Source organism: Oryza sativa, chromosome 7 (genome assembly GCF_034140825.1).
Source record: "Oryza sativa Japonica Group chromosome 7, ASM3414082v1".
NCBI classification, from domain to species: domain Eukaryota; kingdom Viridiplantae; phylum Streptophyta; class Magnoliopsida; order Poales; family Poaceae; genus Oryza; species Oryza sativa.
The window spans coordinates 943349-1013970 of NC_089041.1; the positions used below are offsets into that span (position 1 = coordinate 943349).

The following is a 70622-nucleotide window of genomic DNA, read 5'->3' on the forward strand; positions in this document are numbered from 1 at the left end:
CTTAACATGAAGGACAGATCTAACATGTTAATTGAGCATGTAGAACAAAAGCAATTGGATCAGATAAGATCGGCTGAAACTCCGATACTACCCTAATCGGCAACCAGTAGGCAGGCTAGAGATTGAAATTCTAAGCACGGCTTAATAGATCAAACTCAACTGATACAGCATTAAGTATGAAAAGAAGAACAATATCTAGACGATCAAGCCGCTGGATGTTTCATAGAGTGGTGGATATCTCATATAATCTAAGCCAACGTCGTTATTTAACCTAATCGGCTGCCTTCTGGTAGCAGATGTTAGCCGATTGTAGGTTAAATGACGATATTGTCAAGGATTATGCAAGATATATGATAATTTGACGGACTACATAAACAAGATTAGAGTATCATAAAGATGGAAGCACTAATCTCGAGAACACAAGCCGCCATAACAAGTTTACCTCTTGTTGAAGATCGAAACCGATGCAGCTCAACCCGAAAGCAATAACTCGTCGAAATAAAACGAAAGCAAAAAGAGTGGCGATGCGCCGAAATTGTATTGAACGTGTGTGTTAATCATTACATAGGGCTCGGGGTCTATTTATACCCGAGAAATACAAGATATGTCCATATTGGACACGACTCTTATCTCTAACAAACTCTAAGATACCACAAGTCTTTGCGGCAGACTTTTGCTCACATTTATCTCTAAGGAATTTACATAAAATATCCTAATTAATAGATACAATTGCCTTCCCAGGACTCTATCCATGCGTGGCAATCATCTTGAAGCACATCAACTCGAACCCAATGTCGCATACGGGTCGTATTGTCGGAATCGGCTGTATCACTTAACCAGTCCGACTCAGACTTAGCCGATCCCAGTCGTAGCCGATCCGGACTCCAGCCGATTATTACTCTGTTTCCGAAAAAACCCTTATCTTCGATTCTACTTCGATTTCATTTTCATCTCCAATACTGATATTACCAAATTTGGTCGTTAACAGGCTCCTACTAGGAAACTAATTCGAATATATTGTGGGCCCAAAATTCGGATCACATATTTAACAATATCCACCTTGAGACGAATTTCCTCTTGTAGCATAAAAACATCAATCACCAAAAATACCTCATGTAGGTAAAATCACCGCGCGCCAAATAGTCTCTAGGACTATACTGTAACACCCACCAAGCTTGAGCAAAGCTCAAACTTAGTAGCAGGAACTGGCTTTGTCATCATATCAACTGGGTTATCATGAGTACTTATCTTGCATACCTTGACATCACCTTCAGCAATCACACCTCGAATAAAGTGATATCTCACATCAATGTGCTTTGTTCTCTCATGGAACATCTGATCCTTTGTAGGCATATTGCACTTTGACTATCACAAAATATATTAATGCAAGACGTAACTCCACAAAGCTCAGTGTACAAACCTCTAAGCCAAATAGCTTCTTTACAAGCTTCAGAAATAGCCATGTACTCTGCTTCAGTAGTAGATAAGGCAACAGTTGCTTATAAACTTGCCTTCCAACTAACAGCACATCCTCCAATAGTGAAAACATAACCTGTGAGCGATCTTCTTCTATCCAAATTTCCAGCAAAATCTGAATCCACATAACCAACAAGTCCATCTCTAGATCTCCCAAACTGCAAACAAGCACTAGATGTACCACGTAGGTATCTGAAAATCCATTGAACAGCTTTCCAATGCTCTTTGCCAGGATTAGCCATGTATCTACTGACAACACTCAATGCATGTGATAAGTCAGGACGAGAACATACCATGGCATACATAAGTGAACCAACTGCACTTGAATAAGGAACTCTAGACATGTACTCAATATCATAATCTGACTGTGGACATAAATCTGAAGATAATCTGAAATGTGCAGCTAAAGGAGTACTCACTAGTTTTGCGTCATGCATATTGAAACGATGAAGAACTTTTTCAATATAACCTTTCTGACTAAGATATAACTTGCCAGAATGTCTTTCTCTAGTAATTTCCATATCGAGAATTTTCTTCGCTGCACCCAAATCCTTCATCTCAAATTCACTACTCAATTGTGCCTTCAATTTTGTTATCTCTTATTTGTCTTTTGCAGCAATCAACATATCATCGATATAAAGAAGCAAATATATAGCTAAATCATCAACAACTTTAAGATAAACACAGCTATCATAATTGGATCTTCTAAACTTCTGAGAAAGCATGAAAGAGTCAAATCTCTTATACCATTGTCTAGGTGACTGCTTCAACCCATAAAGAGATTTCTTCAACCTACAGACTAGGTTCTCTTTTCCAGAAACAACAAAACCTTCAGGTTGCTCTATATAAATGTCCTCTTCTAACTCCCCATGTAAAAATGCAGTCTTAACATCCATTTGCTCTAGTTCATAATCATGCATTGCAACAATACTAAGTAAAGTGCGAATTGAACTATGCTTCACAACAGGGGAAAAGACATCATTGAAATCAATACCTGGAATCTGGCTATAACCTTTAGCAACTAGCCTTGCTTTGTATCTTGCCTCATCACTTGGAGACATACATTCCTTTCTTTTGAAGATCCACTTGCAATGGATAGGTTTCTTCTCCTTTGGCAACTTCACCAATTCCCAAGTATGATTCTTTTCAAGTGACTCCATCTCATCATGCATAGCAGTTATCCATCTATTGCAATCATCAGAAACAATAGCCTCAGAATATGTAGAAGGTTCGGCATTACCTTCAATTTCTTCTGCCACACTCAAAGCATAAGCAACTATGTTCGCTTCTTCAATATATCTTGGAGGAGGTTTAATATTTCTTTTGGGCTTATCTTTTGCAATAGAACGTTTTGGAGATTGATGAACAATAGAAGAATCTGAATCTTCAATAACAGGTGCATCTTAGTTAATAGCAACAAATTCGTTTTCTGGTGCATGTCCTGAACTGATCAAATGCTCCACCTGCACACTTGCTTTCTCCTGACTCTCAACAGGAACATTAGTAGAAGGTTTGTCATGTAACATAACTGATTCATGGAAGACAACGTTTCTACTAATCACAACCTTTTTTGTTTCAGGACACCATAACTTATAGCCTTTTACACCAGACGGATAACCAAGAAAAATGCACTTAATAGCTCTAGGCTCCAATTTACCATTATCAACATGAGCATAAGCAGTACAACCAAATACTCTTAAGTCTGAATAATTTGCTGGGGAACCAGACCATACCTCAATTGGAGTCTTCTTATCAATGGCATAACTGGGTAATCGATTGATAAGATAACAAGCAGTGGAAACGGCTTCCGCCTAAAACTGTTTAGGCAAACCTGCATTAGACAACATACAACGGGCCTTTGATATAATTGTCCTGTTCATACGCTCAGCTACGCCGTTTTGTTGAGGTGTGTGAGGAACGGTGTAGTGACGCACAATGCCTTCAGACTTGCAATATGATTTAAATATCTTAGAACAGAACTCCATCCCATTGTTAGTACGAAGGATTTTCACCTTCCTTTCAGTTTGTCATTCAACCATAGTTTTCCACTCCTTAAACACATCAAAAGCTTGATATTTGTGCTTCAAGAAATAAGGCCAAACTTTTCGCGAATAATCATCAACGATAGTCATCATGTAACGAGCACCTCCAAAAGATGTCTTACGAGCAGGCCCCCATAAATCAGAATGCCCATAATCAAGAATACCTTCAGTAGTATGTGTAGATGTATTGAACTTCACCCTCTTATGCTTGCCAAATATGCAATGCTCATAAAATTTGAGCTTCCCGATGCTTTGTCCATCTAGCAATCTTCGCTTGCTCAATTCTGCCAAACCAATTTCACTCGTATGCCCAAGACGCATATGCCAAAGATTAGTAGCATCGGAATTAGATAATGAATCAGAAACTGCAGCAACATTACCTAATATAGTTGTACCTCGCAGATGGTACAGGTTGGCAGATTTAATATCAGCTTTCATCACAACAAGAGAGCCTTTAGTTACCTTCAAAATTCCGTCTCCACCGGAATATTTGTACCCTTTGCCATCAAGAGTACATAAAGAGATGAGACTTCTCTTCAAATTTGGAATATGCCGCACATCTGACAATGTTCTGATACAGCCATCAAACATCTTGATCTGAACTGTTCCAATACCTGCAACCTCGCATGGTGTATCATCACCCATCAAAACAGTACCACCTTGAACAGCTTCATAGGTGGCAAACCAATCCCTATTTGGGCACATGTGATAGGTGCATGCAGTATTAAGAATCCACTGGTCACTAGTTTGTGCACAACCAACATAAGCAACAAGCAATTCTGCATCAGATTTCTCATCAGTAACAACTGCGGCTTTACCTTCCTCTTCTTTCTTACCTTTTGGTACATATTTTCCGGTTCTCTTGTCTTTGTCCTGTAGCTTCCAACACTCAGATATATCATGTCCATCTCTCTTGCAGTATTTGCATGACTTATACCTGCCTCTGGACTTTGATCTTCCATGGTAGCTACTTGAACTTTTATCTCTTGATTTGCTGTTTGTGTTCTTCTCCTGTTGCCTGCCCCGAACAACCAAGCCTTCTGCTTGTGAATTTGAACCTTCAAAGGGTACCATCTTCTTCATCTTTTCTTTGGCATGCAAAGCATCATAAACTTCTTTCAAAGTTAGAGTATCATGGCTATAAAGTATAGTATCCCTGAAGTTTGCATATGAGCTAGGCAATGAACACAATAGAATAAGGCCTAAATCCTCTTCATCATACTTTACCTCCATAGACTCAAGGTCAGCAACAATTTCCTTGAAAGCAGAGAGATGGTCCATTACAGACCCATCATCTTGCAACTTGTGTAAAAATAACTTTTGCTTCAGGTGCATCTTACTGGTCAGATCCTTAGTCATGCATATCTGTTCCAGCTTCAACCACAGCCCAGCGGTTGTCTCCTCCTTAAGCACCTCCTGCAAAATATTGTTAGATAGATAAAGATGAATATATGACATAGCCTTACGATCCCTTTTCTTCTCATCGTTGGACCAATCCTGAGTCCTCTTGTCAAATCCAGAAAGCGCATCATCGAGGTCTTGTTGTGCAAGAACGGCTCGCATCTTCACTTGCCAAAATGAGAATCTTGTGTCTTGGTCCAGGAGCGGTAGATCATACTTCAAACTCGCCATGGGAATTAATCCTGAATTTGCTAGAAAGAAATTAGGGTAAATCTAGCAAAAAAACGCGAAACCCGGTACACTTCTCGTGTGCACGTAGCGTAGATCTGAAACTTCCTGGTACACAAGCTTGTGTGCGCGTAGCAATTCCACGTGAATAGAAAATCACGTGAACAGGAACCTGATCGCTTCCCTCGTTGACTTCCTTTTCAGCCTCGGGAACCGTGCGATTTAGTAGATGTATTGACGCCGGCTGCTACTCCTGGACGTGCGCGTAGACGGCTTGCTGCTGCTGCTTGCCAATCTCCTGACGCGTGCGCCGATTCCAGGACCTGGGCTGCTGCTGCCCTAATTTCGCGCGGGCTGTAGGGATGACGCCGATCAGATCGATCCGGCGACTCGACGATCCGGCGCCTCGACGAACCGGCGGCGGCTGCGTGACGTGTAGATCGATCTCCAAAGCTCTGATACCACTTGTTATGAAAATAGATGCACAACGGAGACACGAATTTTTACGTGGAAAACCCTCGCGGGAAAAAACCACGGGCGCCGACCGGCAATGATCACTATAGAGGAGTTGATTACAAACGTAGGGGAATAACAATGGGAACGTCACCCCTTCCCGTACGGCTTACAAGAGTATATATAAGGGATAATAGAAAGACACCTAATAGGACTCCTACTAGGAAACTAATCCGAATATATTGTGGGCCCAAAATTCGGATCACATATTTAATAGGGGGGAGTGGAGGTGGGCAGGTGGCCACTGCCCCTGGGCAGTGGCAAGGTGTAGAGGTTCTAGTACTTGTGCCGACTACCTCGACACCATCACTACGCTCCTCCTCATCCTCAGCGCCCATCCTTGCGATCATCACATTCCTCACCACTCCTCAGTCGGATCCCACCAGAGAACACATATAAACCATCCGCGTCGATGGAGCTCCTATCTCGCCACTTCGCTATTGCAGGGAGTGGAATCTAATCCGGGGATGTCCCTTTGTATATTTTTTCTTTCAAGTTCATGTAAATGGTTATACAAAATGTAAATAATAATTTGACAATGTAGAGTACAGTAACATCTATCGCTCCACCAATAATCAACTTCAAACTTGATCTATACATTGAAAAAAAACAAATTATGGGATGAATAATACTATATTGTTCATATGTTGAATTTGCCCTTTTCATTTCTCAATGTGTGAGTTGAGTTTAAGTTTAAATTTTATTTTAAAGTGATATATGTATGTCATATGAATGTTATTTTTTGAGATTTTTTTAATAACTATTTGAGTGGTGTTTGAGCAAATGAGAGGACATCCCCTCAAGAGTTTAAAAGTGTTTCCTGCTATTATGCTATTATGGTCGCTCAACATTTAGTCTATAATCGAGTTTGCCGTTATTCATTCCACATCCACAATTGTTTGCTAGCTCACGTGTCTTGCATGTGCGTCGTGGGCAACGTTGAGGAAAGCCTCTTGAAAGCAGCACATTTTACATAGGAGCTTGAAGTAAACACATTTGCTCATGCACTGGGTGAAAAACAATTGAAAATTTCTCAGATTTAGATTCAGATTCAGATAATTACATCATACATCAACATCTGAGATAGTCAGGTGCAAAGCTTCTGAGGTCTCTCCTCCCTGGTGATCAGATGATGTGAAGTCCATACCTCACAGTTAAGTATGTAGTTGTAGTGAGGTGGAAGATGAGATCTTGACGCGAGAACCTTGAATTTTCCTTGAGGTCTAACACTTCCAAACAGAAAATCTTGCAAACTCACCATGGGAACTGCAGCTTCACTCTGAGGAAAGTTTGTGTGATAATCTACCATGTCCTGAACAGAACATGTCTGATAGTCGCCAAGAACCACAAGATATTCAGAGGAAACATTGTTTATCATCCTAATGTATGTGGGTTCAACCGGGTGCCAAGGACAGTCAATATTGGCACCGTATCCTAAGAGATTCTTCTGCTTGAATTCTCTGATTCCTGCCAGAGCCATGCTCCAAAACCTAACATTGAAATTTGCTTTCAGAAGTACACTGTACATGCTTGAACCCATGAAGCACCCATTCATCTCCCTGGCCATATCCATGGCTATCGATGCCAACTTTGGGTGCTCCTCTGCATCTATGCTTCCAAATGTGCGAACCTTGAAAAAGTACCAGTAAGCTTCTTGAGTTAAGTATTTTACTCTAAGAGCTTGGGTTGTTCCAAACCTCGCAATCTTATCAGATCGGCTTGCGACTATAATCTTACTGCCTTTTGCAACACACCTTTTGGAAGCTGAGTACAATCTACTCCATGCAGCCTCATCGATGTCCCTGCTCAATTCGATAATAATCAGTAGTCTTTCTTCACCAGTACCACGGTTTTGATGCTTGATTACACCACAATCTCTCAGAGTCACCATATTTGCATCCTCAAGATCATCGTCACTGAAATGCACAATCTGAAAAAAGCGGTTACGCACCCTTTCATCGGCACAGGCATGCTCAATCAGGGTGCTCTTACCAACCCTCCACGGGCCAATGATAGGCAGAACTCCTGTATTTTCATCACCAGGAATATCTTCTTTGAGCAGGAAGTTCATGATGTGCTCCATTTCCATTTGGCGACCCAACAAGCACTTGTCTAGAAGCAAGTGCATGCTATATGGCTGACGGCACAAACGGGGACAACTGTTCAAGAACATGACAACCTCACCCATATCTTCAATGGTGACCTCAAGGCTGCCAAAAACTTGCTGCAGCTGCTCTTCTAAACTCTTGCCACTGACCCTGCAGAACCGGATGCGCTTGGCAGGATTGAACTTGGATGGTATAACATGGTTACTCACCTCGTGATCTTTGGTATGGTCTGCTTCATGGACATGGCATCTGAATCTGTCAAGGGTGTAATATCCTCTGTACATCTCCTTCCTTAGTATGTTCAGTTGCTGCAGCATGGATTGGTTTGTGATGAGCCGTTCATCTGCCTCCTCCAGGATGATACGGGCCCGGAGCAGCAGCCGTTGCAGTCTCTCCTCCACGGTTAGCGCTGTCGGTTTCGAGGACTTGTTGATCAGGAAAGATATGGATCTACTGGCAAGATCACCTAGAATGGCAGACAGAAATGTCTCCATATGTAACAATGTAATCTCAAGTTTTGTAGTTTGAGACAAGAACTGAGACAGAGAGAAAGTATGTAGTCTGAAAGTTTTTAGTGGATCTGGTGAAGCAGAGTAGGAATTGAGGCTGGCACATATTCCAGCAGCTCCATGTCTTCATAAAAGGAAACGAATTGCACTGTGATTTACCTCAACCTAGATTTATTTTTCAGTGTGAACCGTTTGAATATAAGCTTCAGGTTTTCTCTGCAGTTTGGATTAATATAATCATACAAGACTGACCATATTGTGAAGATGATGAAAGAAGTAGAGTAAATTCTTACAGATTTGGTTCAGCATCAGAGATTTCTGGTCAAGTTTCACAGACACGTGTATATTTTAGTTGACCAGTTCTGCATACTACTACTAGGCAACACAATAGCCTTCTAATGTGACAAAAAAATATTTGTTTTGATGCGGGCGTTATCTTGGTGACTTAGCTAATTTGGAAAGAACGCAATGCTCGTGTCTTTGAGGGGCACGCAGTCTCACCGGTGAATCTTTGTGCGTCAATTGAGGATGAGTGGAAATTGTGGTAAGAAGCGGGCTTGACCACCTCTCTTTGAGTTGTATAGTGGGTGCGAGGGTTTTCCCCCATAGTTGTTGTGTATAGAGGGTTTCTTTCTTTTTTGTTGTGATAGCACGCCGTTTCCTCTCGGCGTGCTTTGAGACCTGTAAATTCTTTCTTACCTCTTAGTATATTCCGGCCAGTTATTGCCGAACCAGCGAAAAATTGTGAAAAAAAAGGACTTGATGAACATGAACATAAGGCATCTCAAACTTTTTTTTTATGAATGTCAACATGTTAAAACTGTTGAAAAATGATAAATGCATGTAACATGTTAAAATGAAAAAGCCTGTTGTCCCAAATTAATTTTCCATTAAACTGTTAAAAATTTTCCATCCTATTACAAGTTAATAAATTCCCCTGTTATGCCCCAGTACAAATTCTAAGTCTTCTTTTTCTTTTTTTTTGTTGGGCCAAAATTCAAGTTTTTTTTCATTTTGTTAATTTAGAGTCAATTTTTTTGCTGCTACTTGTCTGACTGAGGAGTGAGGACCAGCAAAAACGACATTCAGAAAAAGCAATTTTACAGTCCTTAAAGAGGTACCATAAGGTACCACTTTTTCTATTGTAAATTTGGTATCTCTTGCTACCTAGGTACTATAAGATACCAAATTTTACACTAAATTTTGATATTTGCTCCGATCCAGCAAAAAATAACTCGAGGTACCGATACCCCACGGTACCAAATCGTTTCCGATCGTTGGATCTAACAATGCCCATCCTGCCCAGCTAGACCCAACGATCGCAAACGATTTAGTACCGTGAGGTACCGGTACCTCAAGGTACTTTTTCTGGACCGGAGCAAATCTCCTAAATTTTTGGTACCTCATGGTACCTCCTCAAGGACCGTAAAATTGCTCTTCAGAAAATGCTTTCCCTACTACCATTTCTGCCTATTTATACATCTGACTAGCTACATTTCTTCAACGATAGAATTATGGTACATTTCTGGACTATCTAGACACTTTCTCTGAAATTTCTTTTGGGGATCAGTGCACACTTCAATGGTAAATCAATATATTCTCAGAATATGCTACAGATTCTTGAAAATTAAGTACCTGAATAGAGAGCAGACATGGATGTAGAGGAGGGATCGCCGTCAGCCGCCGCCATTATCGCCAACGTCTCTAGATTCGGTCGGCGACATAGCAGCTCGCCGGCCAAGTTACAGGGCCATGAAGCAATTCAGAAATTCCCCATCAATAATCGACACTTTAATTTCGTTAGTTTTTGGGAGTACTACCTCCATCCCAAAATGTAGCAACCTAGAATGGGATGAGATCCATCCTAGGATAATGTCATGTCTAGATACATTGTTCTAGGATAGATATCATCCCCTCCTAGGTTGTTATATTATGGGATGGAGGGAGTAAAAAAATGTTTTTTTTAGAGTCGACAGTATAAGTGGTACTCACTCCCATTCCAAAATAAAATGATTATTCGACTGTACTATATCTGATTATATATATAGTACTTGCCACTATTGACTCTCACTGATTCCATTTCGACCCCTGATTTTCAAAATGTTTTTTAATAATGGATTAAATAAAACCCGGTCTCCACATCCCGAAGGTCGGATGTACACAACCACAGTATTACATCACCAAGCACTTGGGCTTACAAATAAGTTTAAAAGCAAACGCCATCATAGGAGACAAATAGACGACAAAGACATCTAGAACAAGTCTCACAACAAAAGATTTCAACTAACAATTCAATCTTCCTATCCAATTCCACCCAGATTTTGAGTAGAATTCCATAATGGTAACTTCCAATTTTTGGCACCCAACAGCTTTCTCGTCACTCTCTTTAAGAAGCAAAGACCACTAGCAAGCCCAGCGTGTCCCCCTGAAAATAATCTGCAATATAGAGTTAATTGTTGAGCCATTGAAGACTACATCATTCCTAGCAACCTAAAGTGCCCAACAAATAGCCACAACTCCCACGAAAAGTTGATCCCTAAGCTTAGATACTAATCCCCATGACCAACCACCCAGAGGATTAGCAACGGAAGTAGGCACTTGTATTCCCATAACCATGAAAAGAATATTCCAAACTGAATGTGCAACATGACAATAAAAAACAGATGTTCAATTGATTCTTCAGAGTTACAGAAGCAACACTTACCTTTTCGTCTCCTTTTAACCAAATTGTCTTTTGTTAAGACTACTCCTTTGATATACCAAAGGAAAATCTTAATCCTAAGTGGAATTCTAAGTTTCCAGATTATCGACTTTCTTGGTACCACATTATGGTACATAAGAGCCTTGTACATAGAACTCACCGGGAAGACTCTCTTCCCATTGGCTTCCCATCTAAAAATATCTGGACTATTAGATAAGTTAAACAAGACCATTTAGCATACCAGCTTGTATCACGCATTCAGGTTATCCCCCACCAAAGCTCTACTAAAGGGCACATTTAGAGGAACATTGCCCAGTACATCGCTTACTCTCGCATGCTTGTTTATTGTTAGTAAATAGAGGGAGGGATATAACTTATCAAAGGAGTTAGTCACCCACCCAGCGATCCTCCCAAAATCTCACTTGTTCTCCGTGTCCAACTACCATAGATCCTAGTTGCAAAAAATCTTTCTTAACCATCATAAGCCCGGCCCTAAAATGTAAATCCCCAGACCGCTTTTCCACTTGAGTGATTGTTCAATTGGCTAAGTACTTCCTTTTGAACAGATTTTGCCACATGCTTCCCTCGTTAAACAATTTATAGAGCCATTTGCTTAATAGGCACTTATTTTGAATGTCTAAGTTTTGAATCCCCAACCCTCCATATTCCTTAGGCTTACATAGAATACTCCATTTTGCTACCCTATACTTCTTTTTATGTTCATCACATTGCCAGAAAAATCTTCTTGAGAATACCTTTAGTTATTTCAAAAGGTTAAACTACTTGCACAAAAAAAGTCAGATTCAGCACTTCTGATAATAGAGCAATTTTACGGTCCTTGAGGAGGTACCATGAGGTACCAAAATTTACAAATTTTGGTACCTCATGGTACCTCATAGTACCTAGGTACCATGAGGTACCAAATTTATAATAGAAAAAATGATACTTCATGGTACCTCCTCAAGGACCATAAAATTGCTCTTGATAATATGTACTTCCCCTGGTTCGATAATAGGTTGAGCTCAAGCTGAAGCCCCGCAAAATAGACCCTTAGTCTGGAATCGAGTTTCCCGTTATTCATTCCACATCCAAAATTCTTTGCTAGCTTTTAAATTGATTTTATGGTCCTTTTTAGATGGTACCATACATTATTGTTGACGTATGGTTTTCATATAAAAAGTTGCACGCTTCCTCTCCTTTGTCCAACCAAAATTTTCTTTTCACATGAGGAGGCTAAGTCCTCTAGTGTGGAGATTTTGCAAAACAATGAAAACTTGAAAAAAAAAGAACTTTAATGGAAAAACCATACAACTGAGTGTAATAACAATAGATTTTTACATTTATACATGGCAAAACAGTTCGATCTAAATCTTTCTCTTCTGACGGAGCCTAATCCTGCAGGTAGTTGCAGACTTGAACTCATGAATCTCGGAGCTATATATGTAGCTGTAATAAGGCGGCAAATGAGATCTCCACAGCACAAGATCAAATTTCCCATGAGGTTCAACTCTCCCTGACAAGATATCTTGTATACCAATTTTTGGAGCCTTCTGATCTTCTGCATGAGCAAGCTCTACTCGGCAATGTTCAAAGATTTCACAGTAGTAGTTCACATTTCCATCTGTCCTAGGAATAACCACACACTTGCTCTTCATCCCAAAATCACCTGAACCTTTGTTAGGCAGTAACTGGCTCTTTGATTCCTTGGTCCTGAAGCGCTCACGCAGGCTAAGCCAGTCGCCATTGTAAATACTAGCTTGAATGAAGGTAGCCATGTTGTTCAGATCAATGAATGGTCCAATGAAAGTATTGTACATCTCACGATCAAAGTATCCATTAAACATCGCCATTGATACCGATGCCACCTCGGGGTAATCTTTAGGATCTGAGCTTCCGAATGCGAGAACCTTGAAGAAGTACCAGTAAGCTTCTCGAGACAAGAATTTTAGGCGAAGAGGTTGTGTTGTTCCAAGCTTTGCAATCTTCTCTGATCGGCTTGTGATTATGATTTTACTTCCAGCTGAAATGCAACTTCGAGAAGAGGAGTACATCCTTCTCCATTCGTCATCGGAAACATCTTCAGTTAGCTCAACAACAACCAATAATCTTTCTCCTCCACTTGAAGCTAATGATGAGTTGTGTTTATGCCTTATCACTCCTGAATCTCTTAGGATAAGCAATGATTTTTGCTCGCTCAAATCGCTATCACTAAGAAAGATGATGCGAGAGAAGTGGTTGCGCACCCTCTCATCATTGCAAACATGCTCAACAAGTGTGCTCTTCCCAACTTTGGCAGGACCAATGATTGATAGGACATCAAATATGTCACTATATGGAGTTTCTGGATGTAACAAGAATTTGATGATATGTTCCATCTCCATTTGGCGCCCAAACATGCACTTGTCCATGAACATGTAGGTGTTGTATGGTTGACGATGCATGGAAGGATAGTTGTTCAGAAGCATAACAAACTCAGCCATGCCAGCCATGGTGATCTCTATGATGTCAACCATCTGATCGAACTCTCTCATATCTCCATGTCGTCTAGTACCAGTAAGGACTCGAGCTCGCTTGATAGAGTTGAATTTAGACAAAGATAAGGTGTTGTAACTCACTTCATTGTCATCGTCGTCGTTCATGTCCTCCTCCTGGTGTTTCTGAATTCTGAAGGTGTCAAGAGCATAGTAGCCTTTGTGCATATCTTGTCTCAGCATGTTGACCTGACGAAGCATGGCTTGGTTTGTGATGTGCTTCCCCTCTGCCTCTTCGATGGCGGTGGCGAGCCGGAGCAGCATCCTTTCCAGTCTCTGAATCTTCTCCTCCATGAACGTCGCCGCCATAGGCGGCGATGACGGCTTCGAGGAGCATCTGTCTATCAAGAAGGAGACGGATCTACTGGTGAGTTCTCCTAGGATTGCAGAGAAGAGAGTCTCCATTTGGGAAATGGAACTTTCCTTCTCCCCTTGCAAGATGGTTCAGACAACAATTTGATGAATGGATCAACAACCAGAATAAGAGGAATCCTGCAATCGTATAATGGCAAGTGCTCTAGCTTGTCTGAGTAGCATTTTTTTGATGCCAACTTGTTTGACTAGTAATTAAAATGACATCGATTGATGGTGAACAAAATTTTGTGGATGCAGTGGTTCTATAGAAAAGTATGCAATCAATCAACACCAATTATTCTTTTTGGGGTTGAGAGTTGAGAGATTTGCTTAAGAGTTCTGTTTGATGACTCAAGTACTGAATCTACTATAAAGCGAGACTTTCGTTGTGCATGATATTTTTTCTTGTATTTTCTGACCAGTGTTGACCAAATACAGGGAGACTACACCTTTCTATAGACTTTTACATATTTCGTCAATAACTAATTCCTCCAAGCAATTATTGACCTATACAGATTTAATTAACTTGTTGTAAAACTACTCATTTTGCAAACACAGAAGAAGGTTAGGCTAGTTATCATCCCAGATTAAAAATTCAGTCAGAGGAACCGGAAAAAGGCAACGCTGGAATCATTGTTTGCGATTTCATTTCGCACATTTCTACTTGTAAGTTTGGTTGGTTGTGTACATCTGTTTGGATGTAGAGGCTGGTTTAATCCATTATCTAAAAAAAATGTACTTTCTATTCACGGCACGGGGGTTCAGAGAAATTTCAGAAATCTTGGGAATTTTCAGAACGAAACAATTTGAAATTTAAACAATTTTGACTAAATTTGGACCAAATTCACAAAAAATGAAAAAAAAAAGGGAAGAAATTTTCCGACCAAATTGGAAATATCAGACCTATGTTATGTGATCTTAAACGTCTGATCGTGCCAATACGTGTTTGTACTGTATTTCGTTAAGGATTAGGATGCTTTCTTGCAAGTTGCAACAAGGAATCGATGGTCAGAGGTCAACAGTGGCAGGTAATACGGAGTAGCAATTAACATAGGATCAATCAGTTGCTGTCAGTTGTCATCGACTTCTGAACTAATATCCTTGCGTCTTAGCATGTTGACATCTTCAAACTTCAAATAGCAGAAAATTATTAGATGCTGACTAGTTCAGTTTGGCAACCTCTTACAAATAGCACATCTTACATAGGATCTTGGATGACATACTCGCTCAGATACTAGGTAAAAACATTTCACAAATGATCAGTTTTACATTACAGCATAAGATAATTACATTATATACAACACATGGTCAGCAGGAGCACAGCTTCAGAAAACAACCAGATTGTCAGCTGCAAAGTTCCAGAGATCTCTTCTTTTTGGCGACCACATGATGTTTCCTCTGTACCTCACAGTTGAACATGTGGTTGTAGTAAGGCGGAAGGTGAGACTTCCACGCAAGAACCTTGAATTTTCCTTGAGGTCTAACACTTCCAAAGAGAAAATCTTGCATGCTCAACATGGGAACTTCAGCTTCACTCCGAGTAAAGTTTGTGCGACAAAGAACCATGTTCTGAACAGAACATGTGTGATACTCATCATGAATCACAAGGTATTCGGAGGAAATTTTGTTTACTGTCCTAACATATGGAGGTTCAGACGCCTGCCATGGATTCTCAAAATATGTACCGTATACTAGGAGATTCGTCTGCTTGTATTCTCTGATGCTTGCCAGAGCCATGTTCCAAAACCGAGCATTGAAATTTGCTTTCAAAAGTCCACTGTAGATGCTTGCACCCATGAAGCACCCTTGCAACTCCCTGGCCATTTCCATGGCCATTGATGCCATCTTTGGGTGCTCCTGTGCATCCATGCTTCCGAATGTGCGCACCTTGAAAAAGTACCAGTATGCTTCTTCAGTAAATAATTCTACTCTAAGAGCTTGTGTTGTTCCAAATCTTGCAATCTTATCAGATTGGCTTGCGACGATAATTTTACTGCCATTTGGAACATAACTCTTGGAAGCTGAGTACAATCTTGTCCATACAACCTCATCGATGTCTCTGATTAGCTCGATAACGATCAATATTCTTTCTCCACCAGTGCATTGGTTTCCATTCTTGATTGAACCACAATGTCGAAGAGTTACCATGTCTGCATCTTTAAGATCATCGTCACTGAAACACACAATTTGAGAGAAGTGGTTACGCACCCTTTCATCGTTACAGGCATGCTCGATCAAGGTGCTCTTCCCAGCTTTCCGTCGACCAATGATCGGCAGGACACCCGGATTTTCAGAACCTGGAGAATCCACTTTGAGCAGGAAGTTCATGATGCGCTCGATCTCCATTTGGCGACCAAACAAACATTTGTCTAGAAGCAAGTGCATGCTATATGGCTGACGGCACAAATGGGGACAACTGTTCAAGAACATGACAAAAACGCTCATATCTTCAAGGGTGACTTCTATGCTGCCAACAACTTGCTGCAACTGCTCTTGTAAACTATGGCCACTGATCCTGAAGAACCGGACACTCTTAGCAGGATTGAACTTGGATTGCGCGAAAGAGTTACTCACCTGGTGATCTTTTGCATCATCTTCTTCATGGCCACGGCATCTGAATCTGTCAAGAGCGTAATACCCTCTGAACATCTCCTTCCTCAGTATATTCAGTTGCAGCAGCATGCGTTGGTTTGTGATGAGCCGGTCCTCTGCCTCCTCCACGATGATCTGGGCACGGAGCAGCAGCCGTTGCAGTCTCTCCTCCATGTTTGATGCTGTCGGTTTCGAGCACTTGTTGATCAGGAAAGATATGGATTTAGTGGCAAGATCACTCAGAATCACAGACAAAAATGTCTCCATAAGTGAAGTATGTAATCTGAAGTTCTGTAGATCACTCAATGGATCAACAAGAACTGGGAGCTGAGAGAAAACTATGTAGCCTGGAAATTTTTCAGTGTGAACTGTTTTGAGTTCAAAGTGTCAGTTTCTCTCTACAGTTTGCATTAATATAACGGTACGAGGCTGACCACGTGGTGGAGACAACGAAAGCAAGAGAATTGTACAGATTCAGTTGATCAGTCAGCACCATCTACAATGGAGACAAACAAAAATCTGATGATCTTGTTGTCGCTTGTAGCACACTAGCACCATGTTATCACTCTGCCAAGCTATTTGCTGATTTAGGCCCCCTTTGATTCAAAAGAAATTCATAGCAATTTTAGAGGATCCCATTCCTATAGGAATTTTTCCTATATAGTCCTTTGAATCAAAGAAATGGATCTTATAGAATCCTATGAAATTCCTATGAAATGCCTAATACCATGCAAGTTTTGGAGGAATTTTCATGGAAACTTTTCTTTGAGTATTTATCTCTCCTCTAATTCCTGTGTTTTGCCTGTGGTCCAATCAAACGGCCATTTATGTGTTTTGCAATCATCTGTTTTGCACTTACATTCCTATCAAAATCCTATGTTTTTCCTATTCCTACATTTTCTCAATCCTGCGATTCAAAGAGGCCGGAAAAGTGACATTCAGCAAATTGTTTTTCCAACTCCGGTTGTTATCTCCTTAAACAGTTTACTAGGTACTACATTTCTTCAACAATAGATTTATGGCTAACCATTTGAGCGGAAGCCAACTTTTCTGAAATTCAATTCGTTGATCAATACACTTATCTGGGACAATAAAAAGTTCATGTTATGCTACATATCCTTGAAAAATAAGTACCTGGATCAAGAGCAGACACAGACAGCAAGGAGGCATCGCCATCCGGTGCCAACATTGTTGGAAGAACCCTAGCTGACGTTGCCACCAACGTGTTATCCATAGCTGGTATAGCTTCTGATACTGCTACAAAGTGTTTGCATTGTCTTCTATTAAGGATTAGGATACTTTGTGTATCTTGCAAATTACAACAAGCACTGAATGGTCAGAAGTCAACAAGCAATTAATTTATATCCTACTTAATATAACACCAGCAAATGCAGTCTTCGGTTTCAAAAAAAAAAAAAAAAGGTCAGAAGTCAACAGCAGCACTTGATACTTTGTGTATCTTTTATTAAGATAGGAGCAGTTAGTTCATGCCAGAAGCAATGAATGTATTTTCATCTCACGAATGTTGACATGTTCAGATTTCAAATATAGAATGTTAGTAGATGCTGATAGACTTCAGTTTGACAATCTCTTACAAATAGCACATTTTACATACGAGTTTGGACTACGCATTTGCTCAGACAGTAGGTCAAACTATTTCACAAATGCTCAGATTTATATTAAAATTTAAGATAATTACATTATGCATCAGTTTCAGAGAACAATGAGATGGTCAGGTACAGAGCTTCTGAGATCTCTTCTTTCTGGTGACCATATGATGTAACCTCTTTACCTCACAGTTGAACACGTAACTGTAGTGAGGTGGAAGGTGAGATCTCCAGGCGAGAACCTTGAATTTTCCTTGAGGTTTAACATTTCCAAATAGAAAATCTTTCACATTCACCATGGGAACTTCATCTTCACTGTGAGCAGAGTTTTTGTGACAATGAATCATGTTCGGAGCAGAACATATTTGATAGTCGTCAAGAACAAGAAGATATTCCGAGTTAATTTTGTTTACGGTCCTAATATATGATGGTTCAACTGCCTGCCAAGGATCATCAAAAAAATATGCACCGTAGAGTAAGAGATTGAGCTTCTTGAATTCTCTGATTATGGCCAGAGCCCTCCTCCAAAACTGAAAGTTGATATTTGCTTTCAGAAGTCCACTGTAGATGCTTGCACCCATGAAGCAACCATTCAATTCCCTGGCAATATCCATGGCTACTGATGCCAGCTTTGGGTGCTCCACTGCGTTTATGCTCCCAAATGTGCGAACCTTGAAAAAGTACCAGTAAGCTTCTTGAGTAAAGAATTTTACTCTAAGAGCTTGTGTGGTTCCAAAGCTTGCAATCTTTTCAGATCGGCTTGCGACTATAATTTTGCTACCACTTGCAACATGACTTTTTGAAGCTGAGTACAATCTTCTCCATGCACCCTCATTGATATCTCTGGTTAGTTCAATAATGATTAGTATCCTTTTTCCACCAGTGGCATGGTTTTGATGCTTGATTACACCAGAATCTCTAAGAGTCAATATGTTTGCATCTTCAAGATCGTCGTCATTGAAAAGCACAATTTGAGAGAAGTGGTTACGCACCCTTTCGTCGTCACAGGCATGTTCAATCAGGGTGCTCTTCCCAACTTTTCCTGGACCTATGATCGGCAGGACACCTGGATTTTCAGTACCGGTGGTATCCTCTTTCAGCAGGAAGTTCATGATGTGCTCCATCTCCATTTGGCGACTGAACAAGCACTCGTCTAAAAGCAAGTGCATGCTATATGGCTGACGGCAAAAGCGTGGATAACTATTCAGGAACATAACAAATTCACTCATATCTTCAATGGTGACTTCAAGTCTGCCAAAAACTTGTTGCAGCAGATGCTCTTGTACACTCTGGCCAGTGACCCTGCAGAACCGGACACGCTTGGCAGGATTGAACATCGATGGTGCAAAAGAGCTACTCACCTCAAGATCTTTGGGATTATATTCTTGATGACCATGGCATCTGAAGCTGTCGAGGGTATAATAACCTCTGTACATCTCCTTCCTTAGTATGTTCAGTTGCTGCAGCATGGCTTGGTTTATGATGAGCCGTTCATCTGACTCCTCCACGATGAAACATGCCTGGAGCAGCAGCCGTTGCAGTTTCTCCTCCACGGTTAGCACTGTCGGTTTCGAGCACTTGTTGATCAGGAATGATATGGATCTACTGGCAAGATCACCCAGAATGGCAGACAGAAATATCTCCATGTGAAACTGTGTAGTCTCTAACTTTGTGGATTACTCAACGGATCAACAAGATCTGGGACCTGAGAGAAACTTTGTAGTCTGAAAATCTGTAATAGGAATAGAGATTAAGGCAGCGTCAAACTCGAGTAGCTCCACGTCTCCATAAAGAGAGATGCATTTCAGAACATAGATATACCGTATACCTTTTAATGTGTCTGAACCTAGATATGCTTTTGAATGTAAACTGTTTGAATTCAAGTTTGTATTTTTCCCTGCGGTTTGGATTAATATAACCGTCGAAGATTGACCACATAGCTGAGACGACGACAGCAGCAAAGGAAATTCTACAAGTTTAGTTCAGCACCATAGATCTCTGGTCAAGTTTCACAAGCACGTGTATTTTTAGTTGAACAGTCTGCATACTAGACAAAATGACCTGACAAACATGAGGAAAATACATGTTTAAACCATTTTATTATGAAAGCCAGCATGTTAAAACTGATAAAAATGGAAACTGCTGATAGCACAGCTGGCAAAGATAGCAGTAGTGATGCCTATTGGTCTGCATTTGAGTATTGCCAGAAGCAGTCATATTCCTTCATTGTTTTGACGTAATAGGAACGAATATATTGATGCTTCTTCTTAAAACCATTGGTACCAACCAATTTTCCCAACTGTTGAAAATTTCCCATCCTATTCCAAGCCAGGATCATCAGATAATGTTGTCTAGTAGTAGTAGCACAACTGTTATGCCCAAATACAAAATACATTTTTGTTTTGTTGGCTTGACCAATAGTTTTTCGAACTGCGGTTGCTGTCTCATCCTTAATCAGCTGATTAGCTACATTTTTTTTTTGACTGAAAAAGGTAGAGAGCTTTTTTTTTTTTAGCTACATTTCTTCAACGAATTATGGTAGCCGCAATTCTGAAATTCCTTTTGGAGATCAATAGTTGACTGCTATGGGAAAAATAAAATATTCAGAATATGCTATAAATCCTTGAAAATTAAGTAACCTTTGGATCGCCAATTAGACGAGCAGGACGGAGGAGTGGCATCGCCGTCCGGCGCCGCCATTGTTGCCGACGTCTCCAGATCCAGCCAGGGCTATTGCGGCCACTTGCCACCGCCGGCCGAGCTCGGCTTCATGGCGGACGGCATCAATCGCTGCCAAATCAGGGGAGTTGGAGGCAGAGCACTAGCCTACTAGGGCGCCCACCACCGGAGCGCCGCCGCCGTCCGCCGCCCGCCGACGAGCAGCTCGCCAACGCCGGCGAAGTGGGAAGGAGGGCCCGCTGGTAGATGGGCTGGTCCGAACGGAGTTTGCGCGTGGTCCTTTTCCTATGAGAAAGTCCATTGCTCATCCCTCATCGATGGGCCGAGTCTTATTATCTCTCTCTTTTTTTTTTTTTTTGCCGGGTCAGCCAAAGACCGGTGACCGAATTTCATTAAGATTTGAGGGGAGAAAAAGAAAAGCCGAGTCGGGGGGCATCGGACGGCACGGGCTTGTCGCGGAGGACGTGATGAGTCTTATTCTCATCTCTCTCAACTACAAAACTAGGTATATAACCTCTCTTTAACATTTAAAATTGGCTCGTTTTTCCTTCCTAGACGATTTCAGTGACGGTTTTATTGTACGTGATGCCTACATGGCACGTTGGCATGGTATTGATACATATGTTAACTCAGGGTAATCTTCAGGATTTGAGGTTCCGAATGCAAGCACCTTGAAGAAGTACCAATAAGCCTCTCGTGACAGAAACTTCACATGAAGAGATCGAGTTTGTTCCAAGCTTTGCGATCTTGTCTGATGGGCTTGTGATTATGATTTTGCTTCCAGCTGAAATGCAACTTCGTGAAGAAGAGTACATCCTTCTCCATTTGTCGTCATCAACATCCTCAACTAGCTCAACGATGACCAACAATCTTTCGCAACCGGAATGGCAGCTGACCAGCTAACAACTTTTCTGAAATTCCTTTTTTGTGCTATAGATTCTTTACAATTAAGTACCTCGATCACGAGCGAGAACACCTTACAATCTGGAAGCCACTGGCCCCTCCCCGCTGTCGCTACTTCCTCTGGTTTGGTCGCAGCGAATAGATGCTAGGCTACTGATCGTCTTCGCCATCGGGGCCGGGGCTCCCCCACCCTGTCCACTGTGTTCTTTGCAATCAACATGAACAGAGTATAGATCATATCTTGGTTGATTGCCCATAATCCCGCTAGCTCTGGCGGTGGGTTCTCAGGGTGATTAATCAGCCAGATTGCCTCCCCTTGCATGAGGCCTCCTTCCATTAGTGGCTTTGCCTTAGCAGGAAAAAAGTCGCGAAAGATCGTCATCAGGGATTTGATACCATTGTGGCACTAGTAGCTTGGATGATCTGGAAGGAGAGAAACAACTAGGTCTTCAACCTCCAACAGTGGCCATGGGTGGAAGTAGTGAAAACAATGGCTGCGGAGGCGGAGTTATGGCGCCTAGCAAAGGTGGTAGTACCGGCACTTGGTCTCTATTTTTATGAGTCCCTAGGTCATCTTAATTGGTTGTGAGATTGTAGTTTAAGTCCTTTGTTCCGCTCCGGTATCCCGTCCCCTTCAAAATTTATGTTTGATTTGTAAATAGCTTTTATTCCTCTTAATACAAAGATATGCTCCTAGCGTATTCCTGAAAAAAAGAGAGAACACCTTAGAAAGGTTAGAGATTGTAACACCCTGACTTTTGTTTAGCAGCTAAAAGTTATTTTAATTAAAAAGCATAATTTTAAAACTTTGATTCTTTGTGTGTATCAACGAATTAGTGGCAAGATATCAATTAAATCATTCCTAGTAAACCCAAAATTTTGATCCAAAACATTCTATCTTAACAAAAATCTCAGAACTCGAATTTTGGAATTTACATCTCCCTTGTAAAACCATTACAAAATTAATTAAAATATCCCCATTCACTGAAATAGGACATATACTAATCCAAATAACTCCTTATTCTTAACACTGTGTGGACATCAAATTATAAATTTGAATTCAAATATTCATTGATATCTCCCTAAAATTTCATCTTGTTTTATGTTCTCCTCAAAATTTATTTAAATTCATCCAACATACAAACTCCCTTGCATTCCTAGAAACTTTTTGAATTCAAATTTCAAGCTTGAATTCAATATGTCAAGTCAAATCATCCAAACAACCATCAAATCAATTTTATGGAAAATACATAACTTCTAGTGTATAACTGTTCATTCAGGCCGCGTCCTATAGGATCAATCAGTAGCTATCAATTCTCAGCATGTTGAAATCTTCAAACTTCAAACAGTACAAAATTAATAGATGCTGATGAATTGAGTTTGACAACCTCTTACAAATAGTAATCTTACATAGGAGCTTGGACTACGCCCTCGCTCATATAGTTTTTTTAGATAATGGAAACTTTATTTAGACTCAGTTAATTACATCAAGATGATACAATCAAACCGAGTCACCCCCGGCCTCTGCATAAAATGCACACAGCCAAAAAAGAAGAAAGAAACAACTAGAACATCTCCCAAGCACAAAAGTTTAACAGAAACATATATCTTAGTGGCTATTATAGTAGGTGAAAATATTTCACAAACTCAGTTTTAGATGACATCTTCAGATAATTGCATTATACAGCAGGTTCTGACATGGTCAGTTACAAAGCTTCAGAAAACAATCAAACTGTCAGGTGCAAAGTTCCTGCGATCTCTTCTTTTTGGCGACCATACGATATTTCCTCTGTACCTCACAGCTGAGCATGTAGTTGTAGTGAGGTGGAAGGTGAGATGTCCATGCAAGAACCTTGAATTTTCCTTGAGGTATAACACTCGCAAAGAGAAAATCTTGAATATTCACCTCAGGAACTTCAGCTTCACTCTGAGCAGGGTTTGTGATTTGGATGGGACATGTCTGATAGTCGTCAAGAATCACAAGGTATTCAGAGGAAATTCTGTTTACCGTCCTAACATATGTCGGTTCAGACGTCTGCCAAGGATTGTCAATATATGCGCCGTATACTAGGAGGTTCGTTTGCTTGAATTCTTTGATGCTTGCCAGAGCCATGTTCCAAAACCGAGCGTTGAAATTTGCTTTCAGAAGTACACTGTAGATGCTTGCACCCATGAAACACCCATCCAACTCCCTGGCCATATCCATGGCTATTGATGCCAGCTTTGGGTGCTCCTGTTCATCCATGCTTCCGACTGTGCACACCTTGAAAAAGTACCAGTATGCTTCTTCAGTAAACAATTCTACTCTAAGAGCTTGTGTTGTTCCAAAGCTCGCAATCTTATCAGATTGGCTTGCGACAATAATTTTACTACCATTTGGAACACAACTCTTGGAAGCTGAGTACAATCTTCTCCATACACCCTCATCGATGTCTCCGATTTGCTCGATAACAATAAATACTCTTTCTCCACCAATGCCATGGTTTTGATGCTTGATTGCACCACAATCTCTAAGAGTCACCATGCATGCATCTTTAAGATCATTGTCACTGAAACACACAATTTGAGAGAAGTGGTTACACACCCTTTCATCGTTACAGTCATGCTCAATCAAGGTGCTCTTCCCAGCTTTCCGTCGACAGATGATCGGCAGGACACCCGGATTTTCAGCACCTGGAGAATCCACTTTGAGCGGGAAGTTCATGATGTGCTCCATCTCCATTTGGCGACCAAACAAGCATTTGTCTAAAAGCAAGTGCATGCTATATGGCTGACGGCACAAATGGGGACAACTGTTCAACAACATGACAAACACACTCACATCTTCAAGGGTGACTTCTATACTGCCAACTGTTAAGATATTAGGGGTAGTTTAGTATTTTTCGCACCTCTTGTATACATTTATATTTGCCCTTTAGGACTAGATCAATGTTACTGTTGAAATCCCCAAATCTATCTCTTAGATCAATTTTCTGCAACTGCTCTTGTAAACTATGGCCACTGACCCAGAAGAACCGAACACGCTTGGCAGGATTGAACTTGGATTTTGAGAAAGAGTTACTCACCTTGTTATCTTTGCTATTGTCTTGTTCATGGGCATGGTATCTGAATCTGTCAAGGGTGTAATACCCTCTGCTCGACATACCCAAAGAGTTCGACTCAGTGCGATGGGACTACTTGCTAGCTATGCTTCAGCATTATGGCTTCCCACAGAAATGGAGAGACTGGGTCTCATCTATTCTTTCCACCTCCACCTCACAAGTGCTCCTCAATGGAATCCCGGGGGGCAAAATATAGCATGGCAGAGGTCTAAGGCAAGGCGACCCGCTATCACCGCTCCTCTTTATCCTGGCGATTGATCCCCTACAATGGCTGCTTTCAAAAGCAACGGAGCTTAATGCCATCACAAAGCTACGGGGAAGAGCAGCCCGCCTAAGAATCTCCATGTACGCCGACAATGCAGTGGTCTTCATCAATCCTGTCAGGAAGGATGTCCAGACCTTCACTGACATACTTACACGCTTCAGGCATGCGGCTGGGCTGGTCACAAATATGCAGAAATCTCAGGTGGCAGTAATCAGATGTCAAAACATAGACCTCGACACCATTCTTGACGGTGTACCAGCTGTGCGAGCACACTTCCCGATAAAATACCTAGGTCTGCCGCTAGTCCTAGGGAGGATGAGGAAGGCGGATATTCAACCACTTTTTGACAAGATTGCAAAGCGAACGGCTGGATGGAGGGGGAAAAACATGGGACCAGCAGGACGGTCAACCTTGGTTAAATCGGTGCTGACAGCGCAACCCATCTACCTTCTCACTGCACTCAAGGTAACCAAAGAAGCTCTAGGCCAACTCGATGCGAAGAGAAGAAGGCTCCTTTGGCAAGGGACGGGAGACATAAGATCAATTGGGAGAGGACATGCCTCCCAACCGCGCAAGGGGGGCTCGGAGTTCTAAACTTGGAAAAGTTCAGAAGGGCCCTTCATCTGAGATGGCTCTGGCATGAATGAAAAGATCCCACTAAGCCATGGGTAGGCCTCGAAACACCGTGTGATGAAACTGATAAAAGGCTTTTTGCTACGGCCACTAAAATAACGATCGGGGATGGCAACACAATTCGATTTTGGGACTCTGCCTGGTTGGAGGGACAGAGACCAAAAGACGCCATGCCACTAGCCTATGCGATATCCAAAAAAGAGGAAAAACACTGAGGGAAGGCATTGAGAACGGCTCTTGGATCGATGACCTGGACCTCAGCGGCACCATTCCTCCCACTGTGGACCTGATTAGCCAGCTCGTCTCCCTATGGGAAGCAACCCAGTACATTATTCTCAATCAAAGCGAGCCCGATCAAATCACCTGGAAGCTTTCAAACCATGGAGAATACTCAGCCTCGTCGACATACAAAGCGCAATGCCTGGGAACCACTGGCACCAACTTCAACGCCTTAATTTGGAGAGCCTGGGCCCCACCAAAATGTAAATTCTACGCGTGGCTTGTGATCCAAAACAGGGTGTGGACTTCAGACCGGCTAGCAGCTAGAGGATGGCCAAACAACGGGACGTGCCCCCTCTGTCGCGTGACAAGTGAGTCAGCAAGCCACCTTCTTGTCCATTGTAGATATACTAGAAGGATCTGGAGCCTGACTGCCGCCTGGGTGGCTTACCAGCAACTGGACTCGTGCCACTGGGCTCCATGCCAGAGTGTCCAAAATTGGTGGGAAATGCTAGCCAATACAAAGGAGGTGCCCAAAAAAGGCCTTCGGACCCTAATTCTTTTAATAGTTTGGGAGATCTAGAAGGAAAGAAATCGGCGGGTTTTCGAACACAAGGAAACTGCGGCCCCTAGTCTTATGGCAAAAATAAAAGAGGAGGCAAGAACTTGGACCATGGCGGGAGCAAGGAGGCTACGGGATTTTCTATCAAATTGTGTATAGGCCTTCTCAGTTTTGTACAGTTTCTCCTTTTTTTACCCCTAGGGGTTGTACTTTGTTCCCTCTATTTTCAAAAAAAAAAAGTAATACCCTCTGTACATCTCCTTCCTCAGTATGTTCAGTTGCAGCAGCATGCCTTGGTTTGTGATTAGCCGGTCCTTTGCCTCCTCCATGATAATCCGGATCCTCAGCAGCAGCCGTTGCAGTCTCTCCTCCATGTTTGATGCTGTCGGCTTTGAGCACTTGTTGATCAGGAAAGATATGGATTTACTGGCAAAATCACTCAGAAACACAGTTAAAAATGTCTCCATATGTAAAGTGTGTAATCTGAAGTTTTGTACATAACTCAACGGATCAACAAGAGCTGGGACCTGACAGAAGCTATGTAGACTGAAAATTTAGAGGATCTGGTGAAGCAGAGTAGAAATTAGGCAACCACATACTCAAGTAGCTCCAGGAAAATGCATTGTGCTGTGGTTTACACAAACAGTGTTCCATGCGTACTTGGAATATATTTTTCAGAGTGAACTGTTTTGAATTCAAGTGTCTGTTTTTCTCTACAGTTAGCGTTAACATGACTGTACAAGACTGACCACATGGCGCAGACAATGAAAGCAACAAAAAGAATTGTACAGATTCAGTTCATCAGTCAGTACCATCTACTTCTACCACTGTTATTGACAGAAAAAGAAAGGATCTGAACTTCTTGTCACTACCGCTGTTATTGCTAATAATCAATCCAACGTATCCATTCCTCAGGATGATGCCAAAAAGGCCCCAATACACAAATCCAGTCTTGTTTCTCTTTTTCTTTTCCTGCCAGGACAAATTTCAAGTTTATTGCTATTTCTTTTATTTAGATTTAAGTCTTGGCTTCTACTTGTCTGTCTGGAACAGTAGAGAAAATGGCATGAACGGAGAAAACGAGATCAGCAAATGTTATCCTTAAACAGTAGAATTATGGTTAATCACTTCTCTGAAATTCCTCTCTCTGGGATCAGTACACTTTTCCCTCTGGACAGGGTTGAAGAAGCTAGTCAGAAATATCTTCTTTTCTTTCTTTTTTTTTGTTGAGAGTTAGTGCTGATGCTAGTACTGAACCTCTAACTGAAGCTGGTGTAATTAGTGTGATCATAATGCCATGGAGTGTTTGTATTAGGATGCTTTCCGTATGTTGCAAGCTGCAACAAGCAATGAATGTTCAGAAACAGTAAACACAGGATCAATATATTAGTTGCTGTCAATTATCATTGACTTCTGGACAAGTGTCTTTGTGCCTCACGCATGGTGACATGATCAAACTTCAAATACAGAATGTTAATAGATTCTGACGACTTGAGTTCAACAACCTCTTAAAATAGCACATACACATGAGCTTGGACTACAAATGGCGCAGCCGCTCAGACAGTAGGTGAAAGCATTTCAACAAATGCTCAGATTCAGATTACAGTTCGACATAATTACATTATACATCAGCTCCTAAGATGGTCATGTAAAAACTTCATAGATCTCTTGTTTCTGGTGACCATATGATATGACCTCTGTACCTTACAATGGAGCATATAGTTGTTGTGAGGTGGAAGGTGGGATCTAAAAGCTAGAACCTTAAATTTACCTCGAGGTACCCTTCCGAAGAGAAAATCGTGCAAACTAACCATTGGGAACTTCATCTTCATTGTCAGCACAGTTTGTGTGACAATGAACTATGTTGTTTTGACCAGAACATATTTTATAGTCATCAAGAAGCACAAGATACTCAGGACAAATTTTGTTTACCCTCCTAACATATGCCGGTTCAACCCTCTGCCAAGGACCATCAAAAAAACATGCACCATAGAGTAAGAGATTCAGCTTTCTGAATTTTCTGATTATTGCAAGAGCCATGCTCCAATACTGAGCGTTGAAATTTGCTCTCAAAAGTAGAGTGTAGATACTTGAACCCATGAAGCACCCATTCAATTCAATGGCTATATCCATTGCTATGGATGCCATCTTTGGGTGCTCCGCTGCATCTGTGCTTCCAAATGTGCGCAACTTGAAAAAGTACCAATAAGCTTCTTGAGTAAGTAAGGTCACTCTAAGAGCCTTTGTCGTTCCAAAGTTCGCTATCTTATCAGATCGGCTCGCGACTATAATTTTACTGCCGTTTGCAACACAATTTTTGTAAGCTGAGTACAATCTTCTCCACGCGCCCTCATCGATGTCTCTGATTAGTTCAATAATTATTAGTATCCTTTCTCCATCAGTGGCATGGTTTTGATGCTTGATTTCACCACGATTTCTAAGAGTCACCATGTTTGCATCTTCAAGATCATTGTCATTGAAACACACAATTTGAGAGAAGTGGTTACGCACCCTTTCATCATCACAGGCATGCTCAATCAGGGTGCTCTTCCCAACGTTCTCTGGACCGATGATCGGCAGGATGCCTAGATTTTCAGCTCCGGGAGTATTCTCTTTGAGCAGGAAGTTCATGATGTGCTCCCTCTCCAATTGGCGACTGAACAAGCAATTGTCTAAAAGCAAGTGCATGCTATATGGCTGGCGGCATAGACGTGGACAATTGTTCAAGAACATGACAAATTCACTTGTATCTTCAATGGCAACTTCAAGGCTGCCAAGAACTTGCTGCAACTGCTTTTGTACACTGTGGCCACTGACCCTGCTCAGCCGAACACGCTTGGCAGGATTGAACTTGGATAGTGCGAAAGAGTTACTCACCTGGTGATCTTTAGTATTGTCACCTTTGTATCCATGGCATCTGAATATGTCGAGGGTGAAATACCCTCTGTACATCTCCTTCCTTAGTATGTTCAGTTGTTGCAGCATGACTTGGTTTGTGATGATCCGTTCATCTGCCTCCTCCACGATGATCCGAACCCGGAGCAGCAGCCACCGTAGTCTCTCCTCCATGGCTGACTCTGTCTGTTTCATGCACTTGTTGATCAGGAAAGATATAGATCTAGTGGCAAGATCACTCAAAACTGCAGACAAAAATGTCTCCATATGTAACTATGTAATCTGAAATTTTGTAAATCACTCAACAGGTCGACAAGGACTGAGACCAGAGAGAAACTATGTAATCACAGAACTTTTAGAGGATATGATAAAACAGAGTGAGAATTAGGGCAGCCACATACTCCAGAAACTCCACATCTCCTTAAAATTCAAGTTTCTATATTTTTCTCTGCAGTCTGCTTTAGCATAACAAGTCTGACCACATAGCAGAGACAATGAAAGCAGTAAAGGGAATTCTACAGATTTTGTTTAGCACCATAGACTTCACAACCACGTGTATTTTTTGTTGACCAGTCCATAGACTTCACGATGCACCATAGACAGATTTTGTGGACCAGTCCATATCAATAAAATGTATCATTGCTAAGGACAATGCCTCCAAGGCCTCAATACAAAATTCAAGCCTTCTTTTTTTTGCAGGGCCAAATTCAACTCTTTGCTCTTTGTTAATTTAGAGTTAAGTTTTGACTTCTACTTGTCTGACCTGAAAGACTAAAGAAAACGACATGAACAGAGAGGAAAAATTCATAAATTGTTTTCATACCATGGTTGTTATCTCCTTAAACAGCTGAATAGCTACGTTTCCTGGACAATAGAATTATGATTAACCACTTGTACGGCAGCTGACTAGCTAGCCACATCTCTGAAATTTCTTTTTGTAATATACTTCTCTGGGAAATAAAATATTCAGAATAGGCTACAGATCCTTGAAAATTAAGTACCTGGATCAAGAGCAGACATGGGAGGAGAGGAGGCATCACCATCCATGCTGCCAATTGTCGGAAGTACCCGAGCCACCGTTGCCACTGATGTCTCCAGATCAGGCCGGCACCACCACTGTATCAATGTCGACTTCCTTTGCTGCACCACCACCGGCGATGCTCGCTTCCTTCTCCCTTCGTGGCGGACGACGTCGATCACTGCCAAATCAGGGAGCTTGGAGGCACAGTAGTATCACCACAGGTACATCCAAAATTGAAGCTTTAATTTCGGCAGCCTTTGGTAAGTTAGTCATAAACTCAGAATGAAGGAAAGAAAGAAAATAACATTTTTTTTGGATAATGGACAGTATAGATCCCATTATCTGAAAATATAAAAAAAATTATTTGCCTGTAGTTAGGATATGGTTTGATTTATCGCTGAAACATTTACCTTTGATAATTAGCCCCATATATACTATTGATGGATGCCGAGCCAAAATCATATCATAGAGAAGGTGTGTGACCCATATTGTTACAGAAGTTGAGAAATTATGTGAGAAGATATAGGAGATGAAATAAGAGGAATGCTAAGAAGAGAAAAGAATACATGGGATGATTATTAGTTTTAATTTATATGATCTAGTTGTAGTTATTTGAATTTCGGGATGCAATGTGTGAAAAAGAATAATGGACTTTTGATGTAGTCAATCGCACAAATAAAAACATTTCATATGTAAACAGATGTATGGACTTAAAAATGTGTAACAACTCAATTCGTGGATATTTTTTTCTCAAGAGTTGAATATGAGAGATTGTTCACTCAAAAAATATGAGAGATTATGTGCATCGGAAATGAGCAGTGAGCATCTGTTCACCAGGATCGACTGCAGTTGCAGTTGTGACTGCAACTTTAGCAGTCCCTACATCCAACCACCCAACATGTAACCAATGGCTCTAGATCAACAGCCCATCTCTCCTCTCGCCTTTCTTGAATACTGGAGTAGTATTTATTATAGTTATTTACCACACTTAAATCAATTCATTCTGAACTTCCAAGTTAATTATTTAGTAATTACAATTTTGAAAATTCATTCATATAAGACTCTATATAAAAAAACTATTTGACTGTTGTTTAATGTAGGATCATAAAGGGTCTTTTCCACCCCAAAAACTAGCCTATGAGGTGAGGGGCTCCCCCACTCATATAAATATAATTTGATATAAGTAGGGCACTCTTTCAGCATGAAATTAGTAGAGGCTAGTTTTTCTCTGAACTAGAATCTAAAATCCAATTTGACACAAACGAGCATAACTAGGTAATTAAGTAATTATCCTTACCCCATGTATAAATGTTTTCATACATATCGCCTACTTAACCTGCAAACTAATCAAAGGAATGAAAAAAGAAATAGCCTCTTGATCTTGGTTGAGTATTGAATGATTGGATCATGGTGACTGCTGAAGTTAAAAGTTGCAGTCAAAACTACAACTGCGGCTGATCCTGTTCCATTCAACAGACCTGCGTATCAAGGACAGATTCACATGAGGAAACAATAAGACAGCAACTAATAGAGCTTGTAGGATAAGTTTACAAGAGACAGCATAAAAAGATGAATCTAGTGTTAATCATACAGCTGAATTCAGTGATAAAATAGGACAGACTCTTTATCATTTATACATATGGAAAACCATCTAGTTCAATCTAATTTTTTTCCTCTTTTGCCGGAGTTCCATCTTGCAGGTAGCTAATACAGGCCTGTACTCATGGATCTCACAGCTATATATGTAGCTGTAATATGGCGGCAGGTGAGATCTCCATAGCACAACATCAAATCTCCCATCAGGTGCAACTCTCCCTGACAAGACATCTTGCATGTCAATTTTGGGAACCTTCTGATCTTCTTCATGAGCAACCCCTACTCGGCAATAGTCGGAAATTACACAATACTGTTGCACAACTGTATTTTTCTTGGGAATAGGCACGCACTTCGTCTTCAACTCAAAATCATCACCTAAACCTCTCCTAAGCAGAAAATAACTCCTGGTGTGTGCATGGAGGCTGAGCCAGTTGCCCTCATAAAATGTAGCTTGGATCAAGCTGGCCATGATATTTAGGTCCATGAATGGTCCAGTGAAATTCTTGTACAATTCATGATCAAAGTAGACATTGAACATCATCATTGATACAGATGCTAACTCAGGGTGTTCTTTAGGATCTGAGCTTCCGAATGCGAGCACCTTAAAGAAGTACCAGTAAGCTTCTCGCGACAAAAACTTCAGACGTAGAGGTTGTGTTGTTCCAAGCTTTGCGATCTTCTCTAACCGGCTTGTGATTATGATTTTACTTCCAGCTGAAATGCAACTTCGCAAAGAAGCGCACATCATTGTCCATTTATCATCAGCAACATCCTCAGCTAACTCAATGATGACTAACAATCTTTCTCCTCCACTTGAAACCGATGATGATGTGTGCATATGCCTTATCTCTCCTGAATCCCTTAGTGTAAGCAATGATTTTTCCTCTCTAAAATCGCCCTCAGTAAGAAAAAGGATGCGAGAGAAGTGGTTGCACACCCTCTCATCGCCGCAAACATGCTTGACAAGTGTGCTCTTCCCAACTTTGGCTGGACCAATGATCGGCAGGACACCAAGGTTATCAACACTTAGCGTGTTTGGAGGTTCAGGACGCAACAAGAAATTGATGATATGCTCCATCTCCATTTGACGCCCAAACATGCACTTGTCCATGAACAGGTAACTGTTGTATGGCTGACGATGAATGGAAGGGTAGTTGTTCAAAAGCAGAAAAAACTCAACCATGTCAGCCATGGCGATCTCTAGGTTGTCAATAACCTGCTCAAGCTCTCCTCTATCTCCATGCCGTCTAGTACCAATAGGGATTCGAGCACGCTTGGCAGAGTTGAATTTAGACAGAGCTAAAGAGTAACTCACTTTGTCATTGTTTTCGCTCATGATCTCCTCCTCGTGGGCTTCAGGGAATCTGAAGGAGTCAAGAATGTAGTACCCTCTGTACATGTCTTGTCTCAGAATGTTGATATGTCGAAGCATTCCATGGTTCAAGATTCTCCTCCCATCGGCCTCTTCGATGGCAGCAGCGAGCCGGTGCAGCATCCTTTCGAGTCTCTGAATCTTCTCCTCGTTGGACAGCAATGGCAGTTTGGAGTAGCATCTGTCTATCAAGAAGGAGAAGGATCTACCTGCAAGCTCTCCTAGGATTGCAGACAAGAGAGTATTCATTCTGGGAATGAAACCAATTTTTCTTTTCCCCATCAAGACTTTGCAGATACTACTCAATGGATAGATAAGGAGGTTGAGAGGAATCATGTAATGCCAAGTGTTGTAGTTTGGTAACGTGTTTTTTATGCCAACTTGTTTGACTAGAAGACCAATGAAAATGCATCCATTATTTATGGGATTGAAAAATTGTGAACGCTATCGTTTTCAGGAATAGTATGCAACCAGAAAAAAATATGGACATGATTGAATAGGCTAGTTAGTCAATATCAGTTTTATTTTTTAGAGACTTGAGAGATTGCTTAAACCAAAAGTCCCTCCAACCTAATTCCAGGAGGCAGAGGCACCTTCACTCGTGAAAATTTTGTGAAAGGAGAACGCTTCCAAAATGGGGATGTTAATTTTAAGAACAAAGTCTTAGCATGGCCTACTGTAATAACCAGAACAAAAGTGTAAAACATAAACTCCTTATTTGCAATTTCGATTTCATCACTATTAACTTGTAGGGATTTAATTAACTTGGCATAGACAAATGTATTATAATCATTTAATTCTATGTGACATTTTTTTCAAAAAAAAAAGAGAGTATCAGATAATTTCCTATACAATTATTTACAAACTAGTTATACCACACATACTCCCTCTGCATGTTCAAATCCAGTTGTCTTGTTTTGAACAGAGGGAGTAGGCAAGACAATTTCCTATACAATTATCAGATAATTTCCTATGAACCAATCATGTGCTTGCAATCAGAGACTATCATGCATGCACTCTGTAATGACAATGCTCATTTTGCTTTGGCCCAACATGGCAACGCTCCCCTGCATCAGCATCTGAGATGGTCAGGTGGAAAGCTTCTGAGATCTCTTCTTCCTGGAGATCAAATGATGTGACCTCCGTACCTCACAGTTGAAAATGTAGTTGTAGTGAGGTGGAAGGTGAGACCTCCATGCGAGAACATTGAATTTTCCTTGCGGTTTAACACTTCCGAAGAGAAAATTTTGCAAACTCACCATGGGAACATCATCTTCACTGTGAGCAGAGTTTGTGTGACAATGAATCATGTTCTGAATAGAACATACTTTATAGTCCTCATGAATCACATGATTTCCGGAGCAAATTTTGTTTACCCTCCTAACGTATGCAGGTCCAACACCCTGCCAAGGATCGTCAAAATTACTTGTACCGCAGAGTAAGAGATTCAGCTTCCTGAATTCTCTGATTCTTGCCAGGGCCATGCTCCAAAACTTATCATTGAAATTTTCTCTAAGAAGTACACTGTAAACATTTGAACCCATGAAGCACCCATTCAATTCCATGGCCATATCCACGGCTATTGATTCCAGCTTTGGGTGCTCCGCTGCATCCATGCTTCCAAATGTACGCACCTTGAAAAAGTACCAATAAGCTTCTTGAGTAAAGAATTTTACTCTCAGAGCATGTGTTGTTCCAAAGCTTGAAATACTATCAGATCGGCTTGCGACTATAATTTTACTGCCATTTGCGGCACAAGTTTTGGAAGCTGAGTACAATCTTCTCCATGCCCCCTCATTGATGTCTCTGATTAGTTCGACTATGATTAGTATCCTTTCTCCACCAGTTGCATGGTTTTGATGCTTGATTACACCACAATTTCGAAGAGTCACCATGTTTGCATCTTCAAGATCATCAACACTGAAACACACAATTTGAAAGAAGTGGTTACGCACCCTTTCATCATTGCAGGCATGCTCAATCAGCGTGCTCTTCCCAACATTGCTTGGACCGATGATTGGCAAGACACCTGGATTTTGATTACTACTTGTATTGTCTTTAAGCAGGAAGTTCATGATGTGCTCCATCTCCATCTGGCGATTAAACAAGCACTTGTCTAAGACCAAGTGCGTGCTATATGGCTGACGGTTCAAGCGTGGATAACTGTTCAGGAACATGAAAAATTCACTGGTATCTTCAATGGTGGCTTCAAGGCTGGCAAGAACTTGCTGCAGCTGCTGTTGTAAACTCTGGCCACTTGTCCTGCAGAACCGAATGCGCTTGGCAGGATTGAACTTGGATGGTGCGAAAGAGTTACTCACTTGGTGATCTTTGGTATTTTCTTCTTCACGGTCATGGTATCTGAATTTGTCCAGGATGTAATACCCTCTGTACATCTCCTTCCTCAGTATGTTCAGTTGCTGCAGCATGGCTTGGTTTGCGATATGTCGGTCCTCTGCCTCCTCCAAGATGATCTGGACCCGAAGAAGGAGCCGTTGCAGTTTCTCCTCCATGGTTGGTGATGTCGGTTTTGAGCACTTGTTGATCAGGAAAGATAAGGATCTAGTGGCAAGATCACTCAGAATTGCAGACAAAAATGTCTCCATCTGTAATTATGCAATCTAATATTTTTGAAGATCTCTCGACAATAGGTTGACAAGAACTGAGACTGGAGAGGAACTATATAATCTGAAGCGGAGCACAAACTAAGGCAGTCACTGAGCCACATGCTAGAATTGCACTGTGGTTTACATAAACCAATTCCACACGTATGTAGAATTTTTCTGAAACTTAGATCAAATTTTTGGCGTCAACCTATTGAATTAGAGGTTTTGTTTTTCTTTCAATTTGCTTTTGTATAATTATACAAGATTGACCATGCAGCGAAGACAACCAAAGAAGTAAGAAAATTCTAGAGATTTGGTTCAGGGCCATAGATTTCTCATCAAGTTTCAAAAGCATGTGTGTTTCTAATTGACCAGTCTGCACACTAGACAACGCTATGGCCTTCTGTTATACTCCCTCCATACTCGTAAAGGAAGTTGTTTAGGACAATGTTTAAGCCAAACCTTGGGAATATAAATCATGAATAACTCTTAAGTTGTTGAGTTTGAAAAGTAAAAATTATATGAATAGATTTGTCTTGAAAAATACTTTCATAAAAGTATACATATATCACTTTTCAATAAATATTTTTATAGAAACAAGAAAATCAAAGTTGCGTTTTGGAGACCGTGATGCTGTCCAAAACGACTTCCTTTATGAGTACGGAGGGAGTATAGATCACTTGGTCGACAAGAACTAAGATCAGAGAGAAACTATATAATCTGAACCAGAGTAGAAATCAAGGAAGTTGATACTCACTTCTACATGTCCATCAAAAGAAAGGCATTGCACTGTGGTTTAGAAAAACACAGTTCCACGCGTACCTGGAATTTATCTCAACCCAGATTAATTTGTTGGTTTGAACTTTTGAATTCAAGTTTCTGTTTTTCTCCGAATTTACCATTGTATAACCATACAAGACTGACCAGCATAGATCTCTCATCAAGTTTCAAAAGCATGTGAATTTTTGGTTGACCAGTACACCCATACTAGACAATGCAATGGCCTTATACTTCCACAATGGTGAGTTGGTGACAAAGAAAAAAAAAGGATCTGAACATTATATAATTGACTTGTTGAGTTCCACGTTATATAGGTTGATACAATCAGGTTTCACTTCTACTTGTTCTACTTCTTCTGACAAGCAAAAATGATATGAACGGAGAAGAAACATTCAGAAAATGTTTTTATTTTTCTACCGTGGTTTGCTCTCTCCTTAAACTGCTGAATAGCTGCTACATTCCTTAAACCAAAAAATCATGGTTAATCACTTGGACAGCAGCTGACTAACCACTTATCTGAAATTCCTTTTGGGATCAATACACCTTTTTCTCTGGGAAGATAAAACATTCTGAATATGCTACAGATCGCCAGATCCTTGGAAATTGAGTACCTGAATGAAGAGCAGACAGGGCTCACCTGTCTGTCAGACGGGATGGTTGTAGAGGCATCGCCGTCCGTACAGCGCCGCCGTTGTCGCCGGAATCTCCAGATCCGGCTGCCTTTGCTGCTCCACCGCCGACCGCCAAGCACTTGGTTTCGTCCCCCGCCGACGAGCAGCTCGCCGGCCAAATGCACTTCGAACAGGAGACGATCCCGTGTCGCCATTGCTACACACTACTAGATCCCATCCAAAAATCGAAGTTTTGATTTTGCTAGCCTTGGCACTTCGCAGGCTTAGGGAGGAAAATGTTTTTTTTTTAACAGTAACAACTCCCGTTCTTTGGAGGGTAAAAAAAAGGAAAAAAATGATTTCTTCTAATTGAGGAGTTGAATATGACAAAGAAGAAGAGGTGAGTGTAGAGAAATACATGGAATGATTTGGGATTAATTTATGTATAGTTTAATTAATTATGTTTATTATATACTATCTTCGGTTTTTAATATATGACATTGTTGATTTTTCTTATATATGTTTGACCATTTGTTTTATTTAATTTTTTTTGCAGATATAAAAAAAGTTAAATCATGCTTAAAGAACATTTGATGATAAATCGTCACAATAAAATAAATGATAATTACTTTTTTTAATAAGACAAATAGTCAAACGTATCAAGAAGTCAACGGCATCATATATTAAAAAACGGAGGGAGTAGATCGAATAAATAACATTGTATTGATGGTCTTTTTTTAAGAGAATGGTGCTCTTTTTTTTAGAAAGTTCAGGGGGAGGGGGAGGATCCCCACCTGAATTTCATTAGTAAGGGGAGGAAAATTACAAAAGTTTATATTACACGCGGGGGGAGGGGGGGATTCGAAGGGAGGAAGAAATGATTTCCTTCCAAACGGAAACCACAATCCTATCTTCTATCTCTTCAGACGCTCTGCCCAGAGAGCAGCGTCTTTTGCAACTAGGCGCGGGAGAGATATCGACATCCCTCGAAAGATCACATCATGACGATGATTCCAGAGTCCCCAGAAGCAAAGAAGGAAGAAAAAAATGGTGCTCTTTTGACATAGTTGATCTAGCTGATGAGGAGTTTTTCTAGGAGCAAGCAGCTTCGAGCCCTATTACGATTTCGGCTTAGTTCCCAAGTCATACTTGTGGCTTTGGGTTAGTCTCCACTTCTGCCTTATTGTAATGCAGCTATGAACTCGGAGTCTGTTCGCAGTTCCAACAATGAATGCATCTCTACTCATAATAATAAAATCCCTGTCGTTGTGATATCCTATCTTCTTATTGTACCAGCTCTATTTTCTGGGACTGGTATAGGTTAGCAGGTTAATTTGGATCGTCTTACATTGGTTTCCGTTTGGAGCTAGTTGGGGCGTGACACAGACCTAGTCCTTTTATTGTCGTTTCAGATGGGGAGTTGAAGTATGAAGAGACAAGAGAGTAGTATCTGACCGTGCTCGGTCGAGATGTTTGATTTCAGTCTGTAATGCAAGTGAGAAATAATGGCTTTGGAAGCCCACTTGGAATTGATATACTGAATCCTTTGTTCTTGGTTCTTGCTCGGATGAGTAGTGACAAGGTTGCTCTGTAAAAATAAACTGAATTATAACTTGACGAAATCGTCAACACAAAAACCTGAGAGAGTTGACTGCATTTTCTGTGCCTTAAAATGCTGTAACAGTTCGGTAAAAAAAACTGCTGTAACAGTTTCAGTTAATGGAACTGGGGTTTTAGGCCGTGTTACTCTTAAATGGATTTGACTGGATGACTCGTCAAGGTATGAATTTGTTGTAAATAGAGTAGAGACTAGCCTGCCTCCCATGTGGAACTCTGTGGCATTAGTTTGTCATTTGTGATCGAACCGCTTTGACAACACAGCACTTTGCCTTTTATTGCTGATTGAAGCTGATACTGTCGTGAAATGAACCATGTAATAAACTCCCTAAATTTTAATGAAATTTGGTCGGCCACTCTTTCTGCCGACCTGGCAAAAAAAAAAAGCTGATAATGTTATGATTTTGATTTTGTGCTCTGCTCTGCCTTTTGCTCCTATAGCTTTTCTGAAAACATTGAAATGATGTTGATACTTGATTGGTGATATGGCACTAGTGTCTAGTAGACTAGTACTCCCTCCGTCCCAAAAAAAAAAAAGAGGCAAACTGTGGGTTCCCGTGCCAACGTTTGACTGTCCGTCTTATATGAAATTTTTTTATAATTAGTATTTTCGTTGTTGTTAGATGATAAAAAATGATTAATACTTTATGCGTGACTTATCTTTTTAAATTTTTTTCACAATTTTTTCAAATAAGACGGACGGTCAAACGTTGGACACGGAAACCAGGGTTTGTCTTTTTTTTGGGGACGGAGGGAGTACTGATCATGAGCCCAACGAATTGGACCTGAACACTGCTAATTAATTGGTATAAGTCATCTCTGGCTCCTTGCAAAAATAAATAAATGAATAAATAAAGAGTCATCCTTTGCTGAAGAAGTGTATGTATTACATCGGTAGTGGACTTGGTCAGGGACTTTGTGCGTCAGAATTTCTATGCAGTTATCAACTGCATGGTCAGAAAAGGCTGGTGTATAAACAAGTTGGAATCCAAAGTTCATAACCTTTGCCTAAGCAGTCTGCAAAGATCTTTATCAGTACGAACTCTATATAAACAGAGCCCCATATCTCATCTTCCATCACCAACAATCTCTCTAACCATTTGCACACAACACATCTCCAAACCCAAAGCTTCTTTGCCTGAAACTACACATCCAATGGCATCACAAATTGAGAACCACCGCTCCGGTGCTGAGGTCGTCAATGGAGATGCCATCTGCAGGAAGAGGTCCATTGAGCTGCTGGGAGAGCTCGGTCTCCCTAAGGGCCTCCTGCCATTGGAGGACATCGAGGAGTTCGGCTACAACCGGGACACTGGATTCATGTGGCTGGTGCAGAAGAAGAAGAAGATCGAGCACACCTTCAAGAAGATCAAGCAGACTGTGTCTTATGCCCGTGAGGTCACGGCGTTCGTCGAGAAGGGGAAGCTGAAGAAGATCACCGGCGTGAAGACCAAGGAGCTGCTGCTCTGGCTCAGCGTCGTCGAGGTCTACCTCGCCGATGCCTCGCCGGAGAAGGTCACCTTCAAGACGGGAACTGGGCTCTCTGACACCTTCGATGCCGCTGCTTTTGCCCTCGGGGAGTAAGAACTTAGGTCAGCTATAATAAGCTGGAGTAAGAAATGATGACAAGACTCATAATATTAATTATGTAAAAAGGCTTAAAGCCACTATCTTACATCTACCATCTTTTTGTATTCAATTGCAAACATATATGAGTATATTCCTGTATCTATTCATGTTTTAAAAAACCACTGTTTTGCACAAGACCCTAGTCAACTTGGTTAATGAACACTGGGACAGGCCACTTAAAAAATTGTAAGCTTTGATAGACTAGTGCACACTGCCAGTAACTAGGAGTGATTTAACTTGTTGAAAATTCTATTGGTTCTGGGTTGTCCCATCTGCCAGGTGAGCCATGTCGATAACTCATAACTGTGTCGTCTTCATCTTCTCTGAACTTTATGAGCAGGTTCTGTTGGGTTCTTTCTTTTTATCCTTTCAGATGGGTAAATATGGTGAATTGAGATGTTTGATCCTGTTCCTGTAGCTATTCTGAAAACACTGAATGGATATAGCACATTCGCTTGATGATTTGTTTTGTGCTTTGATGCCACTCTGCAGCAAACTGCAAGTTTTTCAGTCTCCTGTAGCTAATCCAAAACCTTTGCGTATTAGTCTCTTTGACGTACTGATTGTCCTCGAGCCATTGTGCCAGATACGACTACATCCAAATACAAATGTTGAAGAATTCATTCATTCCAAAACGTTGATCAAACCAGTGTTCATGTAAGCCCATCCATTCCAAAAAGCTGGGTGCGTCACAACAACAAAATTCCTGATCGCCAGGGAACATGGGAAAGTATAGGACTACCAGATATGAAAATCACTGCCACGAACATATATAAAGCGAGATATAGGGAGCCTGCATATTTCGTAAGCATTTGTTCATCAAAAGATACCGAGCGGGTTCGGAAATTTAAACTCCGAACCCACTTTGCGCCTTGATCAGATAGATTTGCAGCCGGCCACCGGCGACGAGTACGCTTTAGGTTGCATGTATGGATAAAATGCTGAATTTTACTTGGAATTCGCAAGCATCAGCAAGCGACCAATCCTCACAAGTCACAACCCCAACACCGCGACGTGTTTCAGTAAAATCTTATACTACTGGGTGAGTGGCAGATATTATACAGTTTCAGCCCTTACTGTAGGCAACTTGAAATTCAGACTTACAAGTCAAGCAACAAAGTGATGCAACAACTTAGAACTACTCTTGGAGACGCAAATTAACCGCAACACAGCAGAACAGAGTGCATCAGAATGATGAAATGTTTTCATGATCACCACGATGGGCAAGTAAGCTGAAATAATCTCAAGAAATCGTTGGATCATCTGGACCGTACAGGGTGATCAAACGGCGGAAAGAGATCCCTCGAAAGGGGTCGGAATTTTAAACGCCGAACCCCTTTGATTCACATGCCGGCGTTGAAGCGCGATTGGCCAAGATGGGCCTGCTCGTGAGGCCCACGGGTCGTAAATAATTCTTCTATCTGGGCCGCACGGCCTTTATCGAACGGCCCAAGGGGGTCATAGTCAGCCAACCGGAGCGCCGCTGCTTCACGGTCGCCGGATCCAGAGAAGAAGAGAGGTAATGCAGCCACCGCCACGGAGTTGGTTCATCGGAGAATCGCTATGCTTTCATCCCTGAGTTTATTCAGACATTCTGCAACTTTCCCAAGCATCTTTTTTTTTTTGCCGGGACGGCCAAAGCTAGGCCGGCCAATTTCATTAAGATCGGGGGGAAATAAAGTTTTAATTACAACGACATGAAGGATGTCGCGCCGGTCTCAAGCAAACTCAAGCCCGGAAAGAAAAGGAAAAAATGGGGCAAGTCCCGCCTCTAATCGGGATTACTCGCTAGCCTGGGAAAAAAATCCCTGCTGCCCTCCAAATTGCGATTTCCTCGTTGATGTCATCCGCTAGCCGGTCAACCGACTTGGCGATGTGTTGAAAGATCCTTGTATTTCTCTCTTTCCAGATAAGCCAACAAATTAGTATGAACAGACTATCGAAATCCGTTCTATACGTGTTCTGAAAACGCCGTCTTGTCGCGATCCACCAATCTGCAAGCGGCCTGCCATCTTCCGCAGGGATTGCAATGTTAATGTTGCACCAACGTCTCAGCTTGCGCCAAACCGCCGCCATATAATCATAGGACACAAGCAAATGATGACAGTCTTCGTTCTGCGTTGGCATAGGAAGCAAATGGCGTCATGCGGCCAGTTTCTCTTCGCCAGGTTGTCCGCCGTGAGACAGCGGCCCTTAACTTTCCCAAGCATCTCTGAATCCCTCAACTCAACGCGACATAAGTATAACATGGCTTCGTATTTCTCTGCAAATTAAGTTCTCCATTAAGCATCTCTGAATGCTGAATTTTGGTTGGAATTTGCTATCATCAGCGATCACTCCAACCTTCGCCTGGGAAGAGAGAGACTTTTTTTTTCTAGAAACACACGCCTGGTAAGGGAGTTGTTTATTTATCTCTTTTTCTTTTCTACTTTTCCTTTTTAATTTGAGAATCAATGAAGTTTTCGTCTCAAGCTATTAAAATCTTCAGGATACCTTTGATGATACAGAATGGCACTTTGGATGATACTCATTGATACAATGGTAATAGTTGATGATACACGTTTATACTTGCTTATATTTATTAATGCACGACGTGACGACAACACTCTAGGATAATGACTGATTTTATTATAAAGAGCATAAGGTTTCTTCAATATCATGACACTATGGGATACACTAAATCTCAGATTCTCAGTCATGGGGGATCTCGCAACATCTGCAGCCTGGACAGATCTTCATCACAATGAACAAACAAATTAACATGATACTTGGGAACTCTATATAAACAGAACCCTACATCTCATCTTCCACCACACCAATCTCTCAACCCATTTGCACAAACAAAACACAACACATTTCCAAACCAAAAACTTCTCTTCTAATTTTCTCTGAAACTACCGCTCCAATGGCTTCACAGATCGAGAGCCACCGCGCCGGCGCGGAGATCGTCAACGGCGATGACATCTGCAGGAAGAAGTCCATCGAGCTTCTGGGAGAGCTCGGCCTCCCCATGGGGCTCCTGCCATTGGAGGACATCGAGGAGTTCGGCTACAACCGGGAGACCGGGTTCATCTGGATGGTGCAGAGGAAGAAGAAGATCGAGCACGTCTTCAAGAAGATCAAGCAGAACGTGTCCTACGCCGGTGAGGTGACGGCGTTCGTCGAGAAGGGGAAGCTGAAGAAGATCACCGGCGTGAAGACCAAGGAGCTGATGCTCTGGCTCAGCATCGTCGAGGTGTACGCCGCCGAGGCGTCGCCGGAGAAGGTGACCTTCAAGAGTGGCGCCGGAATCTGCAAGACCTTTGACGCCGCTGCATTTGCACCTGGGGAGTAAGGACTTGGAATTGATTTGCTTGCATTGTTCGAAATGATGCGAAAAGTTTATGGTAAAAATGTCCGTGTCAAAGAAGGATGGAACTTCTGTTGTTTCATGCATTAAGCTCATGTACTCAGCAGTGTCATGTACACTGCGTTGTGATCAAATCTATTACCATTATGTAATAATGAAATTAATTTTAAAAGATTACAATATATCTGAACACATGCATGAAGTATTAAATATAAAAAAAACTAATTATATAGATTGGGTGTAAATTGCGAGACGAATCTTTTAAGCCTAATTGCTCCATGATCTGACAATGTGGTGCTATAGTAAACATTTGTTAATGGCGGATTAATTAGGCTTAATAAATTCATCTCGCAGTTTGCAGGCGGATTCTATAATTTATTTTGTTATTACTCTACGTTTAATACTTCAAGTGTATATCCGTATATCCGATTTGACACGCCAAAACTTTACATCCCTACATCTAAACACAACCTTAGGTGGTGTTTGGGAAGGAGGACTAAAATTTTAGTCCCTCTCACAAAAGCATAAGTCTCTATGAGAGGAACTAAAATTTTTGTGAGAGGGACTAAACTTTAGTCCCTCCTTTCCAAACACCACCTTAGCTGACTGCATTGCAGTGCAGAGGTTGCATAGGTAGAATGGATGTGCATTTGCTACGATAGAAAAAGAGAAAAAAACATAAACTAGCAGAGTGAGCTGCACGGAATACCAGTTAGCAAGTTATCCCTTGCTTCCATATATAACTATACCTTGTTCAGGTTGAAGCCTAACTTGCAATTTCCATGATTAAATTATACTTTTACCATTTTATGTAATCTTGAGCTTTTTAGGCTTCAAAACCTAATTAACCTCATTAATATGAATTTTTAGCAGCCTGTTTATAGATTCTTTTTTAAAAAGAATACTATTTACTATTTACTAGTTAAGGAAACGTGCGCGCGGGAGATAATAGAGTGGAGGTTAATAACCATAGCTTAAGAACACAACCTAAAACTGCTAGTAATACTTATTCAGAAAGCGAACAAAAATCGAACACACTTCTTGAAATGCTGAATCATCTGAGCAACTCTCATGCTCCTACTGTCCTCATTTGAACACATGTACACTACTAATCCTCGTTCTGGAAATTTAATCATCATCCATCGGAATATTCTAATCCCCGTCCCAAAATAAGTGCAGTTTTACACTATTCACATTCAACGTTTGACTGTTCTTTTATTTGAAAAAATTTTTATTAGTATTTTTATTGCTATTAGATGATAAACATAAATAGTACTTTATGTGTGACTAAATATTTTTAAATTTTTCGTAAATTTTTTAAATAAGACGGACGGTTAAACATTAGACACGGATATCCACGGCTGCACTGAGGTAGTACTAGATTTATTTATCAATGCTTCCCATACCTAACAGCATGGAGCATTCATGACGTCAGCTACCACGAGCTCACCTCCCATTGGCTCATCCCTCCACCTCACTCGCCCACGTGGCGGGACGCATCTGGCCCCACATTCTGCCACCCTCCCCTCACACCCCACCCTTTCCCTGGACCGGGTGCACCAACACCGCTGAGCCTGAGTCTCCTGGTCCACGTACACCCGTGGACCGGGTCCACGGTGCACCGCGTCTTCTTCCACCTCCGCTTTATATGAGAAGAGAATAGAAGAGAAGAAGGCCACCTCACCACTAAAGGAGGAGGAGGAGGCCTCGAGCTCGAAGCTTCTCGGAAATCTAACCCTAACCCTAACCCTAAAGGCTAGCCATGGCCAAGGGGGCCGCGTCGGCGTCGGGAGGCGGCGGCGCCGCGCCGGAGGCGCAGCAGCAGCTCTCCGGCGGCGGGGACACGCCGCGGCGGCGGCGCCCCACGCGGTCCAGGTCCGACCCGCTCCTCATCGTGTGCCGCTGCTTTAATGTCGTCACCGCCGCCACCGCCGCGCTCTGCGTCGCCGTCAACGTCCTCTCCGCCGTGCAGTCCTTCCGCACCGGCCTCGACGTGCGTAGGCCCCTGCCTTTCCTTTTCGTTTTTCCGGCCATGGCGCGGCTACGAGCTGATTTGGGCTGTTTGGTTGGGTTGCAGATATTCGGGGGCATATTCCGGTGCTACGCGGTGGTCATCTCGCTGTTCGTGGGGGTGGTCGAGACAGAGTGGGGATTCATCATGAAATTCTGCAAGGTTTTGCTTCTTCCTTCTTGTTTTGCACGCCATTTTTCACTCGATTTACATTTCAGGTGCTACAGTTTCCGATTCAATAAGTATTCTTGAGTTACAGCAAAAAAAATATTTATTGGATGGCGTCCTTCGATTATTAGTGTCCAATTTGTTCATTAATAGTGCCACTTCGCAGATGGCAATGAACTTTGCAGTAATATTTTGTTTTGCGATTGCACTTGTTGTTTCATATGAGTATGTTTGTTAATTACACATAGATTAATTATGTAAAGCTTGTTTTTTTCCTATATGAGCTGTTTTGTGGATAAATCCAAATTATTTACTGCTAAGCTGTTAACCTGTGAATAATTTTGCATTTGAGCCTCCAAATCTTGCTTGTTCTGCTGAATCCTCACAATTATTTGTTTGGTAATACTATGGAACGTTTGCAGACTTGTCTTGTGTGGGTATCAGTATCTTTCAACTAGTTAGCTCGAGTTTTTTTTTTTCATAATTTTATTGACCCGTTAGTTTACTGATGTTTTATACTCTTTGATGTGACTAGATTTTGGAGTACTGGCCTGCAAGGGGAATGTTACAGATCTTGTAAGTATCCTGGAGGAATTTAGATTCCTATTCCTTCTATTATGATCCCAAATCTGTTTCTCAATTTCTGCATTTTTATTGGAATATATGATTGCACAGACTACTCAGTGCATATGCTTCATTCTTGTTGCTTTTTTGCAAGTAATAGGAGAAATTGAAGATCAATAAAATTAGTTAGCTGGGTTATTAAATTTCAAACAGGTGGGTTAGCTGTAAGCCTGTAACAGGGTGCAAGAATACTTGTTGAATATTTTACAAACACTCTACATCCATGTTGTTTTGATATAACATGACGAGCACAGAGTACCTTCAGAACCTGGCTCTAAAATGGACTATCACAAATTCACAATATGATATGCTCTTTCCATATTGGTGCTATTTCTATATAAAGTGGTTAAGCCTGCCCAGCTAGCACCTATGTTTCATTATATTGATGAGTGATAACCTCTTAACAGTTCTGTATTAAGGTGATAAGGTATATTATGAACTGTGCTCCTCTCAGTGTGTTGTACTTCTCACATGTTGATTTGCATCAATCTGTGAACCAGAGGTTTCCCATTCTAGGATGAACAGCAAGAATCCCTTTGTGGCTTATTGAACACAGGATGCACCTAAGTTTTGCTGGAAATATCTCACACATGCTTACCTAGGTCTCAAAACATTAGTACATTAACATACTCTCAACTCAGTAGTATTTTGCGTACAAATTTGAGTCTCTTTTAAAAATTCTTCTGCAGAGAACTTGTTTAGTCCATGAATAAAGAGTAAAACCGTAATCACCCAACTGCCATTCACCATATTGGCCTCTTTGCACTCACAGTACATGAACCATGAATTACAACTGTTGCATGCACCAACTGCACCATAAATTTTGGGATCGTGAACATCTTAACTGTAATGTTTTTGCATGTGAACAGTGTAATGAACAGATGAATAGTAGAAAAACTTCAATAATAATTATTGTCCTTGTTGAATTGTACTCCATTCTGTTCCTGTGGTGGATTAATGTTTTTCATTTGGTTTGTTGCAGTGTTGCTGTCATGACAAAGGCATACCCAAATGTTGAAAGGGGTGATTTGATTTTGCTTGAAGACATTGCCAGCTATCTGCTTCTTGCATGTGGACTGATCTATATAATCTCGGTGAGTCTACAAAATTTTGGGTGTTCATTTGTGTTTAAATATTACTAGTACCATGTAATAGCCTTTAAAATTCTGAACTTTAAAACATGGTTAGTTTCAGATGCCTAGATATTAAATTCAGCAGAAAATAATTCCCCACTGGGGCAGAATAATTTGATGCCTTGCAATTTTGTTCTCATTGTTGTTTGGACAGTTAGTTCAGTAGCTAATTGAGCTTGTTTAAATGACTAATAACATTATGAAGTTGTAAACTTGAAATGTGGTTTCAGACGTTTTCCATACAGGCATCAGCATCATAAAATGAGATATTGCCTCTAATGATATGTAGTAGAGGATGATCTTGCAATGCACATTGAACAAATAATCCAATTTTGACCCTGTTTATACTGCATGCCACATGTTTTCTTATGTGTACTAAAAGCTTTGATGAATATGTAGGGTGTGCTGTGCATTGGTGTGTTGAAGCGTTCTAGGCAGCAGAAAGCAACATCACGAGAACAAGCAGTCAAGGATCTGGAGGTGAGTACTTTGGTTCCTAATTTCATTTAGTAATCATGACACTGAGCCTGTATTTTGAGTCACAACATATGACATCAAGTAAATGCGTGCTCACAAGATAATCAATATCCTACTGTGAAATAGGATATAAGTATTACATTTTCCTTCCATTGGTCAGAATATGGTGGTTTTTATTGCACAATGTTGGTCTATGGCACCTGATTTTTCTTGCTAGTTGCTGATTCGCTGCTAAATATTCTGTTAGTTCGTATGTTAATTCTTGTTTGTACAACAGTAGAGTGTATTTTCGTTCCCTAATTTCGTCGACCTCTGTTGTATCAGGAGCTGGAGAAACGGAGAGAAGAACTTGAGGCACTTCTACTTGCTCAGAGGTCTGAGACGGTCTGACGGATTCCAACCAGGACGATCTGACATTTACTTGTTCAGTGTAGATAAAATTTGTTTGTTTTTGTTCCTGCCGCTTGCCTATATCTTGTTCGTGGTCACCATCATTTGAAGTAAATCCAAAACTACTCTTGTTGATGTATATCGAGAACTTGTTTTTTTTTTCCAACTCTGAATTGTTCTCCTTTTTGTTTCCACTAAAGTGTAGTTCTTCCCCTCATCTACCTGTAATTCCAATAAACTCTTGTTTTTCTTTTGTGGGGAAGTAAAGCCAATCAACTGACAAATGATTCATCAGGTAATTAACCGTCCAACTAGATAAGTTATCAATAATAATTACGGAGTAGATTGGTTGTAACAATATTTTCAACACAAACCAACTTATTATCAAAATATATTCAATGTTACACTTAATGAACTAAAAAAATTTAACTAGAGAAAAAGTTAAGAGCTACTTACAATATGAAACGGGCTACTTACAATATGAAACAGAGGAGGGAGAAGGAGATAAAATAATGCTCTTTGCCGGAACGATTAGAACTCGACCGTCCAACTACACTTTCTCACGGACATGAAACGTAATTGACTCTGCCTGACAACAAGCAATTAAGTTACTAAGTCGTCATGCGTGCTTAATCGGATGAGCTTTTCCATCACCATCAAGTTTAGCTCTTTCGGGAAAAAAAGCGAGTCTCGCCATCCAAGCGTAAGCAACTGCAGCACCAGTGCAAAACACTAAAATCACCACACGTGCGTTGCACGGTTTATCGATCCATGCTGTTGTCCTCTTGACTGCCGACCTACAAAAGTATATGTGATTGAAATGGATAACTAGTACACAATGCTTGCATACACATGGTAGCAGAGAATGCATATTAATATAGCATGAAAACAATTATAAGACTATAGCCCTAGCATCCTACTATTGATATTTGATCATCACGGTTATATATACTGTAGAGCTAGCGCCAAACAATTTTTCAAGTTTTAGAATCCATTGGATAAATGAAACAAGAAACATGGTCCATCAATTTGAAATGCAGCCTACTGGATTCAAATGGGGGTATGCACACTGATTGTAGTAGGCTTGCTAGTTACTAATCCAGTGTGAGAGCCCTCTTTAAACAGTGCAGTCTTTATAATATCGTTTACTCACCTTTCCAATTCCATAAGTTTTGCGTCAGGTTGCAAATTAACTTTGGTGGAGAGGAGCCTCTTGTGCTCTGACCACTTCATACCCTTGGTTCCCCTGTAGAGGACAGGGAATTGCTGCACTCCCCGCAGTGAGAACTTCGGTCGATATCAAAGGGTCCTTCATAATGTAGGATCTTTTTTTTTCTTTTGAGGATTCTCAGACACATAGAAATAGAGAAAAAAATGCAAGATTAGAGTGCACAACCGTAGGAATAACTGTAGAGTGCATAAAAACATAGAATTCAGAAGAGACTAGAAGAATGCCCGTGCGTTGCAACGGGTGAATGCAATTTTAATTTTATTATTGTTATACGATTTAGCTAGGGTAAATTCAGTGTGAGAATTCACTTGAATATATATATATATTTTAGAAAATCATGAGTTACAATTAGGAGTATGACTTTCACCTTAAGTTAGCATGTGGTGTTTTTTAAAAGAGATTTCTTATGACTCCTTTTGTATTTCTAAAAGCAAACAAGCTTAAAATCCAACTCAAACGCGGATTTGTATTAGCACAAGCGAACGGACTTAGAAACCGACTCAAAATACGGATGACGTACCAAAATACCGGAAAAAACATTTTCAATCTTTATAATAGTAGAGAAGAGATAACACAAAAAGGATTTTTTTTCCCCAAGAAGGTTGGGCCTGATATTAAAATTCCTCCAAAACCCTTATGTTTTGAGCCAATCGAAAGAAAATTTATAGGATTTTTGGATAGATATTTCTTTGATTCAGAGGACCACATAGGAAAATTTTTCCAACATCCAAGTTGTAATTGCACCCTAACCACAAGTTATAGGGTGATGGGCAAAGAGAAACTGTTTCTTTGTAAGAAGATGAATACTCCTACATTGCATAGCGCAGATCCTTACAGTTTGTACCGGCAGTTGGGAAAAAATAGTGGGACAAGGAAGACAGTACTATCACTTAACCTACTTTCAATTGCAGAGAAATCCCATGACCAAGTGGACATTTTCACATGCAAAACTATCAAGCTCTCCATTGGGTGGTACTCCAATGTTATGGAACCCATACAAACAATAGTGAAACCTCAATTGTAAACTAGAATGATTCCGTGAAACTAGAACTCAAGAAAGCCAGCGCCATGCAAAACACAAATCATTGATACCAAAGAAGAAAAAAAGGAAAATCAGGCAGAACTTAAAAGCGTTGATAATTCACTGAAAACCTGCAGGGATTGTGAAAAACAGTGGGGGTTGCGTCTTCACTGCATTGACCAAACTTAACAAATACTCCCTCCGTTTCACAATGTAAGTCATTCTAGCATTTTCCACATTCATATTGATGTTAATGAATCTAAACATATAAATCTATCTAGATTCATTAGCATTAATATGAACATAGAAAATGCTAGAATGACTTACATTGTGAAACGAAGGAAGTAGTATATCTGAATAGACCAAGCGCCTAAAGTGAATCGATCACCTCACCTGGAGGTTAGGGATGGGCCAGGTGCGCGCTGCTGCTGGTCCGGGAAGCGGCGAGGCTGGGGGGATCCCCATGAGTGGGCGTGGGCACATCACGGATCCGAAGAGGCGGCGGGAAACCCTAGCCAACGCCGACCGCGCCATCGCCATCCTCTTCTATCTCTCTATCTCTCTCCGTGGGTAGGTAGCTCAAAAATACTTATATAGATTTTATTCCACTTTAATTTCCCCTCGGATCGGAGTCGGTCAGGGGCACAAGATAATCAATATCCGACTGTGAAATAGATAAGTACTAAGTATTACATTTTCCTTCCATTGGTTGGTTTTTATTGCACAATGTTGGTACATGTCACCTGATTTTTCTTACTAGTTGCTGATTCGCTGGCTGTTAAGAGCAGGTACAATAGCAGACTATAAGCCAGCTACAAACATATTTTAAGAAGATAAATAAGGAGAGAGAAAAGCAGTGGACTACAGATTTGTAGCCAGCTATAGCACAGACTCCAAGACACAGTGTATGTATGACAGGTGGGACCAAGTATTAATAGTGTATTATATATATGTAACTATTGTATGAATGAGCTATTAGATTAGCTATAGATGAATTGGAGTGAGTAGTTGGCTATACTATTAAACTTGCTCTAAATAGCAGCTTGTTAATTAGTTCGTATGTTAATTCTTGTCTGTACAACAGTAGAGTGTATTTTGGCTCCCTAATTTCCTCAACCTCTGTTGGTGTATCAGGAGCTGGAGAAACGGAGAGAAAACTTGAGTCGGCGGATGAGATCGATCAGATGGAAACTGACGAGTGATGGGCGGTTCTCTGTGGCGTTGGCCTACCACATGTTCTTCATGGCAACAAAGAATTATCCCTACGGTGAGCTGCTATGGTGCTCCAGGGCGCCATCTATCTTTGGCTCGTACGTGTCTGTCTTCCTCCCCTGTTGCTCCCGAGTTGGTGGGGATCTTGCGCCTCCTCGGGACTACACGAGTGCGTGTATCAGGTATATGGATAGGTTTAGAATTGGAAAAATAAAAATTCAAACCGATGCCAAATCGAACTCCGATCTTCTCCGAATTATGTTCAAATTGATGTTGAGCCGCTGCAGTTGGGATGGTCCTAAATTACCTCCACAAATGCGATCCTTTTCCATTTCTTTTGAGCTGGGCCAAAACGTCCGGTCACCATCGCTTATCTTTATCTTCTTATTTTAGTAGAAAAAGAAAAAATACCCGTGCATTGCAACGGGTGAAGTCTATTTTAATCTTATTATTATTATAATATGATTTAGTTAAGATGAAATTCACTGTGTGAGTTCGCTTGGATATATACTTTTAGAAAATCATGAGTTGCAGTTAGGAGTCCGATCATCTCAAGTTAGCATACGAGTTTTTTTAAAACAGATTTCTTATATAATTCCTTCTGTATTATCAAAAGCGAACGATATTAAAAACCAACTCAAATATGGCTATGTATTGCCAAAAGCAAACGAACTTAAAAACTGACTCATACACGGATGATGTACCAAAATACCAGCAAAAACATCTTCAATTTTTATAATAGTAGAGATAGAGATAGAGAAGAAATATAGATTAAAACCAAAACATAAAATTAAAACCGACTCAAACACGGATGACGAACCACGGAAACATTTTCAATTTTTATAACCGACTCAAACACGGATAACGGACCGCGAAAACATCTTCAATTTATATTTCCAAAAGCAAACGAACTTAAAAATCGACTCATACACGGATGACGTACCAAAATACTGGCAAAAACATCTTCAATTTTTATAATAGTAGAGAAGAGATATAGATTAAAACCAAAACATAAAATTAAAACCGACTCAAACACGGATGACGAACCGCGGAAACATCTTCAATTTTTATAACCGACTCAAACACGGATGACGGACCGCGGAAACATCTTCAATTTATATTTCCAAAAACAAACGAACTTAAAAACCGACTCATACACGGATGACGTACCAAAATACCGGCAAAAACATCTTTAATTTTTATAATAGTAGAGATAGAGATAGATAAGAGATATAGATTAAAACCAAAACATAAAATTAAACCCACTCAAACACGGATGACGAACCGTGGAAACATCTTCAATTTTTATAACCGACTCAAACACGAATAACGGACCGCGGAAACATCTTCAATTTATATTTCCAAAAACAGACGAACTTAAAAACCGACTCATACACGGATGACGTACCAAAATACCGGCAAAAACATCTTCAATTTTTATAATAGTAGAGAAGAGATATAGATTAAAACCAAAACATAAAATTAAAACCGACTCAAACACGGATGACGAACCGTGGAAACATCTTCAATTTTTATAACCGACTCAAACACGGATGACGGACCGCGGAAACATCTTCAATTTATATTTCCAAAAGCAAACGAACTTAAAAACCGACTCATACACGGATGACGTACCAAAATACCGGCAAAAACATCTTTAATTTTTATAATAGTAGAGATAGAGATAGATAAGAGATATAGATTAAAACCAAAACATAAAATTAAAACCCACTCAAACACGGATGACGAACCGTGGAAACATCTTCAATTTTTATAACCGACTCAAACACGAATAACGGACCGCGGAAACATCTTCAATTTATATTTCCAAAAACAGACGAACTTAAAAACCGACTCATACACGGATGACGTATCAAAATACCGGCAAAAACATCTTCAATTTTTATAATAGTAGAGAAGAGATATAGATTAAAACCAAAACATAAAATTTAAACCGACTCAAACACAGATGACAGACCGCAGAAACATCTTTAATTTTTATAGGAGTAGAGAGAAGAGATATACTAAAAGAATCCGTAATGGTGGCTAGAGTCCTGAAGATCTAATGGCTAAGAACTCTCCCAAGATCCTCCCGCACAATCAACGCACCAGCCAACTCCCCATCCGTGCTCGCATCAATCATATACATAGGTTAATGGGATACGGCAATATCATATACTCGCTCTTTCCCGTAGTATAACGGATTTTGGGTGGATGTGACATATCCTAATACAAATGAATCTGAACAGACTGTCTGTCCAGATCTATTGTATTATTAGGATGTGTCACATCCATCTAAAGTCTCTTATACTATGGGATGGAGGGAGTACCTAGGTGGTGTTTGGATGCAGGGTGACTAATTTTAGTCCCTACTAATTAGAAGTATTAAACGTAGACTAGAAAACCCATTCCACAACCTTAGACTAATTTGCAAGACGAATCTATTGAGCCTAATTAAGCCATGATTAGCATATATATATATATATATGATGCTACAGTAAACATGTACTAATTATGTATCAATTAGGCTTAAAAAATCGTTTCATGAATTAACTCTCATTTATGCAATTAGTTTTATTATTAGTCTATGTTTAATACTCCTAGTTAGCGCATATGACAGGGACTAAAATTAGTCACCTCTCATCCAAACACCACCCTAATAGTATACGGGATGGTACCCTACAATTAAGGAAATACGGGAGATAAAGAAGGAAATTATCTGATCAGAGTAGAAGGTGTCAAATTCTTAGTCGTGGAAGATAAGGTCTCCTTAAACCTACATCCAACTTAATCTCTTCGAGTTGTACTTGCAGAAGAAGTTGGAGGGGCATCAAATTACAGGCCAAAACCAGAGCCATATCCAGAAGAGGAAGCCAAGGCCTTATTCAATAGCTCCTAGTAGGCGAATTCATCTAGTTGTTCTATTCCTCATTTGTACTCTATATGGTATTCCCATCCATAATACATATAAACTTGAGTAGAGTTATAACTCATTTTGAGGGCCCGAACCAGTATAAATCCTTGTTCCTTGTTTGCTTGATCTGATCTCATGTATACCCTAGTTCTTCCAACGATCACTATACTCTCCAAATACCATCTTTGGATATAGTCCATTGACAGTGGCACACTAGGTAGGGGACTTGGTGCTAAAAGATTTCTATGAGATGAATTCAAGAGCAGGATTCTCCGACAAGGGCTTCTACATTCAGCCTGGCCTGGGAGGTCTAACCTAGCCAGCTTTCACTGTGGTCCAAGTCGGATCCATCATCTTTCCGGTCTTCGCTCCTGTACCGATCTCGTCCCCCCTCAATGCCTACCGAGGATGAGGCAACAATGGCAGTGCAAGCGGAAATCACCCCCCAAAGTGGCCACCTCTCCGGTTCACACCGAGAATGAGGTGCCAAAACCCTCATGATCGTGACCTTCGCAATCAAATTGACGGCCGAAGGTAGGAGTGAGGGAACCGGCGTGATGACGGGAATCGATGAGCCCAAGATGGACGTCAGAAGAGCAACTGTCGGGACGACAACCATGATCTTGACCAAGACCATGATCGCCAGGACCGCGAAGACATCATGGCGACAACAACGACGCAACAACGATGATCATGAGGACTGATAATAACTATGTTCTATAGTATTGATAAAACTTTTATAGATAATAAATATGTTAAATCTTGCCCTTGCAATATTGCGTATATCAAGTAAACTTCTAGGCATAGGTATACCATATACACAAATGCAAATGAGTAAGTATTTTACCTCTGTCATACTAGGCTTATCTATAACACATTGAGTGTACAACAATATTAATTCTATATGTAGCAATAATGAGACAATCCAAGAAATATCTAAAATTAAATTTAAAAGGTAGAATACAACATTTGGTACAAATCTAATGGGCATAACAGTCCTTGTGTTACAATATATATATTGATAGGAGAGTTGCATATTTCTAAATGGTCTCATAATAGAGAAATTAGTTACTTTTAGGCTAGTTATAGAGCAGCTACAAGCACTTACAACTTAGTTACAGACCAGTTACAGCCTAGTTACAGAGCAGTTAGCTATTTACAGCTTGGTTACATTGTGCCAAATCATGTGAATAATTTTAGCTTATTTAGTTATAAGAGAATTTGAACTCCATGCCCCTGTTTTTTCAGCTATACTACAAAATATTGTATTTATTCTTCTATTGTTTTGTCGAAGAGAATTTTCTGATGGCTCAAGTGCGCTAAAACTATTAGACCAATTAAATTTGATTAGATTTACCGCCTTTGCTAGTAGGCACCTAGTGAAGCCTCATTTTCACCTAATGTTGTTTAAAGCATAATGATAACTGACTTTGGTCTCTTTTGGCTTTGAATTACCTTTGTACCTGTTGTAGCCTTAAATCGAAAGATTGTTTGCCTTCTTTTGGCTGCTTTCCATAAACTTACCAACCTTAAACCTAGATGCTTTGGAGCTCAAACCAAAAGCTATACCACCTCCACCACATATGCACCACCTTAAACCTAGATACTTGGGATCTCAAACCAAAAGCTACATATGCACCACCTTAGACCTAAATAATTGGGATTTCAAACCAAAAGCTACTTCTAGTCCGGGTATTTCACTTGTGCCTTCCGGGCTGAATCAATCACCAAAGCTATACTTGCCACTGCCCTGTTTGGTGCTGGCGTTGCATCGAAGAATATCATCAACTAGCAAATATTATGTTATACTAACTGCCACTAACAACAACAACAACAACAACAACAACAACAACAACAACAAGTAGTTTGTATTTCATAATAATTAGCAACCAAGCCTAGTGCATTAATATTCTGAAAGAAACCAAACAGTATTATATTAATCAGTTGACTAAGTGAGCTCCAATTTGTTTATTTTGATGATCGATCATCTAGTTGGTGGCATGTTTTGAAAATCATGATTGTAACTCGCATTGGACTTCAAATCAGCAAAAGTTTATTCATTTTCAAGGTTTTAGAGGTTGAGGTGGAAATTTTTCTACATGACTTCAACAGTAACTTTCAGAAGATCAAAGCTGAATTAGATCAAAAGAAATTTGCCGAGTTTATAAAAACACTGTCTTTTTCAATTAAGGCAGAACTATCGGAAGACAAGACATGATTTTTGTTTTATAAAGCTTATTAACTTATTGACATTACATTTTCCTTTTATGTTCTTTATTCAGTTGAACTAATGAACTTCCTTCTACCTTTATACCCATTGGAGGAACATACCATGTAAGTTTGCTAATCATTTTTTAATCAAACCATTTATTTTAATAGATTTGCTATGGTGCTGTTGATAGCTTTCGAGGTCCAAAACTTCAATTTTTCATCCATTCAGTCTTGTGCCAAGATTCGTGTTACGGTTTGGGTCCGAATCCGCTTTGAGCATTTTGGGTTTCACTTTGGGCCGGCCTGTTAGCATTTCCCCTATTTTGAACAGTGAAATACCGCGTCATAGTCTTGTCTCTTTCGGCTTTCTTTAGAGACATCTTGGTGGCAATGAGGCCTAGGCGGAGGCGACAGGCTCGGTGGCTGCGTTTCTCGTTGCCTACTGTGTTTTCTCTAGTTTTAGTTCCTCCCATCTCCAGCCTGGATCTGCTCCTTGTTTGCTCCACCCCTTTGTGGTTTTAGGTTATTTTTCCCTTCATTTTCCTCCTGTTATTTGGTTTTGTTTTTGGAATATTTCTTCTAGTTTGAGATGGTTTGCTTTTAGATCCCACGCTTGCTCTATCTGCTTTGGGATTCAAGGTGATTTTTCCCTGTGTTTGGGTTTCTTTTTTTCCCCCATTTTTATATTCTTTGGTTTTGAGGGGGGCCCTGCTTATGTTGATTTGTATATCTGTATATGTTGTGAGTGTGCTGTGGCATACAGATTCATCTACTGGTTTTGAACCCTCTGTTTTTGGTTTTAGGTTTGGTTCTAGCTGGGATTTTTGAATATGGGTATGGAGTTTTTATTTGTATCAGTATATTTTTTGGATGGCTCTTTTTTTTCAAGTACATGTAGGGAAGCTTTGCTAAACTGCATATTTTTGCGTGTTAAATCTGAATGTTGTTTGTAGCATGGTGTGATTAGAAGAGAAGCCTTGCTGATTGTAGCTATTGCTGTTGTAATTCATCAATATTGTTGCTTGTCCATTGTTCAGAAATTGCCTTGAAACAAAACAGAATCAAATTGAAAAATAAATAGGCAAAATTTTGTTACTTTTCAGTGTTGCAGAATATTTTATGACATGCATGTAATGATGTGTGTAGTTTACCTAAACCCCTTCTCTTGTTTTATCAGCCAATTGCCCATATCAAAAAGCCTATTTGCTTGTTGATATCATTGAGTTCTACAAGAATATCAATATACCATCATAAAGAATTAGCAGTAGTGTAGATAACATCTTACATTTATTCAAGTTATACTATCCTTTTCTTTATGTTTTTTAAAAGCCTGAGATAATGCCATATTTCTTACCTCAAAGCCAGATGGTGTATGTAAGATATCTGTGGAAAGCAAAATCATAAAGATTGCCATTTACTACACCTTGGTGTCTTCAATATTTGTTGCATGAGACTTGTGTAGCTACATTGTTGTCCCTGTAAGATTAATTAGATTAGTTTTAGTGTCCCTGCAATCAATGTAAGGCCACGTTGGAATTCACAGAAGGCACAGAGGAGTGGGGAAGAGGTGGATGTGTCTATGTGTGTACCTCAATGTCCTTCTGCTCGAACTGGAGGCGGAGTGTAGCGATCTCGTCCTCCCACTCGTCGCGCAGCACCATGGAGTGCTCCCGCGTGTTGCCACTGCTCTTGACCTTTGTCAGTGCGTTCTTCTTGTGCTCTGACAGCGCCTTCTGTAACAACTTCCGTGATAGACCAGGCAACTTTCCACTATTGTTGTTATTCACGACAGTGCCAGCAGTGGTGGCAAGAAAGCCGGTGAGATTCCTCGCAGGCTTCTTATCCATGGAGATGAGTCTGCGAAGGACATATATACCCGATGTTCCCATGCTGCGTCAGCTGTTTGCGCCGCCTGTGCGGGCAGGTAATGTCTGGATCTGGCCACCACCAGCGCGCGGCTCTCGTACCTTGGCGTCGCCGCCGCGTTGATGATGGGACTAGCACGTCGCGGGCGATGGCGCGTCGTAGGAGGCGCACCGTGAAGTCTCATCTCGTTTCACTTGCTCGCTCACTTTATCGCATTCTTTGTTCGACGAGGATAGGGAAGAGGTGGAACGGCAGCCAGGAGGATAGTGCTTGAAATGCAATTGCAGGGGGTGCAGCTGTACCCAAACTGCACTTGCCGCTGCCAGATCCGACGGCGTTGCACCTCCCAGGCTTGAGGCTTCCATAGACCTGATGTGGCGGTCCGCTGCCCGAAGAGCACGTCGACTGGGTTATCGCTGCACTGACAAACCGGACGAAAGAAGCATTGCTTGGTGATGGATCTATGAGCTAGACGGCGACGGCTCACGCGGGCACGCATGACGGAGGTAGGGATGTGGGGGATTATGACGGCGTTTATGGGCATGGGAGGAGGGTGGCAACAGGAGATGGGGTGGACGGCGATGACGAGGGGCGCGAGCAAGGCTGAGGAGGAGGAGTCCTGGAGCGGCGGTGGCGCTAGGAGGAGGCGCGTGAGGGGAGTAGCGCCAGTGACGGGTTGGGGATGAGGTAGGTAGACAAGAGGAGATATGTTTGGGAGGTTATTTTGCAAAAATATCCTTATTCTGGTTCGGATTACAGCGCCATCCTTAAAAACCGAATTTTCTCTTCTTCGTGTTATATTTCTTAGAAGTATATGGTTATTTTCATAAAAGTTATAACGAGAAAAATATGATGGAAGGGTTGCTTCTTACTTTCTCAAATTATCAGGGGCTTTTATGACAAATATGTAGGGTGGTGCGTGGCCTCCATGCAAGCCCTCACCGCCCATAACCAGTGAAGCACACCGGACACGAGGGGACCGCTTGCTTTATTCAAACTGTGGGATGACTGTTGGAATAGAGTGTTGTCAGTCTCCCTTACCCAATTGAGGAGCACTGCTTCGAATAAAACAGCGTGGCAGCATTCCAAGGAGCCCAAAAAAAACAAAAAACATGAGAAAAAGGGTATGGGTAGGGGTGTTATTAACTGATGATTTGATCATCACGATTATATATACTGTAGAGCTAGCGCCAAACAATTTTTCAAGTTTTAAAATCCATTGGATAAATGAAACAAGAAACATGGTCCATCAATTTGAAATGCAGCCTACTGGATTCAAATGGGGGTATGCACACTTATTACAGTAGACTTGCTAGTTACTAATCCAGTGTGAGAGCCCTCTTTAAACAGTGCAGTCTTTATAATATCGTTTACTCACCTTTCCAATTCCATCAGTTTTGCGTCAGGTTGCAAATTAACTTTGGTGGAGAGGAGCCTCTTGTGCTCTGACCACTTCATACCCTGTAGAGGACAGGTAATTGCTGCACTCCCTGCAGTGAGAACTTCAGTCGATATCAAAGGGTCCTTTGAGGCTATATATAGTCGGTGCCATGGAGTTGTTTGAATACGTTTGGACCCTCTTCTACTTGAGCAAGCTGAGTGCTTGCCCAAGAGCCCCAAGAGCTAATTGAATATCCTTTTAGGAATTTAGGGAGAGTTTATCCTTGAGAGTGAGTTCTTGCACATTTATAAGAAGGCTAGAGCTTGTGTGCTTGTTAGGGAGTGGATTTGGGAGTAATTTGGAGTTGGTATGCTTCAAGTTGAAGAACTTGAGCCATTGTAAGAGGAGAAGGAGAATCCTGCAGGCAACCAAGTGGAGTGTGGTATGCCCAAGAGAAGTTTGTGAAGGTTGATACCTTGCCTCTCCAAGGGAAGAGGAAATAGTGGAAGCTGGGCTACATCTCGGTGGGTGCTTGGTAGAGAAAGCTTCATTGGAGGGAAATTGTGTGGCGTTTGAGCTTTGGACCAAGTGGATCGCTTGGAGGATGAGCTTGCCCTTGGTGATTGCTTGAAGAGACCAATACACCATGGGAGTGTTAGGAAACGATAGGCAAACAAACGATAAAGAACAATAGATTAATCATAGAAGACACGAGATTTTAACGTGGAAAACCCTCCTAAAACAGGAGAGAAAAAAACCACGGGCGCCAACCAGCAAAATATCTTCACTATATCTGGGGTGAGGTTACATCGCCGCACGGTGGCTTACAAGAGGTATATATATGGTGGAACCCTAAAAGGGATGACGATCCGTTTAGGCCCAAGCCTCCCAGGAATAGGCCTCCGCTTCACTACGACAGAAGCTGGCCTTTATTAAGTACAAATGAATTTGGATCACAACTCAATAGGGAGGTGGTAGCTTGGAAGAGGAAAAAGGGATCCGACTTTTCTAAGACCCTCAATGGAGATGTGTACAGGTTGGATCCGAACTTTAGTAAACAAAGTCAGTGCATTGTCTATTGCTATCTTCACTTTTCATTTATGCTTTCATGTTGAGCTATTTGGTGATCTTATTGTTGCACGCTTGTATCTTGTTGACCACCTCCTAGTTCTAGTTTATAACTAGTGTGCAAAGTACTTAATCTCCCATAGGTTTCAATTTCTCTATAGGACCGAATTGTCCAATAGCTCTAGGATTTTCGAACATTGTCCGGTGCGGTATCGGACTGTCTGGGTCTACACTCTAGTAGGCTAGTTCTCCTTTTTTCTCTGTGTTTGATCAGATTATCCGGTTGTTGTCGGATTGTACGACACTGTGTGTTGTCAAACTATCTATAGCGGCATCGGAATGTCTGGTCAACATGCTGCAAGTTTTTGTAATCGTAGGAAATGCGTATTCATCCACCCTCTCTAGGGGACATCTATAGTCCTTAGTGCATGTTTAATTGGTACAAGAGCTTTTCAAGATCTCCAATTGATCTTTCACATATATATAAATATTTTTATTTTGTTGTAAAGCATGTTGCTTATGATTAGTTTCTTAAAAAATGAAAAAAAAAACTTTCCTAACAATGTTCTTTTCTCACTAAGATACATATTTTACCTCGATTTCCGTTAGCACGCTTTTCAAACTACTAAACGGTGTGTTCCGTGCGAAAACTTTCTATATATAAGTTGCTTTAAAATATCAAATATATTGCATTAAAACTTGTAATAATTAAAACTTAATTAACCATGTGCTAATAGCTTTCTCATTTTACGTGAACCAACTCAATCTTCATCTTCATCAGTTTCAAACACCAGAGTAGTGATAAAACTTATCCTATCTTAGTATAAAGTTGATGCCCACTAACTTCTAAAGCTCAACATGCAAGTGTGTCACATAATCACCCACTAGCAATTATTTTCTAGAGTATTTTAAATTACATGTAAGTGTGTCACATTATCATCTACTAGCAATTATTATCTAGACTATCTTAAATATCATGTAAACATGATATATCATTTAAAATTTTGTTGTGTTTTCAGAACTCAATATGCAAGCAATGTCAAATCAATATTTTAACTTTATTTTCATATTATTTAAACATATACATATACCATTTCTATAATGTATGGCATGCATTCATCCATATACCCCGCAGCAAAATGCAGGGTATCAACTAGTATATATAATAACTATGTTAATTCTGCCCTGAAATATGCTATAATACATTACGTATATCTAGTGGCATGCATTCATCCATATACCCCGCAGCAAAATGCAGGGTATCAACTAGTATATATAATAACTATGTTAATTCTGCCCTGAAATATGCTATAATACATTATGTATATCTAGTAATCTTCTAGGCATAGGTATACCATATACACAAATGCAAATGAGTAAGCATTTTACCTCTGTGTTGTACTAGAGTTGTCTATAACACATTGAGTGTACAATATTAATTCCATATGTAGAAATAATGAGATAGTCCAAGAAATACTAGAATTAAATTAGAAAAAAGCAGAATACAACATTTGTTACAAATCTAATGGGCATAAGCCGCATAACAATCCTTATGTTACAATATAAATATTGATTGGAGAGTTGCATATTTGTAAATGGTCTCATAATAAAGAATTAGTTACTTATGTATTATTATAATTTGTAATATATTGAGAAGTGTGAAAATAGCTATAGGTCGCATTGCATAAATAGGTGTAAAGTATAAACATCATGACTCCTTCTCTTACGTACAATTGAAATGAAATAAGAGCTTTAGAAAATTAATGTTGAACGAAATAAGAGCTTTAGAAAATTAGCGTTTAACAATTAACACTATATGATTACATATTTATTCGTTAATGAAAATTGACCTTATTTATAGAAGATGAATATGTTAACTGGCCTTAAAAATATTAGCAAAAATATGTTTCAACATATTGAAACAATGTATTTGAAAAATCATATGATATAGTAATTTTATTAAAATAGGACTAGGAATATGAATGAGACACGAATAGCGTCGTGTGTTTGAAAGCTTTGGGTGGTTTTCATTAGTAATTCTTATTGACAATCTTTTAAGGTTTGACATCCTTGTGTATAATTTGTTTTGTTTTTTACCCAATAATTCGGGTGGTTGTTGTGATATGATGAGAATAGGTGGTTGTTGTGATATAATGGGAAGGATTGAGTGCTTGGAGGGCGCGGGAAAATTGAGAACCTGAACCTTGGCGATCTTCTGTCATGGTTGGGGTAGCGGTAGGTGTTCCCTATCAGGTTTCTAACTGGGAAAAGACCTACATGAAGCACGACTATCAGGTCCAGAACTGGGAAAATGAATACACAACACATGAGAAGAATTTTACTCTTGAGAAGAGGAAATGAAGAAATGCTCGTGTTGAAGCTAATGGATGTGTAGCTAAGATGAAGGGCAACAGCGAAAGAGCAGCTACAGCGAGTAAAATCAATAGCTAAGGTGCACTAGATGAAAGTGTGCTAAAGAAATCTAGTTCTAAGTCAATCCACTATGTTTCTATCACTTTTGGTTTGCTCCTGTTTCTACTGATAAATAATTAGGTCGTGCCAAACTCTGGAGTTGGTTCTGTTATGATCTATTAGTGACGAGTAAAGATGTTTGCACTAATATTATCATTGTCAAGCTTTAACTGGAATTAACCCGTTGATTATGTCGTGATGTACTATATGTTTTTGCTCGCTCATTAACTCGGTGCTAAGTAGCCTCCTGTTGTATCTGATGTCCTTCTTTGTCATACCAACAGGGATACTTACAAAGCTTGACTACTTTCGCTTCAGGTTGTACTGGCAAAGTGATGGTCAGAAAAAAAAAGTATCATATTGCTAAATGGAACATACTGTGTTGCCCCAAGGAACAAGGGGGGTTGGGAATTCATGATTTGGAAATTAAGAATATGGCTCTGCTTAGTAAGTGATTAAGTTACTCTCCACGGAAGGGGCTTGGCAACAGTTGATAAGTAATAAGTATCTAAGTGATAAACCTCTTTCTGAAGTTTAGTGGAAGGCCGAGGAATCACACTTTTGGTCTAGCCTCATGAAGGTGAAACATGAATTTCTCCATTTTGGATCCTTTATAATTAAAGATGGCTCCCAAATCAGGTTTTGGGAAGACAAATGGTTAGGCAATTCAACTTTGAAATAACAGTATCCTTGCCTTTACAACATAGTTAGGCATATGCAGGCTACAGTTGCACAAGTCTTCGAAAACAATCCTCCATCTTTTTCATGGAGAAGAGACCTTATAGGATCAAAACTAGCGGTGTGGAATAATTTATTACCACGCATCACTGGTTTTCAATTAACTTAGGAGCAATATGAGTTTCATTGGAACTTAACCTCAAATAGGGAGTTTTCGGAGAAGTCTCATTATCTAGCTCTAACTCACATCAATATTCCCAACAATAATAAGCGTCTTTGGAAATTAAAGATACCCCTAAAAGTTAAGATTTTTCTTTGGTACTTGTGTGTGGAGTGGTGTTAACAAAGGATAATTTGACAAAAAGAAAATGGCAAGGCAATAAGAACTGTTGTTTTTGTTGCAATGACGAGATAATTAGACATCTTTTCTTCGAATGTTGTTTTGCCCATTTTATTTGGTCCATCATCCAAGTAGCATCTGGACTTCCTCCACCGCATTATGTAGCGCATATGTTTAGGAGCTGGCTTGCTGGAATTCATAATAATTTGAAAGCACGTGTCCTATTAGGAGCAGCTGCTACTTGTTGGTCTCTTTGGCTATGCATGAATAATGTGGTTTTTGGTAAAAAAAAAAGTCATACCTTCATCTTTGCAGGTTATATATTCTCTTGTCCATTGGCTTCGTACATGGGCTATCCTACAGAAGCCTGGTTCGCCGGATTTGGAGCTTGTCTCCATTTGAAGAAGGTGGTCAAGGAATTATTTACCTAGGGATATGGGTGACGATCTAGTCTTAGGGTTGGTGAACTCTTAATACTCTATGCTTTTGGAGGAGATGGCCAAAGAGTTGTTCATTGGTGGCAATTTAGTCTTTGGATTGATGCAGGGGCGAAGCCAGGATTTATCGTTAGGGGGGTGTGGGCAGGACAAACAAGTCGTAAGTCAGAGTAAGCAATACCGACGATAAAACAAAATATCATGTGTTCTGCTATAAAAAAGCTTGAATTTAGCTCTTTAGTTGTATCATTCAATGTTTAACAGTTTGAGACTTGAGACACCATGCTCGACAGCGAGACGCAATGGGAGTACGGAGAGACATGTGAAGCCGAAGCAATGAAGACGAGGAGTTGATTTGCGTTGTCTCTTTGTCTCTTTCTTATTAATTAATTTTCTATATCATGTTTATTGATAATGGACTAATTAACATGCTAATGCGCTAGTTAGTACAACAGGGAGGGGGTTGGATAGGGGGATGTTGGCCCCCTCAGGCACCCCCCGTAGCTACGCCCCTGGATTGATGGTCTTCAATACTCCATGTCATTCTTTTTTCCATTTGAGTGTGGTTTTGTATGTTTGGCTGTGTGCATCTTAATTATGCAAAGGCCAGAAGTGTTCTCAGATTAATTATATCATCTTGATGTAATTGACTAGGTTCAATAAAAGCTTCCATTATCTAAAAAATGTCTTTTGCTCGCTTTGCTTTGTGTGTTCTGGTTAGGTAAAGTTTAGACTCAAAAGTTTGTGTGGCTAGAGAGGTCCTGCTTTATATGTTTGGTGTAGTTTTGACATGCATTAAGATTTGTCCATGGATTGCGCTTGTTAGTATTTTGTATGAGTCTTTTGCACGGGTTGTGGTTTAGTAGTTTAGTACTGCACTTAGCATAGTAAGTGTGCATAATTTGGAACAATAATTACATTTCTGTTTTTCATAAACAAGTAATGCTACTACTTCAGATTATGCTTGCTACTTTATGACTGAGCACTTAGAATTCTGCCTACCAAACGTTGAGTTCACACTGAAGTAGCAGGAATGTGTTGGCTGCAAACTGGAGTAGCAGGAATACTCCATATCACCTGAAGAGTGAAGACACCAATACTCCATATCACCAGGAGTAGCAGTAATTATGTCTTTCTATTGCTTGTCAGCATATCCATTTAGTTAGAATGTTGCGATGATTAGATGATTGGATCGACCTTTTCTTCCGCATTTGCAGTAGCAAATTTTCGTTGAAGTCTCTCCTCATGCTTGTTGATCAGGTAGTGAGGAACTGAGGACACTGGCACTTTATTTTAAAATTTCTTCAATTCGTATATTCTAATTTGTTAATTATTGTATAATCAACTTGGTCTCCGTATCTTTCTATATATAGATTTATGATATGTCACCATTCTTTCATTCTAGGTAAATTTTGCTACAGGACATCGCGACTTTGTGGTTTTAGCTGTAGAACAACAAGACGAACTCACTTTTAAGGAAAAACACTCTCTAAACGTGGTTATTTACCAGCAGATACCGCGCCCATTAAAATAATGTATTCGTGCTAACGAGGCGATATGGGGCCTATATTTTTATGCGGAGTGACCAAATTGCCCATCCTTTCTTTTCCTCATCCTCTCTTCTTCCTTATCTCATCCTCTATCTCCCTCCTTTCTCTTTTCTCTAGTGATGACTGCGAGCCGCGAGTGGCGGCGCAACTAGCAGGCGGAGTGTGCGACGATGACAGAGGCACGGCGGAGGAAAGGGGACAATCAGGACGGCGGCGGCGCGGGGACACCATGCAACGACGCCCACGCCCGAAGCGATGACATTAGCGGTGACAGTTGTGGCGTAGATCAAGTGAGGCGCGAGAGGTGGAAGCGGGGAGCACCGACGGCAGCATGCGGTGCACAGGCCGAAGTTGGCGGTAGCGTCACTAGTTCACGGGGGGCGACGGGATGCACGGCATCCAAGGTGCAGCAGGAGGACACGGTGCGGGAGTGCAAGGAGCAGTGGCGACACATGAAGGGTGCGGTAGCATTGTGGCAGCAACTCGCCTCGGCCCACGCTGACTAACTTCGCTCCCTCCGCCTCACCGCTGCCACGCTCTCCCGCTTTCGTGCAAGGCCACCCATCTCTCGCCATGTCCCACCACACCGCGTCGGTGCTCCTGACCACGGCCGTGCCGGCGCCTCCATTGTCCACGGCATCGTCCTCACTCCCACCACTAACGCTGTTGCTTCCCAAACACCGCCCGACGCTGCCACCGCCACCGCCCTTGTAGTCACAGCAGTAGCAGCAGTCACCGGCTCCTCCTGTGGAGGTAAGGGCTCCCCACGGCAGGCTGCGTCGCCTCAGGGTGCAGCACAGGATAGTCACAGCAGTAGCAGTAGTCGTCGCCTCCTCCTGTGGAGGTGAGGGCTATCCCCACAGCAGGCCGCGTCGCCTCAGGGTGCAGCACATCCTGTCCGATTCCAGCGTCGCCAGCTCGACGCGGTCGTCGTTCCGGAAGTCGGTGGTGGGGACACCGTCATCGGTGGCGGCGTGGGACTAGGAGAAAAGGGAAATAAGGAGGAAGAAGAATATGACAAGTGAGGTCAGGGGCATTTTTGACCTTTCACGCTATTTGTCTCTCATATTCAACCGAAAATTAATATTTTAATGGGTGTGGTGTCCACTGGCAAATAACCATGTTTAGAAAGTGCCCCCCCCCCCAAAATAAAAAAAGAGTTTGTGCGGTGTCCTACAGCTAAAACCACGAAGTCGCGATGTTCTGTAGCAAAATTTGCCTTCATTCTACTGACTAATTAACAAACTACAACTTCAACTCCCAACTAAACTTCCCTGTTTTATGTTATGCTTTTCAAATGGTTAAATGATATTCCCTCCGTCCCAAAATATAAGGGATTCTGAGTGGATGCGACACATTCTAGCTTGTCCAAATTTGTAGTACTAGGATGTGTCACATCCACCCAAATCTTATACATTTTGGGATAGAGGGAGTACTACTATGTTTTTTCTTAAAAAAAACATTTCACATAAAAGTTCCTTAAAAATAATCAAATAAAAATAAACTTATTTTTAAAGTTGTAATATGCTAATAGCTTATCTTGTTTTGCATGTCGCTAAAAAGCTGAAGCACGTTGGAGATTCGGCAGGCCCTTAGAGCAAGTATAATAGGAGGCTATAAATCGGCTAAATGCTGAGGTGGAGGAGAGAAGAGAGGAAAGAGAGGAGAAGTGGGTTATAAACCTACAGCCGGCTTGAACGCAAGAACCAAAAAATTCTGTGAGAGAAACAAGTGGACGCTATATTAATTATAAATAGCTAACTATTATATGTGTGGGCTAAAAAAAGGCTGTAAAAAACCTTATAGCCAACAAGTCGCCTCGCTCTTAATCGTCTGAAATACATGCACCTTTATCGCATAGACTTCATGCCTGATAATATCCCGATGGGCGTCGGTAGGAATTCACATCTGGCCGTCACCATTCTGTATGTTTTCCCTGTTTAACCACATTAGTACTTCTGTTGTGCAATTTCTAGAGTAAGCTCTTAACTCATGAATCAAGATAACAGTTTGAAGAAGATAATGTTCTTCACAAGAGCACTGAGCAGAACCATTGAGAACAATCTTCATTAGCGCCATGTTTGTAAATTATAATTTGTACGTAAGCAATGTGAATCTTCTATAAGTAACAGCGTTTTGTTGGGTTCACAATGCATTGGACAATGGCATATTACAAGAACACAATCGCGTTGATTCATCTTTCGCACGTGTGCTATCCTTAGTTCGTTGGGCTTATCAAATGAAGTATATGAGTAGGACAAAGTTACTAAGGAAGCCACAAAATGCATGCAGTTTGCATTTTCATTTTTGTCACGCCTAAGGCTTGATTTGCTATTTTACTAGGTGATTTCCCGTACTTTGTTGCGGGAATTACTAAGTAATTCTCAATATATTTTTTCGACAATCAAGCTAGGAGTAAAAAGGAAAAAAATAATAAAACATCCACTAGAACGGATACCCTCATCTCAATCGGGCGGTAAGCCCCATCTCAATCGGGCACAGCGTCCGTCACAGGCTAGAAGTCACTGATGTGAAGAGTTATCTCAATCGGGCAAACGGCCGTCACGAATGAATATATCTCAATCGGGCCCTAAGTAAAGCCCGTCACCGATAGCTTTGACCCAGACGACCAGTCAAACTATAGCCCGTCACAGATGACCTATCTCTATCGGGCCACAACTAGCGCCCGTCACAGATGACTACTAACCTTTATCGGGCCTAAACTAGAGCCCGTCACAGATGATACTCACCTCAATCAGGCCTAAACTATAGCCCGTCATAGATGACTGATGACCTCAATCGGGCCTAAACTAGAGCCCGTCACAGATGACTAGTGACCTCAATCGGGCCTAAGCTAAAGCCCGTCACAGATGACCTCATCTCAATCGGGCATTTAGTTATGGCCCGTCACAGATGACTATAATCCACAAAAAAAATAAATTTTGTTTTTTGGCTAGCCTCAGACCTTTGCTAGCCATGCCCGCTGCAAAAATGATAGAAACAAACACAGATATCCAATATCCCCAGCTCCCCAGCATCACCCATTCATACATATGCATTTACATACACAGACATCAACATATTTCACACAACCACACATTCACAGCCATCTCATATTTCACATCCATTCACATATTTCACATCCATTCAAATATTTATCATATTTCACCTGCAAAACCGAGTTAATTGGATCAAATATTTATTTAGCAAGTCTTAACATAAACATTTGAAATATATACATAAATATAAGCATCACAGTTACATCATCACAGTTGCATAATAAGTGTTCATCATTGCCTAAACATAGAAGTTCAACATTGTTCATCATTTTAGTTTAAGCGATCAAGGCGCGCGTTCAACCCGTCCTTTGTCTTCCCGGGAATATTCAACATCAGGCCAACCAAACTCTCACACACATTATTTTCTACATGCATGAGATCAATGCAATGACGGACATCAAGATCTTTCCAGTAAGGTAGCCGCCAAAATATGGATTTTTTCTTCCACATACCCTTCTCCTTTGTCTTGCTACGTTTTC

General features: G+C 40.8%; 10 protein-coding genes across 13 annotated transcripts; 3 read left to right on the forward strand and 7 right to left on the reverse strand.

Moving 5' to 3' along the window:
• Positions 1–6692: 6692 nt before the first annotated feature.
• LOC107276248 (putative disease resistance protein RGA3) lies at positions 6693–8416 on the reverse strand. Its single transcript, XM_015790336.3, has one exon. It carries the CDS (start codon positions 8260–8262, stop codon positions 6748–6750), a length of 1515 nt encoding a protein of 504 aa, XP_015645822.1. The 5' UTR covers positions 8263–8416; the 3' UTR covers positions 6693–6747.
• Positions 8417–12342: 3926 nt separating this feature from the next.
• Positions 12343–13914, reverse strand: LOC107275456 (putative disease resistance protein RGA3). The gene has a single exon (XM_015790349.1). It carries the CDS (start codon positions 13912–13914, stop codon positions 12343–12345), a length of 1572 nt encoding a protein of 523 aa, XP_015645835.1.
• Positions 13915–15000: 1086 nt separating this feature from the next.
• Positions 15001–16860, reverse strand: LOC107276691 (disease resistance protein RGA2). Its single transcript, XM_015790612.3, has one exon. It carries the CDS (start codon positions 16720–16722, stop codon positions 15208–15210), a length of 1515 nt encoding a protein of 504 aa, XP_015646098.1. The 5' UTR covers positions 16723–16860; the 3' UTR covers positions 15001–15207.
• A 1103-nt stretch (positions 16861–17963) lies between these two features.
• On the reverse strand, positions 17964–21043 carry LOC4342259 (disease resistance protein RGA2). Of its 2 annotated transcripts, XM_015789984.3 has the most exons (3): positions 20702–21043; positions 19891–20123; positions 17964–19794 (listed from the first exon to the last, which is right to left on the reverse strand). In XM_015789984.3, the coding sequence occupies exon 3, from the start codon at positions 19706–19708 to the stop codon at positions 18188–18190; it is 1521 nt and encodes a 506-aa protein (XP_015645470.1). In that variant the 5' UTR covers positions 19709–19794; positions 19891–20123; positions 20702–21043; the 3' UTR covers positions 17964–18187. The 2 variants fall into 2 exon arrangements, with proteins under 2 accessions (XP_015645470.1, XP_015645471.1); XM_015789985.3 differs by lacking the exon at positions 19891–20123.
• Positions 21044–23379: 2336 nt separating this feature from the next.
• On the reverse strand, positions 23380–27178 carry LOC107277340 (uncharacterized). Its single transcript, XM_015790351.1, has 4 exons — positions 27174–27178; positions 26671–26970; positions 24580–24776; positions 23380–24494 (listed from the first exon to the last, which is right to left on the reverse strand). Exons 1-4 carry the CDS (start codon positions 27176–27178, stop codon positions 23380–23382), a joined length of 1617 nt encoding a protein of 538 aa, XP_015645837.1.
• Positions 27179–27915: 737 nt separating this feature from the next.
• LOC4342261 (disease resistance protein RGA2) lies at positions 27916–37583 on the reverse strand. 3 transcript variants are annotated; one of them, XM_015789835.3, is made up of 4 exons: positions 37306–37583; positions 30321–31818; positions 30143–30183; positions 27916–29505 (listed from the first exon to the last, which is right to left on the reverse strand). In XM_015789835.3, exons 2-4 carry the CDS (start codon positions 30364–30366, stop codon positions 28231–28233), a joined length of 1362 nt encoding a protein of 453 aa, XP_015645321.1. In that variant the 5' UTR covers positions 30367–31818; positions 37306–37583; the 3' UTR covers positions 27916–28230. The 3 variants fall into 3 exon arrangements, 2 of the variants coding, with proteins under 2 accessions (XP_015645321.1, XP_066168891.1); XM_066312794.1 differs by lacking the exons at positions 30143–30183; positions 37306–37583 and adding an exon at positions 33252–33591; XR_010742842.1 differs by lacking the exons at positions 30143–30183; positions 37306–37583 and having other exon boundaries at positions 30321–33691.
• On the reverse strand, positions 34124–36054 carry LOC4342262 (putative disease resistance protein RGA3). Its single transcript, XM_066312795.1, has one exon. It carries the CDS (start codon positions 35912–35914, stop codon positions 34397–34399), a length of 1518 nt encoding a protein of 505 aa, XP_066168892.1. The 5' UTR covers positions 35915–36054; the 3' UTR covers positions 34124–34396.
• A 2418-nt stretch (positions 37584–40001) lies between the features above and the next one.
• LOC4342263 (uncharacterized) lies at positions 40002–40810 on the forward strand. Its single transcript, XM_015790605.3, has one exon. The coding sequence runs from the start codon at positions 40078–40080 to the stop codon at positions 40504–40506; it is 429 nt and encodes a 142-aa protein (XP_015646091.1). The 5' UTR covers positions 40002–40077; the 3' UTR covers positions 40507–40810.
• Positions 40811–43265: 2455 nt separating this feature from the next.
• Positions 43266–44092, forward strand: LOC9267105 (uncharacterized protein At5g01610). Its single transcript, XM_015790787.3, has one exon. It carries the CDS (start codon positions 43457–43459, stop codon positions 43883–43885), a length of 429 nt encoding a protein of 142 aa, XP_015646273.1. The 5' UTR covers positions 43266–43456; the 3' UTR covers positions 43886–44092.
• Positions 44093–45577: 1485 nt separating this feature from the next.
• LOC4342264 (uncharacterized) lies at positions 45578–49002 on the forward strand. Its single transcript, XM_015789957.3, has 6 exons — positions 45578–45893; positions 45978–46073; positions 46615–46655; positions 47686–47797; positions 48236–48316; positions 48638–49002. Exons 1-6 carry the CDS (start codon positions 45663–45665, stop codon positions 48701–48703), a joined length of 627 nt encoding a protein of 208 aa, XP_015645443.1. The 5' UTR covers positions 45578–45662; the 3' UTR covers positions 48704–49002.
• The last annotated feature ends 21620 nt before the right edge of the window (positions 49003–70622 follow it).

Bases quoted from the DNA above. Each gene is read 5' to 3' on its own strand.
- LOC107276248 (XM_015790336.3), bottom strand. From the start codon at position 8,262: ATGGAGACATTTCTGTCTGCCATTCTAGGTGATCTTGCCAGTAGATCC.
- LOC107275456 (XM_015790349.1), bottom strand. From the start codon at position 13,914: ATGGAGACTCTCTTCTCTGCAATCCTAGGAGAACTCACCAGTAGATCC.
- LOC107276691 (XM_015790612.3), bottom strand. From the start codon at position 16,722: ATGGAGACATTTTTGTCTGTGATTCTGAGTGATCTTGCCACTAAATCC.
- LOC4342259 (XM_015789985.3), bottom strand. From the start codon at position 19,708: ATGGAGATATTTCTGTCTGCCATTCTGGGTGATCTTGCCAGTAGATCC.
- LOC107277340 (XM_015790351.1), bottom strand. The intron at 24,777-26,670 runs GTATTACTTTTT...TATGTCGAGCAG, and splicing joins AGGAAGGAGATGTACAGAGG to AGGGTATTACACCCTTGACA. The intron at 24,495-24,579 runs GTAACATTGATC...ATATCTTAACAG, and splicing joins TAGATTTGGGGATTTCAACA to TTGGCAGTATAGAAGTCACC.
- LOC4342261 (XM_015789835.3), bottom strand. From the start codon at position 30,366: ATGGATGGTGATGCCTCCTCTCCTCCCATGTCTGCTCTTGATCCAG. The intron at 30,184-30,320 runs GTACTTAATTTT...TCTATTGTCCAG, and splicing joins CATGTCTGCTCTTGATCCAG to GAAACGTAGCTATTCAGCTG. The intron at 29,506-30,142 runs GTATGAAAACAA...TGCATGAAACAG, and splicing joins TTAAGGAGATAACAACCATG to ACAGAGTCAGCCATGGAGGA.
- LOC4342262 (XM_066312795.1), bottom strand. From the start codon at position 35,914: ATGGAGACATTTTTGTCTGCAATTCTGAGTGATCTTGCCACTAGATCC.
- LOC4342263 (XM_015790605.3), top strand. From the start codon at position 40,078: ATGGCATCACAAATTGAGAACCACCGCTCCGGTGCTGAGGTCGTCAAT.
- LOC9267105 (XM_015790787.3), top strand. From the start codon at position 43,457: ATGGCTTCACAGATCGAGAGCCACCGCGCCGGCGCGGAGATCGTCAAC.
- LOC4342264 (XM_015789957.3), top strand. From the start codon at position 45,663: ATGGCCAAGGGGGCCGCGTCGGCGTCGGGAGGCGGCGGCGCCGCGCCG. The intron at 45,894-45,977 runs GTGCGTAGGCCC...GTTGGGTTGCAG, and splicing joins CCTTCCGCACCGGCCTCGAC to ATATTCGGGGGCATATTCCG. The intron at 47,798-48,235 runs GTGAGTCTACAA...ATGAATATGTAG, and splicing joins GACTGATCTATATAATCTCG to GGTGTGCTGTGCATTGGTGT.